Source organism: Brassica napus, chromosome C4 (genome assembly GCF_020379485.1).
Source record: "Brassica napus cultivar Da-Ae chromosome C4, Da-Ae, whole genome shotgun sequence".
In the NCBI taxonomy this organism is placed as follows: Eukaryota; Viridiplantae; Streptophyta; class Magnoliopsida; order Brassicales; family Brassicaceae; genus Brassica; species Brassica napus.
The window spans coordinates 52,970,946-53,037,111 of record NC_063447.1 but is presented as its reverse complement, the minus strand read 5'-3'; the positions used below and the strand labels follow the sequence as shown (position 1 = coordinate 53,037,111).

Here is a 66,166-nt window from a genome sequence, read left to right as displayed (position 1 = left end):
AATATGTGTCCAGTCGTGCTCTTACCATCATCCGGGTCTACGTTATAGCTACTGTCGCTATACCCTACAAGTCTTGGTATTTTCATCGCAGATCGTCTGAATTCTAGACCAAACGCCACACTTCCTTGTAAATATCGTAGTACTTGCTTCATGGCAGCTCCATGTGAGTCTCTAGGATTCTGCATATAACGACTAAGAACTCCCACACTGAAAGATAAGTCAGGTCTTGTGTGTAAGAGATACCGCAGACACCCAACATTCTTTCGGTACATCGTTGCATCAACTTCTCTTTCATTCTCTGCTTTGGAAAGCTTTAATCCAAGCTCCATTGGTGTGTGTACTGGATTACACTTGATCATTCCTGCATTCTCTAGAATTTTAGATGCATATCGTCTTTGGTTTAGTGTGATTCCTCCTTCATGTTGGCATACTTCAATCCCAAGATAATAAGATAACTTTCCCAAATTACTCATCTCAAACTTGTTAGACATGTTCCTTTTGAACTCATCGATATTCTTCTTATTTGTTCCTGTGACGAAAAGGTTATCCACGTACACAACAACTATGAGAAGTTCTCCATCGATCACTTTGCGATATACCGACGGCTCCTTCGCACACTTCTCAAACTGCAGCTCGCGTAAGGTCTGATTAAGCTTGTGGTTCCATGATCTTGGAGCTTGTTTCAAACCATATAAAGCTTTGTTTAACTTATAGACCTTACTCTCACATCCTTTCTGCTCGAAACCCTCTGGTTGTGATACATAGACTATTTCTTTAAGCTCTCCATAGAGAAATGCTGTTTTTACATCAAGATGATGTACTTCCCATCCACTTGCAGCTGCTAGACTTACAAGTAGACGTATGGTCTCAATCCTTGCTACTGGTGCGAACACCTCGTCGTAGTCGATCCCATGACGTTGTACATACCCTTTTGCAACGAGCCTAGCCTTGTATTTGCTTATACTTCCATCTGAGTTGCGTTTTAGTTTAAAAACCCACTTTAAACCGATAGGCTTGGCTCCATATGGTAGATCTACTAGGATCCACGTTTTGTTTTTGACTATGGATTCAATCTCTTCTTCACAGGCTCTCGTCCACTGTTTAGACTCTTTTGCTTCCTCAAAATTTCTTGGCTCGTTGTCGAGATACATCAGAATCTCTTCTCCTAATTCCTCAGCTAAAAGGATATAATCATCAAGATATTTGGGTCTCGTTGTTTGTCTCTCTGACCGTCTTAGAGGTTGTGCTTCGGTTTCGTCTTCTCCAAGGCTCTGAATATCAGCGTACTGATCATTTTCCCGAACAGGCTCGTGATCATTACTCGTGTGGTTTGTTTCATCGACTCCACTTGCTCCATGGTTCCCAAACCTTCCAACCTGTACCTTGAAACCTTTATTATTCTCTGTCTTGTCGTTTTTTTTGTTCCATTCCCAGCTTCTTGATTCATCAAAGATGACATCTCTGCTCACCACTATCCTTTTTGTGTGTGGATCATATAATCTGTACGCTTTGGATCCCGGTTCTGTCCCTAAGTGCACTAGCATCCGAGACCTATCGTCGAGTTTCTTAAGGTGTGTGCCTGTTATTTTTGCATATCCGATGCAACCAAAAACTCGCAAGTGACTCACGTTAGGCTTTTTACCTCGATATAGCTCGTATGGGGTTTGATCCTTCAGCGATCTCGTGGCTAACCGATTGAGTATGTAGGTAACATGCCTTATGGCCTCTCCCCATAGATAGTCTGGTAGATTCATGTGTTTTAAAATACTTCTTGCCATCTCCATCATCGTACGGTTTCTTCGTTCAACAACACCATTCTGCTGGGGTGTGTATGGTGCGGTGAGATGCCTTTTTATTCCTGCTCCATCACAATAAGAGTTAAACTCTTGAGAGACAAACTCTCCGCCTCTATCAGACCTAAATGTCTGTATCTTCTGTCTCGTCTCCTGTTCCACAATACCTCTCAACCTTTTAAATTTATCAAAAGCTTCAGATTTTTCTTTTAATAGCATCGTCCACATATATCTGCTGTGATCATCAATGACAACAAACACATATTTGTTTCCAGCCTGTGTGTTAGGTGTTATAAGTCCGCAAAGGTCTCCATGAAGAAGCTCTAACGTCTTAGTAGCTCGATAGGATGTAGCTTTGGGGAAAACTTGGCGACTCTGTTTCCCAAGAAGGCATGATCGGCATACTCCCTTCTCAATGTTGATATTTGGTAGTCCCAAAACTAGTTCCTTCTGCATCATATTTCGAATAGTCTCAGGATTTACGTGTCCCAACCGAGCATGCCACTTACATGATTCGTTGTCTTCAGTTAGATAAAGGCGCGATGTGTCTCTCATTCCCATTCGAACTTTGTATAATCTGTTTCTTGACCGCCGAGATGTAACTAGTAGCTTACCACTTTGATCATGCATCGTGAGTGTCTCTCCTTTCATTCTTACATCACATCCTGCCTCAGTGGCTTGTCCCAAACTAATGATATTGCTTTTGAGATCAGGAATGAAGTAGACATCAGTCATCTTTCGAGAATCTCCATTCATGTCGGTGAAAGAGATTGTACCTTTCCCTTTAATGTCTATTCTGGAATCATCTCCGAAGCGAACCTTACCGGTGATCGTAGTGTCAAGTTTCGAAAAATACCTTTGTTCTCCGGTCATATGGTTACTGGCTCCGTTGTCGAGGTACCATATATTATCATCTCCACTGTTTGTTTCATACCTCTCAGGAACTACATTCTTCTCGTTTAGAAAAACAATCTCGTGCATCATAAGCTCGTCAGCTTCTTGTGTTTCAGTGACGTCGTTTTCTTGAGTTTCTTGTAGTTTAAGCTTCAGGTCCGGACAATGAGCTACAAAGTGACCTACTTTGTCACAGCGATAGCAAGTGATGCGAGATGCATCTCTGCCTGCGTATGGATCTCTATTGTAGTCTCCTCTTCCACCGCTATTGTAATCTCCTCTTCCTCCGTAGTTGTAGTCTCCTCTTCCACCGTTATACCGTCCTCGTCCTCTTCCTCTGCTATATCGACCTCCACGGCCTCTGCCTCGATACCAATCATTGTTATAATCTCGGTTTGTTTGTTCATATTGTCGATTAGATTGATCTTGTTGAGCCCGGCTCTGTCCTTCTGTATTTGAGTACATAAGCTTTCCCTGATCCTCTTCTTTCTCTTCTTCTTCTTTCTTCATATGCTTTTAAACGCCCTAATATGTCCTCATAACCCGTTGTATTTAGGACGAGCACTTGCTCGAGAGATGCAACAATATGTATGTACTTCTTTCGAGGAAGGCTCATAAGAAATTTCTTAACAAGTTTCGTTTCTTCAATGGTGACACCAAGAGAAGCTGATTTCGAGGCTAATTCGGATAGCTTCCCACCAAAGTCATCGATGCTCTCAGACTCTTTCATCTTCAAGCGTTCGAATTCGGCCATTAGAGTCTGTAACCTAGCCTCACGTACTCGTTCTGCCCCGACATGTCGAGTTTTTATTGCTTCCCATACTTGTTTAGCATTCTCGAGTTCTCCTACTTGGAGAATAAGATTTTCCGGTATTGACTGGAATAATAGGGCTAGCGCTACATCGTTCTTCTCGGTGTTAACCTGTTCTGCTTCAATGGCTTCCCAAACTTTGTGAACCCTCAAAGTAATCTTCATTCTCATTGCCCACACTGTATAATTAGTTGTACTCAGCATCGGACATTTAATCGATGAAAGCCCTCCGCCTTCTTTGATCTTCGCAGTTGTAGCAACAATGTCACTCATGATTGATTGTGGCTCTGATACCAAATATAGTTCTCAGTAATCACAAACACAATTATAGTAACTCGAATAAGAACACTTCTTATTAATCACTCTTGAGGAAACTATCTCAAAACCTCAAGCTCTCACACTTCTAAACTCTTAAGTTATATCACAAGTTGATATCTCTTTATATAACACTTTGGATATCCTAAACTCATTAAGATAAACACAACACAATATTTCCTAAACTCATTAGGATATCTATTACTTGTAGCCTAAGTAACTTCAAGTTTATCCAACAATCTTGTTTTTATTTATTTTTGCCGGATGAACCCATAACAGAGTAACTTTTTGTAAACACCACAGCCAGTTTTCATGTTATAATATGAAAAATCACATAGTTGGTAAAATAAAAACAATAGAAGAACTTACTGTTAAAAGAACAAGACTTAGGTTCACCCCCTAGGGTGAACCTTTAAATTCACCTCTCTTTTTATGACCAATCAAATTGCCATGTAGATAATTAATTAAAAAATATTAAATTTATTTAAAAATAACTAAAAAACAGAATAATGCCAATTTTAATGCCGATGACGCCGTTACTTAAACCGTAAACCCTAAATTTTAAATTCTAAACCCTAAACCTTAAATCCTAAACCCAAACCCTAAACCCTAAACCCTATACCCAAATCCTATACCCTAAACCCAAATTATATACCCTAAACTCAAATTGTATACCCTAAACCCAAACAATAAACCCTAAACCATAAACCCTAAACCCAAACCATAAACCCTAAACCCAAACCATAAACCCAAATCTTAGACCCTAAACCCAAACCTTATAGCATCTAGGTTTAGGGTTTGGGTTTGGGTTTAGGGTTTACGGTTTGGGTTTTAAGTCTAAGATTTAGGTTTAGGGTATACGGTTTGGGTTTAGGGTCTAGGATTTGGTTTAGGGTATAAGGTTTGGATTTAAGGTTTACTGTTTGGGTTTAGGGTCTAGGATTTGGGTTTAGAATATACAGTTTGGTTTTAGGGTTTAGGATTTGGGTTTAGGGTATAGAGTTTGGGTTTTAGAATTACGGTTTAGGGTTAAAAAATTAAGATTTCGGGTTTACGGTTTAGATGGCGGTGTCAGCGTTGTTAAAATTAGCATTATTTTTTTTTAGTTATTTTAAAATAAATTTAATATTTTTTAATTAATTATCTACGTGGCAATTTGATTGGTTCTAGAATGAGAGGTGAATTTAAAAGTTCACCCTATGGGGTGAACCTAAGTTTTGTTCCCGTTAAAATGTCGCCTTTATGTTATGGCGATGGAGCTGATTTTACAAAAAGAAATGGTGTATCAAGTATATACATTTTTTTTAAGCAAAAAAAAAAGTATATACATTTTTTTTTTGTATACTAAGTATATACATTTTTTGACTAAAGAGTATATACATTTTTCAAGTATACGTATGTTACAAAAATCGAAGATTGATTCTATACACATGTCAAATTACGGTTATCTTAAAGAAAAAAGGGTAAATGGTTTTCATCAGCAAAAGAAAAAGATGTAATAATTTTCGCAAGTGTACGGAATATAAATACTGGAAAAAGTAAAGATTTTAACGTGGTACGTAACATGCATCTACATATGCACATATCTTTATTAAGAAAGACTGACAAAGAAAAAAGAAAAGAAAAAGCTCCTAAAAATGTGAGAAATCTAAGCTTTTTGGTAACTTTAAAACTATTCTATCAATAGAGAGACACGGAATTGTATGATTAAATTCGTCAGCCTGTAACACCCTTTTACTTTTATGAATTATCCTATTGGTCCAATAAAGTTATTTATTATGTAAAATTATTTTACAAACTAGGCAGTAGATGATAAAATTCCTAGTAATAATGCTAATTGGTTCTCTCTTACTTTAGAAACAGAACCCATAGCCAAAAAATTATAGTTCAACACTAAAACAAATAAAATATGACATACAGATCTGTTAGTTATTACAGTATTTCATAAGATTTCAGTGAAGATTACGTACGAATTAAACAAGCACAAACTCGACAGACACTCACACATCTAACAAGTTCAAATCACACAATACGATTACTTCTTTGTCACACCTGATTGTATAACGACAATAATTTGTATAAGAGACTCATTCTAATATACCTCTTATAGTTTCTCCATGAATTGACGATGTTCATGAATGATCCAACTGCTATGAAACATTCACATTAGGTGCTGCTGCTGATCGTTAGAAGAAGAACCAGGGAGACTCAAACCGGGCCAGTATTGGTTGGATTGATTGCCCGCAGATGACAAACCCGAATCCGGCCGGCTTATACTACCCACATGGGTTTCTTCCATTTTTACTGGAGCTGTTTGAGAAACCCTAGAAGCTGTGGAAGAAGATAATACCATGTTGCCCTCATTAGGGAAAGAATATAATCCCATGGATCGATCTAACATAGCAAAGTGGTTAGCTGATCCAAGAGACGTCATAATGTTACTCTCACTGTTGTTGTTGTTAGCCATGACCGGACCCGAAGTATTAGCTCCATGGAAAAACCCTAAATCATTAAAGAAACTTGAACTAGTGTTACCGTTTCCAACACTATTTCCATTAATAGCGGCTAAGTTCAAACCGATACCACCGAGTTGAGTGAGGTTCTGTAGAGTGGGCAAAAACGGTAGTTGGCTATTTGTTCGTAACTGGATATTACTATTTGTTGTAGGACTTGGAGCGTTGACCATAGAGGTTGACTGCTTGTTCTGTGAGGAGGCGGAAGACTTTGAATTTCCGGGCTTAGCCTTCTTGTTTCTCCGGCAGCCACCTCCAACAGGGACGTTCCTCAAAGCGCCGCCTTGTGTCCAGTAGCGGCGGCAAGCCTTGCAGAAGTGGCGTGGCTGCGTGAGGTTGTAGTTGTTGAAGTAACAGAACTTGGTGTTGGCTGAGTTACATCGAGGGCAGTTTAGGGGTCCCTCAGGCGGATGAGAGTTCTTAGCTAGCCTCGCTCTCTCAGTCACTGATCCGCTGAGACCGGCGGGATCAACTGTGGTGTCAACATGGTTGTGGTTAGGGTTAGGGTTTTGTGGCGGGAACTGGTGAGAGTGTACTCGATGGCCACCAACTAAATTTCCAGTTTCTTGTGGATGGAGCTGATGAGGATGATTAGGATGATTATTAGAATTCGCAGACTGCAAACATATAAAAGAAGAAATAATTAATTCAAACACACAATATAAGAAACAAGTACCCGAAAGTTCAAAAGTTCAAATTCAATATTTTGTTATTTCCTTACAAAATTTTGAACAAGAAACTTATAGTATGTTTTGACCAAGAAAAAACAACTTATAGTATGTATTTGGTTTATATATATATATATAGGTGGGATTATAAAGCAAGAAATACCATGATATGTTTCGGAACTTTGATAAAAAGAAGAGACTAAAGATGAAGAAAGATGAGAATAGGAATATGTCTTTTACAAAAATGAATCAAAATTATTAATATAAGAATCAAAACAATCAATGGAGAACTTAAGAGCGCTAAAAATCACACAAAAAGAAGAAAGTAAAGAAAGCGAAGATTAGGTAATATAAGATCAAAGAACCTGTGGCCAATTAATTGGTGGATCTAAAAAGCTTGAGACGGATGAGAAAACCATCGTTCTTCTTCCCTTTTATCTCTTTGTTCTGCTTTCTTTAATAAAGTTTGATGGATCTTTAAAACTCAAAAGAACAAAAATGGTGGGAGAATCACAATAAAAACGAAAGAAGGGAACCAAAGGCTAAAGAGAGATTGTGAGGAGAGCTCATAACCAAAAGGGAAAGAGAGAAGACAGAAGTTTAGAGAGAAGAGGATGATAGAGAAGGAGCATAAAGATATAGAGCATCATTATCCCTAAAACCCAAATGGGGTTTCTTAATTTTTTTTTATTTTTTTTTATTTACTTTTTCGAATTAAAAAAAAAAAACGAACCAGTGAGCCGCCACGTATTAGTGGGACCCGCGGACAGTGTAAGAAACCCTTAAGAACCGACTACTATTTAGTAGTTTTTGTAATCGGTTTCTTAAAAAAAAATGAGTCCTACGCGGGACCACACGCTAAGAAACCCTCTAGTATCCCCGGATAAAGATGCTAAAGCAGAGCATAATGCTTTTTTAAACATGGTCATGTTCTTCTGCTTTATTTCATTTTATATAATTCCCACTCTCATGCATTATATGTATATATTATAGTATACATATATTATTTTGTTGTGATTCCCTTTTTAGGGTTTGAGTGGGGGGACGTTTCTTCGCCGATAAGGCTCCCTCTGTCGAATAATAACCACACACACGTATATATATTGAAATGATTTACAAGGTCATACTATGTAGAGAAAAGATGGCCTATAAGTCGAAATATTTAAAGAAATTCTCGAGACAACCAAAACACCTAATTTTTTAATTTTTTAGGATTGAAGCGTATAAAAGTAAAAAGTTTGGGAAAATCCAGATCAATTCATTTATAGTTCAGTTTTTTCAATCGGATGGTTTATAATTCAGTTTTTTCACATTTGATATTTGGATATATATTAATATTCAGGTTCTGTTCAGCATTTTATATGTAGAATTTTTCTCATGGTTTGGTGTAAGTTTTGTTTGTTTGAGGCAACATACAGTTAACTACTGCTAAAGTATTTTTATAAATCTATTTTCATCTACACGTTTAATTTTAAGGTTTATTTTTCGTTTTTTTACAGAATAATCTACTACAAATATTAATTTTTTTTTTTTTTTTACAAATATTATTTTTCTTATGGAACTTCTAACCTTATACGGAAGATTCTTGCATCTTTAATTTTTAGATGGTAAGGAGAACTGGATATATCTGATCGTGATTAAAAAGATACCATTTGAAACAGATGAAAAATTGGCTCGTGAATGAACTAGTTGTGGCAAATCAATGTCAGTTAATTAAAAATGCGGTAAACTACTGATAAATCTTTAATCAGTTGGATTTGTGAATTTTAATGGAGACCCATGGTAGTTTTATATATGCATGTACATGTGTAATAGCGTAAATGTAATAGCATAAAAATATTTGCTTGTAGTTAAATTTTATGATAGCAGATAATCAGCCTACTGTTTGGGACCTTGGATGAGAACTTGTCTATAATGCAATGAAGAAAGAACAAATAAATATGAATAATCGGCTCTGTTCTCCTATCTTTAGATACTCATTAAAATCGAAAACCGAACGGGTTTAACTAATTAAAAGGTAAATATGATGCCTTCAACTCGACCTAATACCAGTGAACTATATACTAATAACATTCACAACAATTTCGTTAAGAAAAAAAATCAGTGTCTTTAACAAATGCAGTGCATTAACCTTGATTAAAAAAAACAAGTCACAATAATTTTCTAATTATAACTTTTGTTCAAAAAAGGTTCTTATTATTAGATTTTCAGACTAATCATCTGGTATTTTTCTATGCTAGTTTAGGTTATGTGATTCAAATTCCATGAACACCTCGTAATCTAGTCTAGGCCAATAAAACAACATAGATAGACCATTGTCAAACAATCGATTTCTGGTAAGTTTGTCGCAATTATCATTTTTAGTTAAATAATGCACGTACAACTGTTCACTATGATATAGATGCGTAATCATGAAAGCTTACTTACTTACGGTATCTTACACCATCTTTATCCGGGGATACTAGAGGGTTTCTTAGCGTGTGGATCCCGTGTAGGATCCACTTTTTTTTAAGAAATTGGTTACAAAAACTACTAAATAGTAGTCGGTTCTTAAGGGTTTCTTACACTGTTCGCGGACCGCACTAACACGTGGCGGCTCACGATTGATTCATTTTTTTTTCTTTCTAAATTCAAAAAAATAAAAAATAAATAAATAAATAAATTAAGAAACCCCATTTGGGGTTTCAGGGATAATGTTGCTCTAAGTGGGGGCAAGAGTAGCCTTATCCCTGATTGCGTTCAAATATTCAATATATAAAACAATCTTATTAAACAGGAATGACTGACTCTTAGTATGGATGTTAACTTGTCTTTATTAAAAGAGAGAAATAAAAAAGAAAAAAAAGCATGAAAAGGGAAAGATAAAACATGTCATTCACAACTTCTATCATATGGCTGAACTTTTATTTTTATTTTGAAAGAAAATAGAGATCTTGCAATTTGTCTACATTTTATGCCATCTTTTTCTTGCTTTCCTCTATCAATCTTCTTATCATCTCTTTATTTTGTTTTATTTTGACAAGATTTTTCCTCACCTCTTTAATTTTTGTTTTACTTTGACACGAATTCTTCTAATCTCTTTCATAACCTGTCTTTTCGTATATAAATGCTTTTTGTAACACTTTCGTATATAAATGCTAAACATCCTTTTTCAGCAAGAGACTGGAAATGGCGCATATGCATGTTGCATGACATGCAAACCTTTGCAGCTTTACATGTTCAATATCCTACTTCAATTTGTCTTTTTTCCTCTTTTTATTCATTTTTAAAATCTTATAACTAACCCAGAAATTTATATCAGTTTATTCGAAAAATACTATTTGTGACAAAACATAAAGAACCAACATTTCATACGTTATACGAAACATTTTCTCTTTAAATTCGGAAGTATATACATGTTTTTACTTAAGGATTTAGCTAGCGTTGCAGTGATTATCTCATGTTTTGGTTTAGGCCTATGTCAATACTTAAGTCAATGCTTCAGTTATAAACTAACCTATTGCTTTCCTCAAAAAAAAAAACTAATTTATTGCTTTAGGGGCTTCGTTTTTGGTCAAAACATTCTATTGAGAAGTAGTGGAAAGTTTCTATTACGAATTCAACATGACTACGTTCTAGATCGATCATATATCGTTTTCCATGATAAATTTGAAGGTTTAACATCATTTATTAATCATTATAGCTACGTCTATCCGAAACTATTTTCATAATCACTTTCAAAAGAACTTGATGTGATTATAATTTGCACCACTCATAATTTGCAGAAAATATATCCATTCAATGAAGCGAAGCAATGCATGTATTCAACCAGGTTTAAATTTGACGTTTTAACTAATTAAGATTCGTAAAACTTAAGTACGTATAGTTTAAATTAACCGTACATTCAGTTTTCTTTTTCTGATAAAAAAACTGTTTCCCAGTACAACTTCATATACTAATTGAAAATAATTTGGAGTAATAATATTCACAGTTCAAATAAGTATCATATCATGCTATGTTGTGTCCGACTGTCCGTAGTAAAATGTCTACCTACAAAGATCCTATATATATATATATATATTCCTATTTGTTGGTAAGATATTATATAACCCAAAGACTTTTTAATTAGTGTCTACTTATCTTAAGGTATTAAAAAAATTATTTGATATTCTTCAGAAATAAGTGGTACGCTTTTCTCTAAATTCCACATTATTTTCATAAATATTTCTTACATTTTTATATTTAACTAATTAAAATTATAATTAACATATTAACTATACCTTTTAATATTTACAACAAGAACTGCCGATGGTAGCTATCAATTGTTAAGAATGTCTCTGTAGCCATGTCCATTTAACCATACAAATGGTGAATAATGGCAAAGGAACAAGACACATTCATTTCAAAACTAAGTTTGAGATGACTATGTCATTTATATAAAATATAGAATACAAATATTTCCTAAATTTAACAACGAAATAATTGTTCTATTCTTTTTCTATGTTTGTTTTGTTACCATGCATTGTAACAATTAGTTAGTTCCATTTTTTTTAACTTCAAATCTTATGAAGTTTGATATGAACCAACATAGTCATTGTGGAAGTTCAGTTGTAATACCTTGGGGAACATAGTTATGAAAACAGAAGCTATTTTTATTTGGAATTAGCTGTTTAGCAAGTCTTTTTTTTTTGAAACAAGCTGTTTAGCAAGTCTATCCGCAACTTTGTTGCCCTTTCTTCCAATCCAAGTAAACTGGATGCCTTCAAATTTTTTGACCCACCATCGAACTTCTCGAACCCAATTAGACGTATCAAAGTGGAGCTTCTGGTTGTTACGTATGTTACTAATTAGTTCCATTATTTCTCTATATTTACTCTTTCTAATTTGTTCCATATAATTTATCTTCATTCTCTAATATTTTTTAATTAGCACTAGTGAGAACATTAGTTTATATTGATATGGATTGCTTAGATCACCTTTTAGGGATTCTGAGCGTGAACTCATTTGGAGAATTACTAAGGGTTTCAAGACCATCTTCAATTATAGTTGCAAAAATAGAGAAAGAGAAATACCACTTAGTACGATCACACTTGACTTAGTTGACTAGAACCTGAAAGCATATATATATATCCCCTCTGTTCTCTCCAGTATTCTTAGGACTTATTAGAACTATATATGCTAGCTTTGAAACTCCTAAGTCCTAACTCCCACCATCATTTAGGCTTACAGCTCATTGTAGTCATAGATCAAACTTAGTGTTAGATACTTCTTCCTTGCAAGGTCGACCTTTAAATACTACATTAGCATCCCCTACACTCTTATAAATTATAACACCTAATACTCTATTTATGGCTTCTATCATTACAAAGTAAAGTCAGTGTTGTACTTGTATATGTAAGATATCGAAAAAGGTTTCAGATTAGTTAAAAACGTTTTTACTAAACTAAAATTTATAACGTGTAGAAAGTGATAATGACAACTAAAGTAAGAAGGTGGTGGTGTGAGAATCAGATTCGATGTCAACTAACTGAAAGGGAACGAGCAGCTTTTTCTTTATTTTTTTGAAAGAGGTTTTGGAGCAGGCAGCTTTCCCCTTCACGATTATATATATTTTTGTTTGTGTAGAAAGGTTACCCATTTGCCATACATTCACCAAGCATGTAAAGATGGGATCTTGTCATTAAAATATACTTATGGTTAAGATGATATAAAAGTAAATTATTTGTTCCATTGTAATTAGGCGGAAAATGTATACTCATTTACTTTTTCGAAAGATGAAATCAAACGCATAAGTTTCGAGATCCTGTAGAAACTGCAACGTTATTGCATTAGTGAATAACATGTGCTATATGGTTGTAACTGCATATTTTGTTGATGCAACGTGGCAGCTCAAGAAACTAATTATCATATCCAAATATGTTATGGATCACAAAGATCAGGCCAATTCCATTGCTTTAAACTGTTAAGATAAATGCGAGTTTAGAAAAGAAAAATTTGGAAAAATGCCATCAAATGAGATTATATTTTGAAAACTACACTATATTTTTGATTTTTTGAAAACTATACTTATTTATAAGTGTTGTGACAAAATTAACCTGATTAAGAGTATTGTAATTTCAATACTTAAATGAAAATTGATAGAAATAGAACTAGTAAAATAAATGATTTATTTGTTTTATTTTAATATATACGCCCAAAGATTATGGAAGTTGATATTTTTTGTTTAAAATTTCTGGGTTTTCGTATTTTTAATCACTGTAATTCTTTTTTTTTGTATAAGAGGAGAAAGATACAATCTTGCCAACATGTAACTTTGGAGTTTGATGAGTTTTTGTCATAAATTTTACTCTTAAATACATTTTATAATCACCTAATTTTCTTATTTCATCAGATAAAACAGTTTCTCATTCTGCTTCTTTGACAAATTTGGCTATATTAAATTTAACACGAGTATAAAGAATTTGGAATACATGTAGCAATAGTTATGTTCTCAAAAATTATGTTCTCGGCTAGTTTTTTTCTTACACCCAACTCTCTTAAATCTCATGATTAAACAACATGTTTAATAGTTCTAAGGCACTTAATAACAAATTCGATAAAAGGTAAGAATACTATTTATATAAGATTATGTTTCAGCGATAAAGTTTAAAATATCAATAGTTATCCATTTATAATTTTAAAATTTTATAATTCACTAAATTTATAAAATATATAATTCAATAAAAGAAATTATAATATTAATGATTTTCAGTTTCTATTGTTTTTGTGTAAAATTTTAATAAGGGTAAAAAAGTCTTATAATACACAAATAAGTGTACTTTTCAAAATATTATTAAACAGTATATTTTAAAAATTTACAATCTTAAATAGGATAGTCTGCAAATTATCCCTTTTAGAAAGTGTTTTTCATTACGAAAGACAATGCAATTTCTAATATATATTTTATAAAGAATTTAGTTTACTTACGCATGATGCTTTAGTATTAGATTAAAAAAAATTACATATGTTATTCGCATATATATATATTCAACTCGAATAAGGTGTTCCTGAATAATTAACTTTATAGCAAATGGAGCATATATTAACACCTAAAAATAAAATTACAAAATAACCATGTATACATAATTTCTACTTAATTTCAAAGGATAATTACATCTAAAGTATTGATGCTATATATACATACTAGGGTCGGCCTCCCTTCGGGCAGAATATAATTTACTTGTAATCAAGATTATTACTCCCTTCGTTTCATAATAGATGATGTTTTAGAAGATGTTTGTTGTTTCAAAATAGATGAATTTTTGATATATTTATATTATTTTTAACTTTACAGAAAACTTCTTAACCAATTAGATTTTGCAGTTATTTTTATAATTGGTTGAATAATTTTAAAATTATATTTTTAAAGTTACTTTTTAGAGAAATATAGATTTTTTAATCTTTGTGCAAAGAGTTAAAACATCATGTATTATGAAACAGATGGAGTATTTTTATATGATTTGTGGTTTGTGTTTTAGTTTTACATTTGCAAGAAGAGATGTATATAAGATATACTATTTTTTTAATTTAAAATTAACCAAAAATACGAATTTTTACTATTAGCATAATATCTCTCTCTCTCTCTCTCTCTCTCTCTCTCTCTCTCAATTTATGCCCCGGGCGTGTTAGTAACCAAAAATACATAAATATATCAGTTAAAGAGTATTTCAAAATGTTTAGCTTACTTAAAATTTAAGGTGATATTAACTTTTATTGTGTATGTTTTGTTATTCTTGTTATAGATCATGATCATCTTAATATTAAAATGTTCATGAATACATAATAGTTTTACATATTTTCTTTGTTTATTCTACTGTAATTATGAAAATTTGATAATAAGTAAAATAATTTTTAATACAAAAATCTTATATTATGTTTTTTCTTATAATATTTTTAAAATTTATGTCTTAGATATTATATTATTAATTATGTGCTAAAATATTATTTTAGGTTGATGTCCAATGAAACATTATTTTCATATATATATATTTGAAACTATTGTTTTTCATATCGTATTAGTTCTAGTTGTTTTTATCCAAAATAGGAGGTGCAGTTAGACGAATTTTCTTTCAAATGTGTCAAAACGCTGTGATTGTTTTTTTATTAGGTTAGCATGTGTCATTTGTCGAGAAGAGAGTACATATGTTATGGAAAGTGAGTGTTCTAAATAAGGCATAAGTTAGTGTTTGGACAAAACTACAACGCTTCAATTTCGTGTAAGAACATGTTTAGTATTCCACACTCAGCTCATTCGTCCACCATCCTCATTTTATTGTGATATATGCAGACTCACACTTGGAAGTATAATAAGAAAAATGCATTCTATGTATATATCAAAACTCAGCCAACTTTGGAGACGCAGAAGCAGTCAAGCTAAATAAAATTCACAATCTAGTAGTTGGTATGGAAAAGATGTAATTGAAATATACTCACAAATCACAATCATGCATATTCATACATGATTCTATATCCATAAGTGTCTACACTAACTGTTGTATCCTTGAGATCAGGGTCAACAACCTTTTAGAGAGCCACAGTAATGAAAGGGCCAAACAACCTCTCTCGAGCTCCTATCTCTCTCTCTCTCTCTCTCTCTATGCTCTCTCTCTCTCTCGAGACTCTCTAGAGACTCCCTTCTCTCTCTCTTCTCTCTCTCTCTCTCTCTAGCTCTCTCTCCTCTCTCTCTCTCTCTCTCTCTCCTCTCGTCTCTCTCTCTCTCCTCTCTCCTCTACTCTCTCTCTCTCTCCTCTCGTCTCTCTCTCTCTCTCTCTCTCTCTCTCTCTCTCTCTCTCTCTATTTATGCCCCGGGCGTGTTAGTAACCAAAAATACATAAATATATCAGTTAAAGAGTATTTCAAAGTGTTTAGCTTACTTAAAATTTAAGGTGATATTAACTTTTATTGTGTATGTTTTGTTATTCTTGTTATAGATCATGATCATCTTAATATTAAAATGTTCATGAATACATAATAGTTTTACATATTTTCTTTGTTTATTCTACTGTAATTATGAAAATTTGATAATAAGTAAAATAATTTAATACAAAAATCTTATATTATGTTTTTTCTTATAATATTTTTAAAATTTATGTCTTAGATATTATATTATTAATTATGTGCTAAAATATTATTTTAGGTTGATGTCCAATGAAACATTATTTTCATATATATATATTTGAAACTATTGTTTTTCATATCGTATTAGTTCTAGTTGTTTTTATCCAAAAAAGGAGGTGCAGTTGGACGAATTTTCTTTCAAATGTGTCAACGCTGTGATTGTTTTTTTATTAGGTTAGCATGTGTCATTTGTCGAGAAGAGAGTACATATGTTATGGAAAGTGAGTGTTCTAAATAAGGCATAAGTTAGTGTTTGGACAAAACTACAACGCTTCAATTTCGTGTAAGAACATGTTTAGTATTCCACACTCAGCTCATTCGTCCACCATCCTCATTTTATTGTGATATATGCAGACTCACACTTGGAAGTATAATAAGAAAAATGCATTCTATGTATATATCAAAACTCAGCCAACTTTGGAGACGCAGAAGCAGCCAAGTTAAATAAAATTCACAATCTAGTAGTTGGTATGGAAAAGATGTAATTGAAATATACTCACAAATCACAATCATGCATACTCATACATGATTCTATATCCATAAGTGTCTACACTAACTGTTGTATCCTTGAGATCAGGGCCAACAACCTTTTAGAGAGCCACAGTAATGAAAAATCAACACCAAGATGTTAGAAATTATTATGAGCTAAAGATAAATAGATCTTTTAAGAAAAAGTTCAATAAAAAAAGTTATCTCCCCTCTGTCTTCCTCTTTTCTCTTCTTCTCTGTTTATTCTGTTTCTCATCTCATTTTTTCTGTTTCTTATCATCTTTCTGTCACAATCCGTCAAGTACAACGATGAGCTTAACAAATTTTTTTTCATCACCTTTTTGTGTTGTTTATTAAGAGAAATGAACTGATGATTTTCTTGGAAGAAAACATTCATATTTATAATGGAATGAATGAAGAGATTCATTGAATGTGAGATCATGTGAGAAGTATAGAGTAGGTATTAATGTGAATGTTAATGAAGATGCATGAACCAAGTTAATTTCCGTAACGGCTCCAGATTAAAGAAGTCTATTCAGCTTCCGACTGACATTGATCGGAATCGTTCGTCACCGGTGAAACCGTTGGATTTCTATTGACAGTTGACTGAGCAGGAATTGTTGCTCGAATACCACTTTCCCTAAGTTTCGTATACCAATTTTTTAGAGAAGATGTATTTGGACCGTAGTAAACACATAAAACCCACTAAATTCAAGAATTAATGAAACATTGACTTTTGATTGACCGTAACACGTATCTTCAACACAGACTCCGAATTAGTGACATGGAATCTGATGTGGATGGCCTAGGAGTGAAGGAAACTCTTCTTTATATATATACTAGTGGTCTTCCGTCGCGTAGTTCGTATGTTTTATTCTGTAATGAATTTATAATTTATTTTATGATTTTAGTAAAGAAGATATTTTTAAAAATATGAAGATGAAAATAATTTGAAAGTGAGTGATATTTTTCGATCTATTTGATAGTGGTTAACGACCGTAATGTATTACTTTGTTTTGAAGTTAGATCAAAGAAAAATAACATAAGTGGTTGTGACTAATTGATTCAATTAATAAATAGCTGATAGTTGCAACAAAACAAATTTAGTTGAAATTTAAACATAAAGTAAAATTAATGTTTGAAAAGGAATAATGTAAATGCATGTCTTTGTTTTTTTATTATCTTGTTTGAAGGAAGATAATAAATTGTTTCATCCTCTTAAAATAGTAACAATCCTCACATACTTTGTCAATGTCAACAATGTGGCAATTTGTTTGGGGGGGGGGGGGGGGGGAGGGGGGGGGGGTTCATTGTAGCCGTATTGGTTAAATACTTTCTCTTCAAAAGGATCATGAATCAGTACGTGAATTCTTAATCATGCTCCACCATTGATCGGACTTGAACTGGCTATTTTCTCAGGATAGTTTATCCAAACATTATTTTTCCTCTTTAAAATTTCTTCTGCACAAAATTAATATACCATAAAGATACGGACTGTTGTCATAGTTCCCATTTACGGATTGGTGAAGATGGTCGAGTCCTTTGATAGATTTTTAGTGAAAGAAATATTGATTAAACCCTCAATGTAATGAGCCTCTGGATTGTCATTATCCAAATATTGGTTCGTTAAATGAATGTGTTGGTTCATCATTCCTAGTGGCTCCGCCGCAATTAAGTTAGGAAACCTCATACTTGTACCGCAAGTAAATGAATTCTTAAGTATGAAGGTTAGGGGCTATAACTATGTCTTATAGAGGGTGAGCTTAAGTATTTTATTTTTTGAAGTCTTTGTAACATTTTGTTTTAAGAACCATTTATTCCTAGGGGGTTTATTTTATTTTCTTAGTTAATGGTTCCTGATGAACTGACTGTTTTCATTTTTCTGAGTTGTTAATTTATATCAACACTATTATTTAAATCAATGTTGAACCTTTTCAATATAAAACCATTATTTAAATCTGGTTAAGTACTCTTATGGCATAACTAACCAACGATACCTGAAGGCTGAACTATTAATTCAAAAGTTTCCTGAGGGTGTTTAGTTTTCAAAACAATCGTATCATATTAATGAGGGTTTTGATAATTTAACCAAATTTTGAAAAATCGTTTGTATGTTTTTTTTCTTGTAGAATTTAGGTGCTATATAGACCGTAGTTTTTATTAATGTAGTTACATAATGAACTCTGATGGTGGGAGCGTTACAAATATAGTGGTTTCGTGGAACACCTCTGGCTCACGCAATTAAGTTAGGAAACCTCATACTTGTACGTCAAGTAAATGAATTCCTGACTCCTGCCGAGCCTATCTTCAAAGCATTGCATTGGTATAATATTTCTGAGCTAAATAGATTGTATTTCATTTGATCAAAAATAATATATATGTATTTCTAGTTCTCTTACCAAATGTAAATATTTAATTAGTCTGAATTTTAATAGGAAAGTACGTAATTCCTGTTTTGTTTGTAATTTAACAACAATTCGACCTTCAAATGTTCATGTGTAATGGTAGTTGTTCGATAGTTTGCTGGGAAACGATGACTTGATTTTTTGGCCAACACTTATATTTTCATCACCGATACTGAGATCAAAATACTCTTGCTCCTCCGACTCTTTCTTGGCTATCTAGTTTCATTCAGTCTCATCTACATGTCTGGGTTAGATGGTCATATAAGTCTGAGCCACTGGGTCACAGCCTTGCAGACTTAGTCATCTTCGCCAAAGCTGTGTTCTTCTCCTAGTCAGAGCAAAGCTATGCAAAACTAATGTCTTTGTAAGGATACTTTCATAGTAGTAAACTATCTCTTTTAGATACTCAGCCTAATGTTAACGTATTATTCAAACCACATGTGAAGATCAGAAAGCAAAAACAGTGCAAAGACAACAACACAAATTAAAGTCATGCTGATGAGAAAAAAGGATGCCTACTCCAAATCATTTATCTAATTAGTACAACAAAAGAGACTCATCAAGAAAATATATGTAGATCAGTAGAACAAGAACCATATCAAACAATATGTCCAGGATAAATAAAGAGTGGCAGTAGAAGATGAGAGTACCTTGTAATAGAATCAGGAGATGTCAAACCATACCCGCCGGCACCTCGGATTGTATAATCGCATGACAATAACTAACTCCAGATATAAGCTGATTAAAGAAGAATCGAGCCTGAAATATAATCAAAAATTAATGTTCTTTTTAATTAAAAACAGAGCCGCCTTAAACATGATAGATAATGAAGCTTGATTTTCTTCATCCCGATAATGAGATAGACGCCTTATTTTCCTCTAATAAGAATATCTGTCTCAGTAACTGGGACGAAACATATTAAGAACCTATAACAATTCTGCAGTACATCATAAGTGGTGTAACGCTTGAAGATCTATGTGTGGTTGACATTGGAGACATAAAGCCAATGTTTTGAAGAAATTCATAAATATATCAGGTGTTTAGAAAACTCGGAGTCTGTAAAAAAATGCCTACCAAACGAAGTTGTTTGCAAATGTCAGCATCCAAATAGTATCTCTATCGTGTCTCCACCTCTTGATGGCCATCGTAGCTGTCTTCAGAAACGTTGAGACTTGGACTGGTCTCTCTAGCTGATTCCTGTAATGAATGTAGTAACGGTTAGGATGATAGCTATTGTTATTTTACAAGAACATTCATATTAAGCTAGGGTTGTATGTGACTTACTTGTCCTGAGATTTCACCGGCTTGATATTTCTGGAATCGGTTGTTAGAACAAACTATTCTTTTTGGATCTTGTTTGAGTTATGGTGTCCATAGTTAGAAGATGGGATATTTATATTCCAAACTTCAGCCAGTTACTGTGGAATGCGAAGAGGTGGGAGGAGTGGGATAATCACACTAAAGCTCTTAAACACATATTAATGGAAGCTTGAGACGTTACCAGGAGAGTGGGAGGAGTCGTTCTAGTTTCTGAAAATTTCGGCTGCTACTTTACGAACATCGGAGGCGTGAAGAGGAAGAGGATCTTTCAGAGGAAACCTAAAACTTAATTGGGCTTGCCATTTTGTTTTAAAAGGCCCATCCGCAAGTTGTATCAAAAACCCAGTTCAAACAAAGGACATAAAACGCAGGATTCGTTTGTGTTCGGGTATGCCACGTGGCATCAAACGCCCATATGTGAATGCTGACATGGACGCAGGAGGAGAGAGACAACTCTCCTTTATTGTATAACATTGAGAAAAATTATGTCAAGTAAAAAATGTGCATATGTGCGGATACGGCCTAGTTTTTTATTATAAAAGCTCTACTATTAATGTGGGTTTGGGATAATTAATCTATGAGTCAGTTCTTTTGGATAGAGCACGACACGACGTTTGCCTCTAGTTTCAGGCTTCCAACCTCCGGTCACGGTTGCCTCCGATCTCCGGGCTAATTAAAGAAAATTTTACTTTATGAGACACAATTCAAGTTTCCAATTATCCAAAAAAAGACTTTGGGCTTTGTAATCACTTCCCCTTAGTGAATTGTCTTATCTAGCCCTCAACTATGCCAACTCTCTCCTTTCGTTGAATCCATTAACTAGATGCAACTTTCTAACTAGAATCACCTTAGTATTTTTAAAACAATAAAGCTAATTCATTTTTCTTTATTAAAAAAGTCTCTACATATTCCCTTCCTAAATCCCTAGATCGAGTAACATCTCAGAAAGCAAACCCTAATCCCCTTTCTCTATGTCTCTGATTTCTCGATCCAGAAATTGTGGTGTCTGTAATCACGCCTCTTTGCTTCGGTTTCAAACTCCGACATGGAAGGTTTGTTTCTCGTTTCACAAGCAACGACATAATTCTAGTTTGTCCTAGCGGCCTTAAAACAAAACTCGATGTTTCTTGATGAATCTTTGTCTCATTGCAGAGAACAGAGAAGACCCTGTCTCCCTGAGAGACTTTTCGCAACAGATAGGTTCTTCTGTCGCCGTCTAAATATCTACTCAAGACCTAACATACTTGCTTTCATCCGCCATGTTCTTCGTGGTTCTCTAGAGTTTGTGGACAAGAGATAGTTATGGACAAGATACTTGTGATCAAGAGAATTGTGGTCAAGAGAATTGTGGACAAGATAGTTATGGATAAGATACTTGAGGCCAAGAGAATTGTGTTAACATTTTTATAAAGAAGCTATGCAATTGACTATTTGTGTTTCAAGTTTTTGTACAATCAAGTGGAAGCTCAAGTATATGCAATGTCTTGGACTTTCTGATCTTACAAACCATGTATGCGAGTAGGGATGATTCAAGGATATAATTATGGATGGGTGATGTGTGGACAGTGGTTTATGGATGAATGTATCGTGCATGGATGGGTTTCTCGTGAATATGTATGTGGATATGTCATGGATGAATGTATCGTGGATGGTGTCTCGTGAATATGTATTTGGGTATTTCATGGATGAATGTATCCAAATAGAGGCTGATGACAAACAAGTTACTTACAATAACACATATTAAAAAAGAAAAAAAGTTACACAAACTAACACATCAATCTCAATTTGAATAAAAGGTGCATTAAATGCAAATAGTCATATTTACACAACTAAAATTGTAAGAACTTGTCCATAGGAACACAACCACCACAAACTTGTTTATAAAAACACATTCATGCTACTCTTGTACAATAACATATATCCACCATAAAACTGTCCACAATGTTATTATATGTACCAAACTAAAAAAAAATAAGTATTAACCCCAAGCCACGGAAAGCAACCACATTTATTGCGCCCCACACCAATATCCACGCTTTACAATGATGGACGTTTCTCGGCCATTAGATCTTGTAACTAAAATCTAATCCAACGTCCCAAACACAGTCCCAGTAACCCATATACCTACTTTTTCTTTTGAAACTTTCTCATTTATTACAACCAGAAACTATTCTCGTTCATTTATGGTAAAAGAAATATTCTCTTCTTATCACAAGTGTAAGGTCGTTTTGGTCCAGATTAATACAGCTGTCCCAACATTGTGTTCTACTACCACAATGTCTCTTCTACCGCAAACAAAACTCATAAAGTGTCCTTTAATATAAGTATCTCCTAATTAAAAGGAAAACTTTTAGACAAAAGAAGATATTTTCTTATTTCATGATATGAAAAAGTCTAACAAGGATCTTGACTAGAATTATCTATAAAAGGACTTTAAAACTCTAAAACAAAGAGATCGCCTAAGAAATACTTTTGACTAAAAGACTTGCAGCTAGAACTAGAGTTTATACACTAAAACGTTTTACTTCTACTTTTAAGATCAATCAAATATTACTTTGATTTTATATTCTTGTTTTGTTTCACCTTTCCGTGATATTTTACTCTAACAATGTATACCACGTATGTTATGAATTTTAAATTTCATCAATATATAACTTGTTATAATTTATTCAAATTACTTCACACATACAAGAAAATCAAAATCATTTGGTTCTAAAAATATTAGATTTTAATAAAGTATTTCAAAATTTAATTGAATTAATCAAAATTTAATTTTAAATATAGTTACAGAAATATGATCCAATAACACTAAATTTTTAAGGTATTTTAAATAACACCCCTTAGGATCTAAGAAAATAATTATTGAAATTATGATTAATTCAAATCAATGTATATATATCTCACCATGTAATCAATAATTACAGACCGGATATGATATTTTAAAAAGACCATAAATATTTTTAGAATATTTAAAATAAAAATTCTGAAAACTTGGGGTCATGCGACCTATATATGTATAATGTTTTATCTGGCCGTGCCGAGAACCGGTTTCAATCTGGTAAGTTATAATAATCTTTACAACAAACGTTTGAACAGCTCAGATTTATATAATAACTCGATAAGATTCAGCAACAAAGAGACATGGAACAAGTAGAGTGTTTTACTCCACTTCTAATTACTGGCTATGGTTCGTTGTTGTTGAACTACTAAGACTGATGTCTTGCTTGGAAAATCCGGTGAGGCCAAAAAATCACCAATGACTCCTAGCTCCTCAAACTCACACCAACTCTCATCCCCTAGGGTCGCAGCGTGGTTCTGACCGCAGGTTCTGCTTATGATGAACAGGTCGTAATCGAATGCCATAGAGCGTAGAAGCATTGATGTATCCGCTCCATCTACTATATCCTCTTCCAAGTAAGTCGTGGAACTTTCTTCTTTTAAGTTTCCTGGATCGTTGCTTCGTACCAACTCTCTTACTCTTAGTTTCACTGTGTCGAGCATTTGATCCCAATCTGTCGCTTTTTTGCTCTTTTTGGCTGCTAGAAGGCATAGAACCGTTAATGTTACGCTCTCTTGACGGGCCATTCGCTTTGCAAAGGCCAATGCTTCCATGTCGTCTTCTCCTCCCACAAATATCACACACACCTGTTCTCAAGTCGCTCCAAGTACTTAGTAAGTCTCATTCCTATATCATTTCAACTTAAGGAATTTGTAAGATTTATGTAGGAACCACTAGGCCTACGAATTTCAGTTTTGGTTCGTTTTGTTTTTAATTTGGTTGTTCGGTTCATAGATATAAGATTCACTCGGGTATTAGTGAAATTTTGTTCGGTTTCAATTTATTTATTTCAGTTTTTAGTTTGTTCATTTCGGATAACAATGTTGGAATCTGGTTAATAAAGAAATTTTAGGTCCAATTCGATTTTGATTTTCGGTTAATTTGGATAACTTTTCTTATAATACAAGTTTTTCAACAAAAACAAAATCGGGTAAGTCAAGTATTTTAGATAAAAATATATGATATTTCGGACAAATTCAAATATTTTGAATAGAATAACGTTGGAATAATTCAGTTTTTTGGGTAATTCGATTTATAAAATAGTATTTTTAGGATTTCTGGCTATTTCAAAATTAAGTATAATTGATATTTTAGGTATACAACTATATTTTAATATAATTTTTTGTACTTTTTGGTTCGGTTTTAATGTTGGGTTTTCTGGTCCGGTTTGGTTCCGGGTAATTGTGCCAGGCGGAGGAACCATTATAGAAGTAATATATATGAGATTCAACCATATTTAGTTATTTCTTACTTAGTTATCGGTAACAAAAACTAATAATATAGGAAGATGACAAAATGTAATTGGGATTATACCTTAAGGTTTTGTTGAGATTCTTGATTTTTGTTAACAAGATGACGTTCAACAAGGATGCCGACAGAGCAAGGAGCTTGTTTCAAGACGTTGAAATTGAGAAACCGGATCATTTCACTGTCGGATACGATGGATGTTCGGTCGAGAGACCATGTCCGGTGGAAAGGAAGAATGATAAACGTGACAGCTTTATCGAGAGCTAGCCAACATATATCGTCTTGCATATGGTGCGAGTTTGTAATGCAAGTAAATGTGTATATGAAAATAGAACCGCGTACGTAACGGTGGAAATTTTCAAAAGAGAGGATGACGTTTTCCGAATATTTTGCTCCCGTCCCGGCTCCGAGTTTCTGTACTTTGTGTGCGATCAAAGTCGGAACTTCTTGACCTTGCAACTCGACAAGGTGAAGCACGTAGCAAGTGAGAGAGCTCTTTTCTGATTGATAACAAGCTTCTAGAAGGTTGATCATAGAAGATATGTGGTCTGGTCGATGGATGCACACAAGAGTCTTTAGGGCTCCATTGATCTTCATACTTGACAAACTTCTCTTTTGGTAGCACATGAATCGCTTTGATGGGTCATAGAGAAATCGGATCGCCATTGGTAGGAACAATGAGTTTAGGAGAATGGAAAACTAGGATCGAGAAGGTATCTCTGTCCAAAAGCTGTATATATATCAAACCAATGTCAAAACAAATCTTTTCTTTTACTTATTTTCTTGCAAGAAAATTAATAAAATAATTATCAAGAAATGGAAATATGAGAGAGACTAACCTCGAGGCCATAAGAGAAAAGGTAGAAACTTAATTCTATTATACCTTTATGGGACATGATAAGGGAAAGAATAATGGAGTCTTTCAACGGCATTTTAAAGAGGTAAGGTACGATCATTGACACAGAAAGCTTCAACAAGAAGATGAGAAAGACGAGAGACGCAACTGCTAATTTCTTGTCATTGGTGCTATAGAATGTTAAGATATCTTTCCAAACTCTGATATCACTCCTTAGCATACTAGCTGACATGAAGAGAGGCAATACCATACCAAAATTGAAGCTCTCTAATCGTTCGACCAACGCAGAACCAATAGGATGTTCATTAGGAATAGAAAGACCAAGAATGAAAGCTCCAAGTGCTGGAAACTGCTCAAGACCGTCCCAATACATACACGACAAGAAAACCATGACGAGAATCACATAGATGTATTTGTCTTCTATAGGTCTCCCTTCTCGTTTCCGTATGATTACTTTAAACATTATTGGCCTCACAACAGCAAAGACAATGACGATAAAGAAGAACATTTGTAGAAGTAGACCTACACCTTGAACCAATGATTGAAAACCAAGAGGAACAATTACCAACCAGAACATTAGTCCAACCGTATTAGAGACTACAGATGTGGATAAAGCCACCTGACCAACCGACGAGTGGTTCATGCCGAGGTCAAGCAAGAGTCTCGCGATTTCCGAGAAGGACGTGAGGCTCTCCATTAGCAACAATGTATTATACTCTATGGCTTTGAGCGGTCTATTCTCAAGTGATTTATATTTGTAAAGCAGTAAGCCAACCGTTATAGGCAGAGCAGCCGCTGCAACTCCAGTGAGTCTTGCATGTGCTTCAGCCTTGAAGATTGTATTGACATCCATTTTCACACCATTGAGGAACCAGAACATCATGAAACCAAATGATCCAAGGCATCCTGGAATGTCGATTCTGTTTTCGGGGAACAAGATCTCCTGAATAATGGACTTGTCTCCCGAAACTGTAAGTAGAACGTTCATGAGTAGCCCCGCCTCCAATGCAACAAAGATAATGTCAGGACGTTATGCAGTAAAATATATTAAAAATATATTAAAAAGAACTCACAAGCATCATAGAGGCGAACTTTGGAATCAAAAGACCTAATTTCTTGAACAAAATATCAAAGACTTGCCAAAGGAAGAACACAAACAAGATGACAAGCTCGAGATTGGGAAGAGGATATCGCCAAATGTGAAGAGGAACTTTGTTGAAAAGAACTTTCTCCCAAATGCCATATGCATATAAAACCGTCACTTCTTACAGCTTTACCATACCAAGCCAAATTATTTACCCATTCTACGTCAAGCTCCGTATCTCCATAGTTCCCCGTATCTAAATTCGTGTTATTCCCCATTTCCATGAGATAAGTTTTGTGAGGAAACTTGTAAAAAGTGTGGAAGAAAAGAAAGAAACTTAGGATTGCTTTTAAGAGTGCAAAAGATCCATATGTACACATGCACAGAATTGTATATATATATGAATTAAATAGCTTATGCCGTTTTAAAACACGATTTGGACATATATAGAAATATGTTGTTTTAGAAGTTTTTAAGTTGTTTCTCCACTCTATTAATAGTATATTAAGTTACACCGTAGAAGATGTCAACTAGAGTTATCAGAATTTCTTTTTAGTATACTGATTGTCATGTACTCTTATTGTATATCTACGACCGATTGATGTTTTAATTATATGGAATATGAAAACAACTTTGTTCACATAGGAGATATGAAGCTTTCATAATTTATAATCGCATTTCTCTGGAAAATAATCATTAAATATGGCTGAAATGTTACCAAGCCTAGAAACTTCATTATGTTATTATCATGGCTGAGGATGACACCTATGACCTCTCTGTTTACTTTGTTCTCAAATCGATGTGGATCAGACGACTCTGACCATCTCATTCCAAAAAGAAAAAGAAACTGACCTAGTGGCCAGAAGGAAGAGCACCTGCTGGTACATGGCTAGAAACTTTCAAAGGCATCTCATTCCAAGGAGTTTCATCGTCTAATGGAGAAGGTAAAACCATCCAAATGTTCACATGATAGGCGTCAGACCATTGTGTTTTTTTTTATCTATCTGAGAGTTTTTTTTAATTGTAAAAAGTTATAGGTCGAAACTTATAATATTTTCGAGTCAGAGACAAGAGTCAATTGCTAAGAAATTTTGTGCAGCTTTTAAAATTCGAACTTGACCATATCTATTTTCTTTTATATAAATGATTTTACCGGTAGAAATAACAGCTTTGAGTGTTGACATATCTATAATGAATACACTTTAAGAGTTAGGTTGGAACTCTCTTCACGATGTATTTTGAAATATTCACATAATATTTTATTATACCTTAATATATATCATAATAACTTTTAAAATACTTTGGTTTAAATGGCAAAAAATACGCCATAGCTGCCTCGAACTCAATAAATATATACTCCATGGTTTTTAATATAAGTCGTTTCAGAGAAATTTTTATGTTCCAAATTATATGACGTTTTCGGTTTTCTATGTAAAATTTATTAACAATTAATGTTATATGACCAATGATAATATAAATTTTATTTTATTATTGGTTGATTTGTGTTAGGTAAATAATTAATGATGTTTTTGTTTATAAAATATAAAAAATGAATGATTTCTTAATCTACGTAAACGATTTTAAAACGATTTATATTAAAACCAGAGGGAGTATAGTTGTTTATAAATAAATATAAAGAAAATCGGTTACTCTGCATATAATTTTCGATTAAGGGCATGACTGGTTTTCCCGCTGCCATCCGCAAATGCAGCTTTTGCGGTTGCTAGCGGTTGACAATGTTTCGAAACAATCATAAAAACTGTTACAAATCGCTTCAAACCGCTCCGAGCCTCTTAAAATCAAAAACTGGTTCCAGCTAGCGTTTGCGGTTGCGGGAGGATAATTTTTTTTTTTTTTTTCAAAAACCATATAAATACAAAAATAAAAATATTCAATAAAAATTTTAAATTGGAATTATAAAAATACTAAAATATATCTATTATATTTTAATTAATATTATAAAATTTTAAAATAAAAACATTTTCTATAATACTAAAAATTCTAAACTATAACTTTCTAAATATATTTTTTATATTTATTATAATTTTATGATTTTTGATATTTTTTATAATTATATAAAATATAAATATTGTTAATTTATTATTTAACCGCTGCAGTATTTGGAAGTTAACCAGACATAAGTATTCTGCAAACGCACCAATTTCTAATCGCAGAACCAGTCGTACAAATCACTTAAAACCGCTAGAAACCGCAACCACCTGCATCCGCAAACTCCCGTAACCGCTGCGTTTGAACCAGTGAAGCCCTGACTGATTAAGTGTTATGTCCGGCTAATGGGATATTAGTAGTGGCAAATCGGTATAGGAACAACACTCATATCCCACGTTAAATACACGGCCACGTGGTCCCTTATGATTGGAGGTAATCTCCACCATATAAAAAAAAAATAGCTCACGCGCGATCACCAGCTTCGCCGTTCCATCTAAGAGACAAAATCCATAAATTAAACAAAAAGAAAAATAAAAACACAATTAAAAAAAAAAAACTTTATCTTCTTCTTCTTCTTCTCCTCTCATCCTCTCGCTCAAGGAACCTCCAAATGGCGAGAGTTCTAATCTCGTCTCCATCTTCCTTCTTCGGCTCACCCTTGCTCAAACCCTCTTCCTCTTCCCGCCACGTAGCTGGAGGAAGCCTTCAATTTCGTAACAAGCATCTCGTACGGTTCAGCTTAAACGAGATTCCTCCTCTCCACGGCTCGGTAGACATCGGAGCTATTCTCACCAGAGCTGAGTCTCTCCTCTACACCGTAGCCGACGCAGCCGTCGTCAGCGGCGCCGCCGATTCAGCTGTATCGACTGATCCCGCCGTGCAGAAGAGTGGCGGTTGGTTCGGATTCATCTCCGATGGCATGGAGCTGGTGCTCAAGGTGAGTTTTTAAAGCAGAGCTGATTCCAATATCTGTTTACGATTCGGAGATTTTTAACAGTAGTATCTCTGTTTTTGGATTGTTTAGTTTTTGAAGGATGGACTCACGGCGGTTCATGTGCCCTACGCTTACGGATTCGCGATTATCTTGCTTACTATCATCGTCAAGGCGGCCACCTACCCTTTGACTAAGCAACAGGTGATTGATTACATTTGATCATCGTCGAGGCGGTTCTGTTATTTATGTTAAATTCGGGTTTATTATGAGAAACCAATTGATTTTTCATTAATAAACTTCTCCGTCAGTAGTGTGGGCAACCGTGGGAACAACCTGGATGGTAGCGGTTATGATATTATATTAAATTTGGGTTTATTACTGAGTTTTTTCAGCTTAAAATCAATTGAGGATAAGTGGATTTTTCGTTATTTTGAAAGCATTTTGCTGAATAGAGTTCATTCTGTAGGTTGAATCAACCATGGCGATGCAAAATCTTCAACCGAAGATTAAAGCCATTCAACAACGTTACGCAGGCAATCAGGTGGATCTTTTGTGGCTTAAAAGAATTGAGTTTAGTGTGAGGATGATTAAGTCTTGACTCTTTTGTAACTGTTTTTTTTTTTTTTGGGTGTATATGTAGGAGAGAATACAACTAGAGACGTCACGCTTGTATAAACAAGCTGGTGTCAATCCATTGGCAGGTACTTGTTACTAGTAATGGTGGTTGTATTGTAATTTGTTATTCTTCGAAAGTGTGTTTTATTATATACGATTTCTTGTTTGTTTTGATGTTAGGTTGCTTGCCAACTTTAGCTACCATACCAGTTTGGATTGGTTTATACCAAGCTCTCTCCAACGTGGCCAACGAGGTTCGTTAAGTTAGCTGGTGGGTTTTGTTTATGTTTTTTTTTGCTGATAAAAAGGTTTGACTTGCAGGGACTATTTACAGAAGGTTTCTTTTGGATTCCATCTCTTGGTGGACCAACAAGTATAGCTGCTCGACAGAGTGGATCTGGCGTTTCATGGCTTTTCCCTTTTGTGGTAATGAGAGAGAGAAAGAAATTTTTTAACTTTTTGTTGTAAACATATGCATGAATACAGTTTTCCTAGTCTGATGCCGTTTGGTGGTGCAGGACGGGCATCCACCATTGGGCTGGGGCGACACCGCTGCGTATCTTGTTTTGCCTGTTCTCCTTATTGTCTCCCAGTATGTGTCGATGGAGATTATGAAGCCTCCTCAAGTGAGAGACATAACAAAAGCTTCTTATTTTTAAAAATTCTTATCACTAAAAGTATGATTGTGAAAGTTCTAAGCTCAATTTTATTTTATTTTGGGCAGACAGACGATCCTGCGCAGAAGAACACACTTCTTGTTTTCAAGTTTCTTCCACTCATGATTGGCTACTTTGCATTGTCTGTCCCATCAGGATTATCTATCTACTGGTTGGTTTCTCACACCTTTGCTCAATTTTCATCTATGTATGAGAGCACATTCAGTATAAGTTTATCTAAGATGGCACACCTAGATGGCTTCATTCTCAGAATGTATATAAGATATATGAGGATTCCCAGTAATACGAAGCTTGTTCTTGGAATAACGAAACAAAGTTAGATTTATAGTTGATATACTTACTGTTCAGATTTGATGCTTAACGTTTTAACCTTGCAATTGTATGTTAGGTTCACAAACAATGTACTTAGCACCGCCCAACAAGTTTGGCTGCGTAAACTAGGCGGGGCAGCGCCTGCAGTCAATGAAAACGCAAGCGGAATAATAACCGCGGGACGGGCAAAGAGATCTATTGCTCAGCCTGATGATGCTGGCGAAAGGTAAGTGTATCTCTTTATTATCACTGATTTCAAACATTTTTTTCTTACGAGTATATGTCGAAAAAGATAATTTTATATTGGACTACTACAACAGATTTAGACAGTTAAAGGAGCAAGAGAAGCGCAGCAAAAAGAACAAGGCGGTTGCAAAAGATACAGTTGAACTGCTAGAATCTCAGTCTGAATCAGAAGAAGGGTCCGATGATGAGGTAATAGTCTCCTAAACTACAACTCGATCAAGTAAATAATTACATGATTACGTTAAAGAACTTATGAGTAAGTATGTTGGAACAGGAGGAAGAGGTTCGTGAAGGAGCGTTAGCTTCGAGCACAAGCAAGCCATTGCCTGGTGTTGGCCAAAGAAGAAGCAAAAGATCGAAGAGAAAACGCGCTGTATAGAAACCTAAACAAAACAAAGACAATTGTGAGGAGAGAGAGAGAGAGAGAGGGAGGTTGGAATCTGTCCTTTAGTTTGATCCTTGATATATTTTGCATATACGAAGTCCGGCAATACCTAAACGTTTGTAAAATCAGGGCAAAAGGTCATTCTAAAGTTAAATGCAGCCGTTGATCAAAAGTAAATTGATTGTATTTCTTATGTGATTCGTCTTTGTCTGTATTAACTACCTAGATGTGTCTGTACTATGACTTTCAAAATGTCCACTTAAATTTTGTTGTTAGCTTGTGTAATATTGTGAATTTGATACATGCTTTTTAGGCATGGGTCAATCGGGGGAAGTCAGTTCGGATCAAGTTTGGATATGTACACTCAGTATTTTTCATTGAGACCCGTGGATCTTATTAGGTATCTGAATCCGGAAGATTATAAAAATTATGTTTGAGCATTACTTATATATTTTTGCTATTTCGAATAAACTCTTCAGATGTTTCAGATATCTTTTGTTTTTATGTATTTACTGGTGATAAATATCTGTACCGAACTATGTCCCCAAAAATGTTTAAGGGTATGAATGCTGACCAGGGAACGACGAGGAATAATGCATTCCCTAACGTTCCTAAAAAAAATTACCATTCACAAGGAATAATAATTTCCTCTCATTCCCTTTCATTCCCTTTTTTGTAGAGAATTAAAGAACAAAATTATTCCTTGTCAAATTTGATAAGGAATAACCATTCCTTTTCATTCCTGGTATTTTATTCCCGTACATTCCTTTTTTATTCGTTCCTCTTGTTTCCCGGATGGTCACCAGTCGGACCCTAAATGGTTATGAAAAGGTTCTGAACCGACTCAAAATGATAGGAATCCATCTGAAACTAAACCGAAACACTTATGTGTCTTAAATGGACCCAAAGCTCCTCTACATGAAAGATCCGATAAAACTAATCTGTACCGAATTCCATGATCTGAAACCCAAACTTATATGCTTTCCTAATGTATAATCGGCCTGTACAATTTATTAAAGAGTGAATCTAAACATAGGCATTATCATAGATCTAATATCTATCAGTAAGCGTAACCATTAGCTTTTGTAATCTAAGCAACATACTGGGAAATGGAATCAAGTATTAGTAGTAGCTTATTTATCGTACTCTAGCATTATCAAGCAGTTCTGTGAATGAAACGGAACAATCACATCCTTGAAAAAAATTGAATTGAACATCGATTAGGTAAATAACTAGAGAGGTATGAAGTATGAAGTTTAGGATTGGGCTACTGAAGACAAGAAAAGGTTGCACGATTTTCAAATCCTCGAAGTTGCACAAGCAGACAAAAAAGACCTCTTGGTTTGTTGTGTTGTTGTTTTGTTGTTTTGTCGTTTACATGTGTTTGTCAAAGAATCGACCGGTTTCTAATGTGAAAGCATAAAACTTGTCAGTGTTAGCATTATGGCATTAGAGCAAGACCCCCTTTGGATTCATCTTCTTAATTTTTTATTATTAAATTTTTTCCTTTTTTTGATTTTTTTTTATTAAAAAAAAAAAAAAAAATTGACCAATCGCGGGTCGCCACGTATCGTGGGGCCGCGTTACAGTGATGAACTTTAGGAGAGAGGATATCACACAGGAGAGGCGAGACGAACCGAGTTCATCGCTTTTGATTTTTTTAATATTTTTTTTCTCGTAAAACGTGTGATCCTCTCCTTTAAACCTCTAATGCTCATGACCTTAGATTCAGAAAAACTTGTCATATGATATGAATCGCTGTCACAAAGCATGAACTATATAGTGTATTTGTAATAGGTTTAGAAGTATAGAAAATTCAATATAACTTGAATCATGAGTCCGTTTGTTTAGGTTCATTCTCTTATCGTGTTTTCAACAAGTTTTTATAACTTAGAAGAGAATGTTGTATCTCATAAATGATGCATACTATCAATTTAAGCCTAGATACAGTCGTTTTGTGTAGAGTTCAGAGAGTTTCATCCTCGCTTGTTGCAGCTTTTTGGCGATTGGTAACGTTTGTTGGCGTTTTGCAACAATCACTCAAACCGCTTCACACTACTCTAAACCTCATAAATTCAAAAGATGGTTCTAGGCTTCTAGCTACCGTTTGTGGTTGCGGACGGTTGCGAGAGGATAATTTTTTTTCTTTTCTTTTAAAATAATATAAATACAAAAATAAAAATTTTAAATTGGAATTATAAAAATATTGAAATATATCTATTATATTTTAATTCATATTATAAAATTTTAATATAAAAATATTTTCTATAATTTTTAAAAATTTAAAACTAAAACTTTCTAAATATAATTTTTATATTTATTATAATATTATGATTTTTGATATTTTTATAATTATATAAAATGTAAATATTGTTAATTTATTATTTAACCGATGTTGCATTTGGTAGTTAACCAGTCATCAGTATCCAGCAAACGCATCAATTTTTAACCAAAGAACCAGTAGTACAAATCTCTTAAAACCACTAGAAACCGCAACCACCCGCTTCCGCAAACTCCCGCAGCCGCTGCGTTTGAACCAGTCAGACCTAAATAACAGACAATTTGTAGATGACTGTTGTAACTAAATTGTATTGTAGATATGGTTATATATGTCATACATTATAACGTCTACATAATATAAGAAATTACAACATTGCTATACATAAATATCACCTATATGTTTTATTGATGTCTTGTGTTTTAAGCTCTCATTTAGTGCACATACTAATTAATTGTTTACACTAGGATTTATGTATTTTTAGGTCGTAATTCTATGCATATATGTAAAATACAAATGATTTTGAAGTTAAGTTTTGTTTTTGGAAAAAAACACCTTAAAACGTTAAATATAGAATTTTTAGAACACAATTTATCACATTTTAATAACGATCTCTCTTTCACCTCAAGTGAGCTTCCTATATTCCTATAGGCTGATATTGTGAGCTTCCTATAGGCTGATATTATTTATCTTTTTTTATATTATTTATCTTGGGTTAACTTATATTCTATGTGTGAGTTATGAACAAGAGTATAATATGGAAATTTTTTGTATATAGATGCTAAAATCATAATAAATAATATTCTCTCTATTTTTTATTGTAAGTAGTTAAAGTAAAATTTGTTTGTTTCAAAATGTAAGTAATTTTCATAATTTTAAGTAAATTTTACTTTTATTAGATATAGTGTGACCAAACAAATAATATATACTTATTTATGATTGGTTTAACTACACCTAATTTATATATCAAATACTAATTTTGAAAAAATTAATAATTTTTAAAATATTTATGCATTAATCTAAAACTACATGCATAAAAAAATATAAAAAAAATAGAGGGAGTATCTTTATAAGACCAAATGCTTTAAATATGAAATATGAAATATGAAACTTAGAAGTTAAAAAGCTAGTATATGATAAGAGTTGTTACTTAATTCTTGAGAAAATCAATAATTATTAATTGCCCACCAAATGCTTCGCCTAACTGTACCACAAAAATATCAAAGGGTATTTTTCGTCACTCTAAGAACATAATCTTAGAGCATCTTTATCCGAGTTTCTGTAGTGGGTTTTAAAGATAATGGTCTATTTAATTAAATCAAAAAGCAATAAAGTGGGTGTAACCGATCCTTATTGTGTGATTTTCGGATCCGTTTACAAAGGGTTTCTGAATGCACGTGTCAGCTTGGGAGCAAAGGATTTTTTTTTTGCGTTTTAATTTCCCTTCTTCTCATTATTTTTTTTGTTTCTTTCTTCTCCGCTTCGTGATCTCCGCAGGACCACATCAATTGATCCTAACGATCGATGCCATCAATCTCATCGTCTTCTTCTCTAGCGATTCTCTCTGCCCAAACTCGATCTCCGCTCTCCTTCTCCATCTTCAGTCCCAAAACTCACGTCTTCTCGAGAACCAGAATCGGTGAACAAATCCGCAGGTTTTCCTTTCCAGCTTCCCTTCTTCGTCGCTTGCCCTTGGTGCAGTTTCCTCTCTTTAAGACTAGTACACAACGGAACAACCATAAAGTTCCCTTTCAAAAACTATTACCTTTTATGGATGGTCGAAACCATGAACGGCTCTCGCAGTGCCGACAACAAAAGGATCACTTCAGGGCAGAGGAGGTGCGATGGAGTGACCTCAGATGACAACGTGGTTGGTGGAATGGTCTGATTAGAGGATGGAGACTTCATGACTCGGTATGTAAGTCAATGGCTATTGTTGCTCATCTCTTGGCTAAGTTTCCTTTGGTAGTTATATTTCTTTTGGTGGCTTTATATGCAATCCCTGTGAGTGATGCGGTTCCGGGAGTCTATGTCTTTGTCACGTTTGCTTTGGCTGTTCCGTCGTTTCTTGTTTTTTATTTTGCTGTCCCGAGCTTAAACTGGCTGATCAGAGAGATTTCAGCCTAACTCATTGTAATGTTGTGTTTCCTGATTTGTAAGAAACATGAAAGAGTAAAACTATAGAGTTAAAGTTTTATAAAAAAAAAAGAAACGATAGAGTTAAAGTTGTTACACTCAATGTAGACAAGAAGAAGAGAAGATCTCTATTTCAGTATGTGTCTCTGTACATAACTAACAAAACTACCTTTCTCTAACAACAATGAGATCATGTGTGCAAGAATAAAAAAAGAATGAAAACAAAAATAAAACTATGTTGTTGTGCATGAATCTGTAAGAAGAAAAGGGTTTACATTTCTATGTAAACTTGTGGCGGTGAAGACAAACCATTGAACAGCTCAGCTTTACCAGATATCTTAACCAACATAGACAACACCTCTTTCATGTTCGGTCTCGCATGAGGCTGATCCGCAGTACACTTCACACCAACTTTTAATAGCTCAGTCATCTCCTCAGCTCTGTACCCTGGCTTTGTCCCGGAGAGAGTAAACGGCCACCCTCACGTTACCTGTCATCATCACACGTTTCGCCCATTCAACTAAACACTCTTCACCTCCATCAACCGCTCTTCTCCCCGTAGCGAGCTCCATTATCAACACTCCATAGCTGTAAACATCTCCTCTAGTTCGAACTCGAATTCGTGATAAACAAATGCATCAACGCCTGAAAGCTGATTTGGTTGAACATATATGGCGTAAATTAGACTTGATAAAGACAACAACTGAGCTCCGATGTTTTTTTCAAATTATTCTCGTTTATTTTAGTAATATTTATTTTTATGTTTTTATTTTAAATCTTATGTTGAAAATGTTATCTTTTAATATGTTTTATTTAATAAATAAATTTTATCTTAAAAAAAAAAAATTATAAATTTTCTTTAAGAACCTTTAATTAATAAACTACCATTGAAGGCACAAAATCGAACAGTTTCAAGTCCACTAACTACACTTATATGATTAAATAATCATTAAGAAACTCATTAGTGTTTCTATGGATAAAGATGCTCTTATGCACAGCTCTATACATATATACACGTCGCAAAGTCACGTTCACCTACAGGCTACACAATACCAAAAACATAAATACACAATGGCTAAAACCTCTCTTCCTCTCGCCGCTTCCTTCCTCCTACTGCTCATCTCCTCCGCTGCTGCTGCTGAAGCCGGCCGTCTCTTCCTCACCGTCGTCAACCACTGTCCCTTCACCGTCTGGCCAGCCATTCAGCCCAACGCTGGCCACCCCGTCCTTGAAAAAGGTGGCTTCGCTCTCCCAACCAACACCCACCGCTCCTTTTTCCCACCATCTACCCACTGGTCCGGTCGCATATGGGGCCGAACCGGCTGCTCCCACTACAACGGCAAGTTCTCTTGTGTCACCGGAGACTGCGGTCACCGTCTCGAATGTAACGGTCTCGGGGGCGCAACTCCTGCTTCTCTCGCTCAGTTCGATCTCCACCACGGTGGACACCAAGATTTATCCTCCTACGGTGTCTCTCTCGTCGACGGTTTCAACGTTCCGATGACTGTGACTCCTCACGAAGGCCGTGGTGTTTGTCCCGTCGTCGGTTGTCGCGAAGACCTCTTGAAAACGTGTCCGGCTCATCTTCAGCTCCGGTCACACGGTGGACACGTGGTGGCTTGTAAGAGTGGGTGTGAGGCGTTCCGTACGGATGAGTTGTGTTGTAGGAATCATTACAATAGTCCTCAGACGTGTCGAGCTTCGAGTCACTCTCTGTTCTTTAAGCACGCGTGTCCTTCGACTATGACTTTTGCTCATGATAGTCCTTCGCTTATGCATGACTGTTCTTCTCCTAGAGAGCTCAAAGTCATCTTCTGCCACTAATGTGTATCTCGTGTTCGGCTTGTTCTACGGTTGTAATCGTAATATTGCACCGATCTCTTATCCTTCTGTTTGGTTTGGTTTGGTTGGAATGGTTTTAGTTTGCTTTTTCCCGGTTCTGTTATATAGTTGTTCAAATTATGAAATAAGGTGGCGTAATATCTTTTAGATTGCCTCTTGTGAGTTAGGTTCTCTTTTTATCTTGATGGAAAAAACTAAAAGCGTAAATTTATGTTTTGGTTAGACCATGCGCATCAGGGAATCATAAGAGGAGTTCACACGCGTCCCGAGAAAAAAAAGATTATAATATGCTACAGTTATGATTCTGTCTCGCCACGTTCCTTCCGGATAAACCCGGATCATTACTGTTCAGCGGACTCCACGCCACGTAGCGACCCGCTATTGGTAAAAATTTTTTTTTTAAAACAAAAAAAATCAAACGAAAAAATAAAAAAAAATAATAAAAAAATCAAATTATGAACCCCAACCGGGGGTTCATTAATGCTGGTGCTCTTACTATTTTCAATAAATGACTTGATGAGTATTAAAACAAAAAAAAAGTATATTGTTTTATTCGAGGCATGCATGCAAGGCAGGCTGACACAGTGTCTTGTTCTTTCACGGATCACGGTTTCACCTATTAGAGCAACTCCAATGGTGTTATCCACCATTGGAGTCCTTAGGTATATAATATATATTTTTTTTTGTTTTTTGAATAGTTAAGTATTTGACTCTAAAATGTATGTGCAATGGTGTTACTCAATGTGGAGTCCTTAGGAATTTAAAATTATTAAATTTGTAAAACATTTAAATTTAAAATTTTTATTTATTCAATGATTAAAAGCAAACATACAATAATTATACATCTTCATCATTACCAAACTTGTTCCAAATATTTTCGATTAAATCATTTTTCAATGCTTTGTGTGTACGCCTATCTCGAACCTGATTCCGTAGACCAAGCATATTACCGAAATGTGAAGGCATGTTGTTAATATGCTCTACATGTGAACTTCTGCTCGACTTGCCTTCTTCAAATTCCGATGTATCGTACAGAGTGTATCCACCTCGTTCATTTTCGACTATCATATTGTGTAGTATGATACATGCTCTCATAATCTTCCCTACTTTTTCCTTGTCCAATGATAGAGATGGGTTTTTCACTATCGCAAATCGAGCTTGCAATACACCAAAAGCACGCTCCACATCTTTTCGGGTTGCTTCTTGAACTTTAGCAAATAACGCTGCTTTAGAACCTTGAGGGAGTGTGATAGATTGGATAAATGTTGACCATTTTGGATATATACCGTCCGTGAGGTAGTAAGCCAAATCATACTGGTGTCCGTTGGCCATGTACGTTACCCTTGGAGCTCGACCCTGGTAAATGTCATCAAAAACAGGTGACCGATCAAGGACGTTAATATCGTTTAAGGTACCTGGAGGACCAAAAAAAGCGTGTCATATCCAAAGATCTTGTGAAGCTACAGCCTCCAAGACAATTGTCGGCTTTCTGATCCACGTGTGTACTGTCCTTTCCAAGCGGTTGGGCAATTCTTCCACTCCCAATGCATACAATCGATGCTTCCTATCATCCCCAGAAATCCGCGTACCTCTCCAATATCGAGTAGTCGTTGAAGATCCTCTGGAGTGGGTCTTCGTATATACTCATCTCCAAATAACTGTATTACGCCTTCTGTGAAATTGGTTAAACATGAAAGTGATGTGCTTTCACCAAGTCGGAGATATTCGTCAACGGCGTCAGCTGCAGAGCCGTAAGCAAGCATACGAATAGCTGTCGTACACTTTTGCAGTGTTGATAGACCTAACCTTCCGACTGCATCTCTTCTTTGTTGAAAGAATGAAACATTTGCTGAGAGGGTGTCGACAATACGCATGAATACTTCCTTGTTCATACGGAAACGGCGTCTGAATAAATGAGGCGGAAATGTCGGATCTTCACTGAAGTAGTCATTCCATGGACGGTTGTGGCCCGCTTCTCGGTTTCTTTCGACATATGCACGTTTCTTCTTTTTTGCAGTTCGATTCTCCACAATGTTGTTGTATATTTCTTCAAAATATTCATCAAAAGCCTCATTGACAGCCGCATCGAGTCTTCGGTCGAGTTCATCTGCCATATTTGGATATCCTTCCTTCAAACATTATAACAAACATACGTTTTTATAAACTTTCTTTTGGTATTACTTTTGTGCCCATGTCGACATATATATATTTCATAATCATAAGTTAAAGACGTGTCGACATATATATATTTCATAATCATAAGTTAAAGACATATATATATTTCATAGTCATAAGTTAAAGACGTTTTTATAAACTTTCTTTTGGTTTTTACATAATAAAGTTTCGAATCATTTTAATTGCTCTAATGGTTCATCAAATTGTTTTAATAACTGATAATTGAACAAACGAAACACTTGGGAATTCATCAAAGAGGCTAATGAAAGAAACATGAAATGTTTATAGAACAAACCAAAGTATCATTTTCACCTCAAAGTATCATCAGAACCAGACAAATCTTTAGCATTACCGAAGAGATCATTTTTAAGCTATGGATCCATATACCTTGCTCGTCGAGATGGTGGGAACTGCTGATGGAGATGAAGGTGGAAAGCTCGTCTAGATGAAGGTGGGAAGCTCGTCTAGATGAACCATATCAAGAGAACAGAACCATTTGTACAAGGAAAATAAGAGCAAAGGAAATAGATTGCACTAAAACATCATTACATCTGTTTTTTAGACAGTACAAAGGAAGTAGAAGAGCAAAGGAAATAGCATAACATCCTAGTCTACAAACAGACTTATAAAGGCAACATACAAACAACCCGTGACGTGGTTCACATGAAAATACAAACAGAAAATACAAACTACCCGTGACTTGATACCAGCTTCCGTCTTCAACAAGCACATGGTCTTGTACTTCACCTGAAATAGAAGAAAATTATGTGTGTAAGCAACGTGAATAGACATGTTTTAGTTGTGAAATGACAACTACACTTATGTCTAATGCAAACAGTTGAAACTAGTATAATGCAAACATCTGAAACTAAGGTTAGAGCTAACAAACCCTACAACAATTCAGACATAAGTTTGTTTTTGAGAGCTGATTCCATCTTAGAGAGAGGCTCGGGCTTTGTAAGCAAACTAAGCAAACTCTCTAGCAAACTTTGCTGAGAGATTTTTTTTTTTAGCTCCAACAAATTTTCTAGCTTTGCCAACTCTTCCTCTTTTCCAGTTTTCTTCCTCTTGCTACCAGCCTTCGCAGCCTTAACCCCTATTGGTCGCTCTTATGGCTCTGGCTCTGGCACTGCCCCTTCACCGTCAGCTTGGGAATCCGCTGGTTTGCGCTTGTCCTTCTCCAGATAGGTAGAGCACCATTTCACATCATGCCGAAGCTCCCTCCACGCATGTTCGAAGTTGAACTTCGATCCCTGGTCATTGGCAAAGATATCCAAGGCAGACTTCATCACATCGTTCTCATTTTGCCAGCTTCTCTGCTCCCTCAGTGCCATGTCGTAACAGCCAGCAAACCTGCAAACTCCCTCGTTGATCCTAGCCCATCTTTGCTTGCATGGCCCAAGTTCTCGTGGGCTTGCCCCAACCAGTTAAGGACTGGAGTTGTAGTACTCTACAATCATGTTCCAGAAGGCACCTACTTTTTGTTCATTACTCATTATTGGGTATTTGCTGGTGCTGAGCCACGCACCGATGAGGATTAAATCCTCCTTCGGTGACCATTTTCTCCTCTCTTTGACAGTAGACACACCAAAACTTTGGCCGGTAAAGAGAAGAGGTTCGCAGGAGTCAAGATGAACTGGCCCTTGACTCATTATAAGGTTTACATAACCACCGGATTTGGCCATTTAGGAAGAAGCCTGTGTTTCTCTAGTAGAAACACAGACGATTAAATAAGGGATTCTATAATAACTCTATTGAATCCTAGTAGAAAACAGTCATATCAGAACAACTCACGAGAATTTAATGGGTTTTTGGCTTAAAGGAAGCAGTGCAGTTACGCACAATTAAATGGTGGTTTGGTGTGCATTAATAATCCTACTCTGTTTCCTAACTACAAACTAAAAGTTATTTGCTCAGAAACATTAAACGATTACACAATCCTAGTTTGTTTTCAAGTATTCTCAACTACTAAGTGACACGGTTACACAATCCTAGTTTCTTTTCTAACTACAAACTAAATTCCATTTGAATTCTAACTGGTAAGTTCAAACACTAACCTTAGTTAGAAACCGGTAAGTTTCTTTTCTCGAGTTCAGCCACCCGCATAAGCAGCATCCTCACCTGGCCCTGAAAAGACAGCAGATTAACAAATGAATATCTTAGAAAGATGATTAATAAGAGAGTGAACCATCAGAGAGAACTCACCTTAAGTGCCTCGCACTCTCGCAGAAGCTTCTCCTGCTCGTGAAAACGTTCTTTGAGTCTCTCAACCTCTTGTTGCATTCCCATAACCCATGGTTGCCTGAAATGCATCCCGTCATTCTACGAAAACAGAACAGAATTTATCAAACAACAAATAAATATGGAAGGACGAGATCGATAAATATAGATAGAAGAATTCAAACCTCATAGTCTTTGCATATGAAGTATCTTTTCCCAGGGAGGTAGTCATATGTATCCTCTTCATCGACGACCTCCTTCGTGATAGATCCACAGGGGCACAGCTTGGGAATCCCCTGTTGCGCATTTGCAACGAAATGAAGCATGTTGTAGTATGCTTTGTGTGCTTTCATATCTCGCAATTCTTCCTCCATTTCAGAACCTACAAGAACAAAAACATATAAGCGGATCAAAATCCTTTAATCGTGATGAAACCAACAAAGAAGCGAGTAGAAAAGAAGAAAATAGTAAGACCAGACGAAAACCCTAATTCGATTTTAATCCCTAATTCGATTTTAAACCCAAAATTTATTTGATCCCCACAATCGAATCCATAAACAAAGAAGCGAGTAGAAAAGAAGAAAATAGTAAGACCAGACGAAAACCCTAATTCGATTTTAATCCCCAATTCGATTTTAAACCCAAAATCTATTTGATCCTCACAATCGAATCTATAAACACTGATGAATCAACATGCATCAACTCCAAATGCAAAAATAAAGAACTAAAATGGTCCGATTTACCTTGAACAAAGCGGATCGCAGAATCGCCTTTTGTTTCGCCAGGAGAGGTGAAAAGTTTTTTTTCTGCTCGAGTCGCGAAAATGACCGAGTTTTTTTCCCCTCACAAAACACATCCCTTTCCCGATACAATCAGACGTTGCCAGCGCATCAAGGATCAACCGCAAATAAATCCTTCATTAAGGATTCAACCTTAGCGTAACGTCAAGTTTAATTATTATTTTATTCTTAATGCATAAGGATTAGCGCTAAGAATTAGCTAATATCCTGCGTTGCAGCTGGTCTTATTTGTGTTTGTCTGTACGATATTTTCTTTCACGAGTTTACTCGTATTTAAAATGGAAATGAAATGTAAACCATTTATTAACTATCTTGGTTGACGTTCAAAAAATAAAAATAACTATCTCGGTTTCTCAAGAAATATTTTTAGCACCAAAAAAAACTGAGCAAGATTTCAAAATTAGAACGGTCCAGAAGCTATTTTGTACGTTGTGCGAAATTACCAGTAAATCTGAACGGTTCAAAAGCTATTTATTTCTAAAAAGAAAAATTATTGTTGAACATCATAAGTCACAAGACTAGCTACTTTAGCAAACCCGATACAAAAAAACAAGAAAAAACTAGATACAAAAATTAACTTACAAAGTTCGAACCCCGCTGGCCACACGGATATGAGCTATTGTTTTTGGTTCATTTGAATGCATAGGAGAGAGTCTATCCGTATGTCCCGGAGGTTAGGTTCATATATTTAATAAATCCGGATTTAACCATTTTTCTGTTAAAAAAAAAATTAACTTACAAAAACAAAAACAAAAAATGTTTTTGTTCATTTGTAGCCCATCTTCTCCTCTGACACAAAAGGTAAAATGGGTATGTGAGTTATTGGAGAGAGATTTCATATCACTTCTTTGATAAAGTTGTTGTCTCCTGAGATAGAATCCAAAGTTTCAAGCTAATCCTCAAAAATTGAACTTTGGCTCTGCAAAAGCTTTAAAGTGAATATATAAAGAAAAAGATGATGATGGACACTACTGGATTAAAGTTGAAACTTCAAATACCTAACTTTGAAATTTATTTTTAGAACGATTTCACCTCATTCTAACTTAACGCAAAATAAACTTATGCTACAAATTACATAAAGAGTTATTCTTTTAACATTTTATTAAAAATTCTTCATATACGTACATTTTGAGATAATAACATTAACACATTTAAAGCATAAACTCACAAACGAAAGTCTACAACTGGCACTTTTATTAGTAAATCCTACTCCTTCCGTTTCATATTAACTTCGTTGCAAAATTAGTGTCGTTTTAGCATTTTAATGTAGAATTTATTAATTTTATTTTCTAGTTTATTTTTCAATTGGTGGAAATATGGTTAGATATATGAATAATAATGTTTTTATATAAAAAATATGCAAAATTAAATATTTTCTTAATTTATGTGCACAAATCTAAAATGACAAAACAGACGAAGTATTAAGAAAAACACGAATAAATCGTAAATTTAGCTATGGGCAGACTGAAATACGATGGTGGGAGTCAGGTGCCTCTACTGTTTTTATGTTTGTGAAGATAATAAAAAAAGTGCTAAAAAGTGCTTCCTTTCTATTCCATCCGATTTTAAAAGATAAATGTTTAAAAATAAATAAAATGTATTTTAATGCATTTTTATTAGTTAATATGGTAAAATGTAAACTTCAAAAAAAGCTTTTTAAATATTATAGATTTAAAATTATGGGAAATTGATATTTATAAAAATAGTAAAATTATTTTCAAAATTTATGTTTTTAATATTTGTACAAACACATAAATATGCATCTTTTAAGAACATGGGAAGTAAGTAATTTAATCTATTAAAAATGAATTACAAATAGGAATATCCATGACTTTTTCTAAAAAAATTACAATTTCATGCCACTAAAATAATCCTCTTATACATTAAAAGAGAAGTCACTTTAGTGATTTCTGCTGACATGGCATTAATATAGAGCTTCTCAGAAAAATTGTTATAATTCTATTGGTCGATTTTTTTGAATTTTATTTTTCATTTATTTTAATCGATCACTTATGTAGACAAGCCCAAAATTATTGTCGATTTCATTAAGCCCATATATAGCTAAGGGATAATAATTATCGATTTAGTTTAGCATTGGGCAAGATTTAGAACTAAGACAAATATTAAAAACTTTCCTTATTATTCAAACAGTAAACTTGCGCATGTTGATATCATATTAATTACATTTTCTTATTATTCATTATAATGTTTCTAATTAGTAGGGGTGGGCGTTCGGGTACCCGTTCGGGTTCGGATCAGGTATTTTGGATTTTCGAGTATTTCGGTATAGAGGTGTAGAACCCGTTCGGGTATTTCTGTACTTCTGGTCGGGTTCGGGTATTTTTAGTTCGGATTCGGTTATTTCAGATCGGGTTCGGATATTTAGATTTTGAAAAAAAAAATAAAATTTTCATTTCTCAAGTTTCTTAAATTTAAAAATATAACTTTCAGTTAACTAATTTTTTTTTAATAGATTTAATGGTTAATAGATTTAGACATAAAAATTTAAAACTAAAAAGGCATTAATTTAGTTATTTTTTTAAAAAAATTGGATGTAATTTTTTGTTAATTTTTTAAATAAAAAACTTGACATGCATTTTCGGATCGGGTTCGGGTGCCACTTCGGATATCGGGTAAAGTGTCCACCCCTACTAATTAGGTTGTTTGTTTTTAATAACTTACCTTTTTAATATGGATTAGTTGCGCAAGTTGAAATCATTAAATATGCAAATAACTTATTGACAAAATTTGTTTTTAATAACTTACTTTTCTAATATGGATTACTTGCACAAGTTGAAATCATTAAATATGCAAATCACTTATTCACAATATGGATTACTTGCGCAAGTTGAAATCATTAAATATTATCGATTTAGTTTACCCTTGAGCAATATTTAGAATTAAGACAAATATTAAAAACTTTCCTTGTTATTCAAACGGTAAACTTGCGCATGTTAATGTCATATTTATTACATTGCTTACAAAATATTTTAATGTTTCTAATTAGTTTGTTTGTTTTTAATAACTTACCTTTCTAATATGGATTACTTGCGCAAGTTAAAATCATATCATATGCAAATCATTTTTTGACAATACACATTTAATATCTTTCTTTAAACGATTTCATTATTTATTGTGCAAAATATTGTGCGTCATTAATATGAAAAAAAATCGACTGTATATATATATGAGACACCCAAGGTCTTAAAATACAAACATTTTCTTTTTATTTTTTAAACTATTATTCACAAATCTCTCCTCTCATACTATTAAGGTATTACGACGATGCTGCTTGTATGCTAAGAAAAATGTGTTTAGACGCAAAGGCTCCTCATCTTTCATCGACTCTGCCACCCACTTTGTCTTGGAAGTATTATATGCTACTTGATGAATCGACTCTGCCACCCACTTTCATCGACTCTGCCACCCACTTTACCTTGGAAGTATTATAGAAAGATTAATAATGTTTTATTTATTATTTTTAATATTTATAAACTATAAAATACAATGAACGAAATTTAATATAAGATATTATAATAGTTTTATACTCTACTTGATGAATTATGTTCGAATATAATTATATAATAACTATTTTAAATATTACAAAATCCAAAAATGTTTATTAATATTATTTTTAAATTATTTATCGTTGTTTAAACAATAAATTTATCATAATTTTAAAATAATTTATAAAATGCTTACAAAATGCAAGATAAAGTTTCACTTTCAAGAGTTAAGTCGAGATCTGGATTAAAAATCCTAATAACTGGTAAAGAAGGGAAGCCGGAGACAAAAATATTGAATGTTGTCTACAAACAAGTTTTTCAGAATATTTCGTAGTCACGGTACGTAATTTTAATCTATTTTTTTTTCAAATACAAATTTTAAAATGAATAAACTGTTGCAATTATTTATTTTTTGTATTTGCTAGATGGGTTGTGATGAGTTAGGAGACCTATGACTATATGTCAATTTAATATTATTTCATGTTCAATAAAATTTAGAAATTTATAAATCTATCAAATAATGTTAACCCGTCAAATTGCTTACAAAATTTATTTAATTTTTTGCAAGTTTCTAATTGAATTTGCTTTCTTTATCGAGAAATGTACTTCATAATTTATATTGTTTATGGATAATATATTGATTTTTATTATATTTTCTTTTAATATGTCTACATAAATGTTTGTTTATAATTTATGAAAAAATAATATTATCCATATAAAATAAAGAATTACGAAACATATACAATACAATTCTACTTAATGATAATATAAAATATGTTGCTTCTAAAACTATACACTATTTATTCCATTTTTTGAATGAAAGTATCTTCGTAAACACACAAAATATTTTGTGACGTTGCAATTATTCATACCCACAATATCTGCCTCTTCATACTGACGTTACTGTGTTCCCTCTCGTGAAGTACGGGCCGAAAAGAACACAGGGTGCGGACTGATCATGTTCTTATGCCCGCACAGGGTGCGGACCGGTCAGCTAGTAAGTATTAATTAACTATAAATCAATTAATACATTTGCAACAAAATAATTAGATTATTGACTTACCAAAAAAAAAAAATTCACGTGTACTTACTTATACACAATCCTTTACAATAATAGCAAACCAATTGGTTTATAGAGATGTATCTAATATTATTCAAACCTTCACGATTGTCTGGTTTATACCTATATATGGCTATATCTAACATTTATTTCATGATTGAAGGAAACTTGTGCTTTGAGATCGACAGTATATAACAAATCTATACGAACAATAACATCAAAATCTTTGTTTGGTCATAATATACATACAGCTTATAAGTTAGTAGCATGTTTTGTGCATATAACAATAAAATACAATAATAACGAACCGGCTGTGAAATGTTGTATAGTGTTACACACTCTTATACAAACAAAAATGTTTACTCCAATTTTTGTATTGTTAGTATTAAAATTTATGACACATTTGATTTTTTTTACTATATTTAAATTGTAAGATAAAAATCAGTTATTGAGATTCCTCAAAATAAGGTGACTACATTTAAACTAATTTGAAGTTTTAAATTGTTTTCAACTATATATTTTCACGAGATCTTAATATAGACCAAATCTTATATATATATATATATATATATTTATTTATTCTTAAAATGTAGACTTGAATATATAAATATTCTTTTCACAGTAATTACCGAATATGTAAATATACTTCCATAAGATATTCAACTTAAACTATATCCGCATATTTTTTAATAGTTTCTAAATTTTGATAATAATGATAATAATAATATGTAACCGACTATACCATAACTAACTGATTTCCTATTTAAAATGATCTTGCCAAACAATAATTAACTTACTGTCAAAAATCATAAATTCCTAACAATATATTTGAATATTCGCTTTTAAATTATATCTAATGAAAAATATTTTATTATCTGAAGAATATTAATTAATTAACTCATAATTTCGTAAATATGCTAAAACATAAAAAAACTAACACTGCAAAGTAAAATAATAATAATTTTCCTAAAACGTTTAAAAGACTCTTTTATTTTACTTTGAAACTTTAGATGATATATACATATTATTTTCATTTAATAAAATATATTATATATTATATTAATTAATAGAAAACATTTATAATGGAATATATACATATTGATTTTTTTTAACTTCATCTGTTAACTAATTTTCATATAAAATTGAAAAGCATAGCATATCATTATGATAGGAAACATATGTATTTTAAAAATAAATAAATAAATACAGTAATCTTCACAAGCATATTAAATAACATGATTTATAAAAAACACATTAGAAGATATATTATTTTGTATTTTTTATCAAATGACAAATGATTTTTATAACATACAAAAAACGGGTGATGAACCTATGAAACATATAATTATATTTCAATTTGGGTCAACAAGTTCAAATAAGTTTTAAAAATAACATAATATATAATGATACCACTCAAATTATCCGAATGAGTGAATTACTCTCTCAAATAAGAGGTTCAATTGTAGTACTTAGGGATCGAATCCACAAGGAGCTAGAGAACCTATTAAATCTAGTAATTTATTAATTCTAAGTGTTTGTTGTTTTATGGTTTTAAAGTAAATAGCAATCCTAATTGAGCAAGTCTATTGCTCGACTAACAAGATGATTTGGGGGTGTAACTTATTAGAAAGGTATTAGATGCAGGATTTCTATTCAGGTGTTGGAGATTATAATCCTATAGATGCCTATCAGTTGCATGCATGATATATTAGAGCTCAACCCCTTAGACACAGTGATCACCGATGGCAATATTTCACTGGTTAACTAACTAGATCTTGGATCTCAACTGTCGTATATCGATCACAAGAAAGTGTCGATCGATAGTCCTATAGGGATATCGATCGATACACCTTTCACAAATATCGGTCGATTGTCAAAAGACAGTATCGATCGATGCTTCTAGTTAAGCCTTAGGCATAAGTTGATAATGCTCACTAGCTTTATAGTTCAGCGGTAGCCTTTTTCCAGTTGTCTAGTATGACAGATTAGGTTCAGGACTGGATGGTCAAGGATGCTTGACTCATGCAGATTTCTAGATTCAATATTCTATGTAGCTTATCTAGAACAAGCATTAAGAACAATCAATCAATGAATACCACAACTTAGCAATCTATAGTTGGAGTTAATCCCTCTAACCTATTTGAACCCTGAATCTAACAAGTAAACTACTCAGACATAGCTAAGCAATTCATGACACAAAATGTAAATAAAAACTGCATAGAATAGAATAGATTAATCAATAGAGTTCCAATCACAAATTCATATATGATCTTCTCTCCTAAAATTCTCTGCTGAAAATAAGAATACAAAGGTGGCTCAAAGCTCTCTTGCCTCCTAACACTTAGGCAAGTATATATATATTAGGTTAAAAACTCGTCAGGGGTAATCTTGTAATCTGGTGAAGTCTTGGGTTTAAAGTCGGTTGGAACCAAGTCGTGCTTCTGCGTCTCGACATCGAGCGATGGTACATGATGTACATCGATCGATCTTAATCTTCAATCGTCGAGGCTTCTCTTCTGTATCGATTGACGACATTGAATGTGCATCGATCGATTGTGTCTTCTTCGTATCGACCTCTAATGGTCAGCTCGGATGAATACTCATTTAAGCTCCTAAATGCTCCATAATCATCACTTTACTCCAAGATATTTATGAACCTGAAAACATACCTAATAGAATAGAATATATAGTATATAGATAGTAAAATACTTATATACCACGGGTGAAAATGGATCAAATCCATGGTATATCAATATATATATATATATTCATATGATACTATAATTTTAATATATATAATTATATATGTACTTTACTATTCCTACAATTTATAGTATTAAAATATTTGAAAATTAAATAATAGTGGATAACTCTTTTTCTTATCTATAACCACGATCCACCTATCAATGTCACTTCTTTATTTTCAGTTTACATCTTCATGGAAAAAAATTATTTTAACATTTTTAGAATTATGTATACAAAAATTTTCTTCTTCGTATTATCTATCATTATATCCACTCTAATAACATATTTAACTAAATCAATGTACACTGAAAGAAAAACAAAAAAACTATATATGATGTACTACCTTCTAAAGGAAAAATCATTGAAATATAATTGAATTTGTTACCGAGTTTTTCAATAACATCGGATCATCAGTTCTAATAATTTTATCAGTTTTTGGCCAAATTTTATTTGGTCAACACAAAGCTGTTTTAGGAACAACATGTATCCGACTAAACAAAAGTCACGTTTGAACCATTTCAACAAACTGGTTCAACTAATGAAACAATGCATATCATTTTGTTTACCTAAATATCTAAAAGCAATATAGTAACATGTAAAAGTAGTTAAAAAATCATGATCAATCTTAATTTTTTTTTAAGTAAAAAATTATCTGTGCGGACGCACAGATTAAAATCTAGTTGTTGTTATAGTTAATGACACATGAAACATTTCTAAATCAGCTCTTAAGTAACTTTTCCACCTAATTTTAACTTTGTTTTACAAAGTTCTTTTTCATTAAAAAGATTCGTTTTGCATAAATATGCATCTTTTAAAAATATGGGGCGTAAGTAACTGTTGTTATAGTTAATGACACACGGAAGATTTCTAAATCAGCTCCTAAGTAACTTGCCCCCCTAATTTTAACTTTGTTTTACGAAGTTCTTTTTCACTAAAAAGATTCGTTTTGCATAAATATGCATATTTTAAAAACATGGGGAGTAAGTAATTTGTTGTTAAGCTTGATGTCGGGTATAATTTGTGATAGCAGGTTTTTATTGTAATTGATGCTGTGTTAATCTTTGAAAGCATATTCAGTGAAAAAGATGAAAAATAAAAATAATAAATACTTATTTGGTAACATTAATCAAGATCTTGAGGAAGTTCTGAAGGTTGCGGAAAAAAATGCGTACTCTATGAAAAGGCCCAATTTTTGGAAATTATTGCAGCATCACGTACCAACACATCATCGGTCTAAGAGTTTTAACTCGGAGACATAAAGGAATATAGTGTCGAATCAGTTAATCCTGAAAAGACCACAAACCAGTGTTTTTAAAACCGGACCGGAAGCTGAACCGGAAATATTTTGGGTCACGGTTCAATATGGTTCGACCGGGTCAAACCTGGTTCAATAATATGGTTTAATATTTTTTTAGTATGTAAATATAAAAGTAATATTAGTAAACATGATGTATAGTTAAAATATAAATCAATTTTGAACATAAAATATTATAAATATAAATTAGTTTCTTGTTTATATGGATGGTTTATAGATTTTCGATAGTTTAAGTGGTTTTTATTGGTTTAATAACTTTGAAATATAATCCGGCTATGTGGCCGGTTCATGGTCGAACCAATTACTAGACCAACCCGGCTATATAACCGGTTCAAGGTCGAACCCGGTCCAACCATCGGGTCAGTCCGGTAGAGAGTAGTAATCCCTCACCACCACATGATAAGTCTGAAGAGTTAATTTCCTCTTTTTATTTTTATTATTTAATTTAATATTTTTATAAGTAGATGGTTAAAAGCATAATAGTTAGATCATCCACAATGGTGATACCCATTGTGGAGTCCTTAGAAATAAATTATCAATTTTTTTTTGAATAGTTAAGGACTCTTGTGAAAAATATGTGTACAATGGTGAACCCGAAGTTGGAATCCTTAGGAATAAAAAAATATAATTTTTTTTTTGTTTAGTGAAATTTAATTTTTTATATATTGAATGATTAAATAGAATAACTTAACATAAAATACTAGAAATAAACTTAAAAAATAAAAATTAAACATATAAATATAACAATTAAAAATAAAAACAATAATTTAACATAAAGATAGAAAAATTCCTAAATAAAAACATGATTAAATATAAAGATTACACATAAGAGTTTATAAGATGGTTAGATAAAAAGATGATTAAACATAAAGATACAACATGAGAGCTTATAAATATTTAAGATGATTAAATTTAAAAATACAACATGATTATGAATCACCAAATTTGTTCCAAATATTTTCTATTAAATCATATTTCAATCGATGATGTGCCTGGGTATCGTGAACATCATCCCGAATGCCGAGAATATTATGGATATTTGTAGACATCATCAAATGAAACCCTAATTTCAAACGAAAATCTCCAAATCGAATGAAAATAAAACAAAACGAACCGTAAATTACTGACAAAACCAAACTCAAAACATCACCTGCCCAATAACCCGTTCTGTCTTAAGGATCAAGTCCTTGAACCTCTTACGGAAGGACTGATCCGATGAAATCCTTACACTATTTGCTTTTTATAATATTATTCTATTCCTCCTAACCTAAGATTTGTCGCTAAGGACTCCGCATGTTACTCCGTTGCGGCTGTTCTTAGAGCAATCCAGGTCAAGGGTTTCTAACCTTAATCTCTTATCAATATAAAACTATATAAAAAGTGAAAAAGTAAGAAAGAGAATCAAAATAAGGAAGAAAGAAGAAAGAAACTGATTAAAAGTTACAAAATTTAGTTATTTGATTAAAGTAATATATTTGAGAGACTGGGAAAGGTACTCCACCATGTTGATGCTCTTAGATTAATGTCCCTTTTTATTAAAAAGAAAAGTTATGTAAAGTAAGGGTTAGCTCAAAAATAAATTCAATCCATGATCCATAAAGGTCAATTCAGCATTCGGCCCAAACGAAATATTCGGTTTCTTCAAACTGGGCTTCCGATTACGTGTTATTCTTCGTTTCATTTGCAACCGAGAAGAGAACCACCTAACATGAAAGGCATACAAAAAGCTTTAGTTTTTTTTCTTTTTTTAAAGCTAAAGGTTTTCTCAGCTCTGTATCTTCTTGGAATATTTTGTAAATAATTTCCGAATTCTGTAATTTTATAAATCAGGACGCAATTTTGTCTTCGAAATAACCTTGAAAGAACATTTGGTCATGCCAAATAGCCTTGCCTCGCTTCATCGGACGTCCGCTTCTCGATTCGGAACCGGAAGCAGAATCGGAACCTTGTGGAAGCTTGCGGAATCTCGGTTCCAAAACGTTTCTAAAATATTCTCTTTAAAAACCTGTTTGAAGCTTACGATTCCGTTTTAGAATTACGCTTCCGTTTTTAAAAAAAATGCAATGTATATCAATAAAATATAAAACCATAGTTTTAATCTATATAAAATATAAAAAAATTAATAGTAATGAATATTGAGTTATAAATATACAAATATTAAAAATAATACTATAAATTATCTTTATGCATTGAAATTTTTTATTAAAGATATAGCACATATTGAAATATATTGTGTCAATTATTTATGAAGTATTAAAAATAATTAATATAATATTTTTTTGTAAACTTAATTTATGTGTATTTTTATAGTTTTAATATAAAATTATTTCAAAATTATTATAAATAAATAAATGCTTTATTTCAAATTTAGATCAAATAATTTTTAGTCCTAATTTTTAAAATTTTTATATATATATATATATATTTATATATAGATATACGCTTCTAACATGTACCCGCTTCCTAATATTTTTTTAAAAAATCGCTTATGCGCTTCTTTACGCTTCCGCTTACACGTACCCGCTTCCGTTTCCATGTAACTTGTCTCTTCGATCAGTAGTGGCTTAATGGGTCATATTATCAGGGATCCAAACAATATTTTGGTCACGACATAATACGATGCTTTAAATAATTAAATTTGATCATATATCTTAACCAAGATGTATATATGTCATTATATATGCTTTTTTCAAAAAAAGAAAAAGATGTATATATGTAAATATATATTTCATAACTAAGCTGTTGTCCATCTAGGAGAACTTCTGTTTTTTATTTAGCTCGCATAACTGGTGTAAACCAAGTTAGAAATTTCCAATCAAATTTCAAGAAATGGTTATAGTTTTATTTATTTTAAGTTATTAGTTTAAAATATTTATGTTTATCGACTATATTTATTATTTTATTTATTGTTGTTAATCAGGGAATTCTATCTTTTACCTAAAAAAGACATTTTCAGATCAGATTGCATTGCTTCAAATAGTTTCTTATCCTTTGAAATGTCTCCTACCATATCCAGAAAATACCCCAGCAATATGGATGAAAGTGTAGCGCTAGTTTTTGAATAATTTTAATAAATATGATACATTTTTCAAATACATTCGTAAATACTAGTATTTTATGATAAGTTTCAAAAATAATAATTCACACGCTTACGGAAATATAAAGCCATCAATAAAGTAAATGTCTACATTAAAAAGTAGCAAGATACAAAAATCATGCATTCTGCAATATTTATTTAAAATCTATAAGTTAACTATATAAAAATACAACGGACAAAAAAAAGTATATAAAAACACAAATTAGTAATAAATGTTTACGTAAGAAAATAACAAACTGTAGAAAAATCTTACTCGTCCCATAACAACTAAATAAAAAAAGGAAATTACCTCTAATAACTCACATTTTATGACTAATGACTAGACTAACACACACAAAAAAGAAAGATAGAAAATGTATAATTAAGACTGAAATACCCCATCAGTTAAAAAAAATTAGTTTCCGGTAAAAATAAATGAAGGCAAAATTACTCTTACTTGACCAAAAAAAGTGAAACCTCTTAGAAAAAAAAACACACCTCCACGATACTTTTCTCATCCATGACCCCAAGAACCCTAAATCCCCAAATTGTGAAATCTTCAAACTCTTGACTCTCTTTAGTTTCCTTCATGATTTCTTCATCTCCAAACCCTAATCAACCACTAAAACCTTCGATTCAAATAGGAAAAGTGAATCCAAAACCCAAGCGACGAACCCTAAAAGTGACCTCTATGCATAGACGAACTTTGTCTTCATGTTGTCTTTAAAAGTGAATCCAAAACCTTCGTCTTCATGTTGTCTTTAAAAGTGACCTCTATGCATAGACGAACTTTGTCAGATTGTAGGAGACGAAAGAAACCTTGCAACTGTCGAAAATTCCCAATTTTAACTGGGGGTGTGTCACGAGTTTGCTTCATCAAGCTCTTCCTGCCAACCATGTAACTCAATTCGATATTAACATGTCTCTTATCTAATCCGTAGTCCTCATAAACCATGTTAATCATATCTTCAAAGTTTGTCTTGTCACTGACTGGAATTACTTTGCTTCCTCTTCTGTTATCAACGTGAAACATCCACTTATCCTTCTCGAATAACCACTGCCCACAAACCGCTATAACCCCCTCCATCAGTTTCTCTTGAGATTAACGTGAAATAGTCACTTGTCCAAAAAATGATCGTGACTTGGAGAAGAAGAAGTTTTACGGCTAAATCTAGGTTTTAATAACTGCTTGAAGGCATGGTCGAAATTTTGGTTTAATTAGAGCAAACCGGAATTTTTTTTTTTCTAATTAGTTAACCAATTAAGTTGTTAACCGATTCTGGATGAAAAAGTCTGCCATCCCTCGAAAGCCTGCGGTAACTAGAATAAAGCATGCCGTAAGTATGCCGTAACTAGAAGCATACTTATTCTGAAAGTTTGTTGTTTGTAAACGTAGAAAGTATAAGTCTGCCATTACATAAAAAGAAAATCTGCTAAATTATAAAAAAGTCTACGAGATAAATCTGCATGCCAGTACAAAACTTTCGACATATTACAAAACCTGCTGTCATTGGAATAAAATCTGCCACTAAAAGTCTGCCAACGTAAAATAAATCTGAGAGCGTAATCAAATCTACCATCATGTGAGGTAGACTTGTTTTTGAAAGTATGTGATGGTATAAGTCTACGATACTAAGTTTTCGGTAAAAAATAAATCTGCAACAGTTTATTAAAACTGCCATCAAGTATTGCAGCTTTTTTATAGCAGACTTATTTTACTGTTTCGTTAAAAAAAAAATATTTTGATGACATGCAATAATTTTTTTTTTTGTAATTTTTTTTTTGTTAACAAAGAAAATAAGGGCATTGTAGGCATAAAAATATTTTAGTAATTAAAAAAATTTATAAGTTATTCTAGTAATAATAACATAATTTGATGTTATTTTAGTAATCTTCCCTACAAAATCGTCCAAATAATTTGTCAAAATTCAATCTTGATGTTATTTTAGTAATCTTCCCTACAAAATCGTCCAAATAATTTGTCAAAATTCAATCTTGTTCACTTGCAATTAAATACATCATCTTTTATTGCTATGGAGTTCAAATTACTCCAACGATGAGTAGATAAACTTGTTAGTTTTTGTAGATAGGGATTGTTGTTCCACGAAATACCATTAAGAGAAATACCAAAGAAATAAAATAAGTTGGTTAGAAGCTAAAGATTTCGAAGAATTGACCTAACAAAACAAAAAGTAAGAGAGATAACAAAGTGGAAAACAAGTGGTGTGTTGTGCGGACCGTGAAGTACGTCATACGGTCGTTCATGTTTCCTCATGTCCCCAAAGGCGACGAGCGCATGCAACTGGTCCACAAAAAAGATTGAGCAATTAAATCAAATTTATTATTTGAATCTTGAAATTTTATTATGATCCCACTTATTTATATTATATTCATAGGACGCGGTGAGACGTAAGCTGACCTTTCGAAGTCGGAATAGATATGGCATTGAACTGATGCAGGCATTTGATAGGTTTTCACAAATATCACACAGTCGACTTGTCGCATTATCTTTTACTTAGTTAAAAGTTTATTTTTCTTTCACCAAACAGTGCAGGGTTCACCAGTCCGACGATTTTTCTAATTACCAAAAAGAGTTCCAGACTGTTTTTCTAACTTTCTCGAACCAGAAACCGAAACATGGGAATTTAGTTCACTCTCCGTCATCTTCAAATTCATAACTATAAAACATTAGCGAAACAACAAGCTTTTTTGTATGGCATTTCACCCGGTTTTCTTTATCAAGGTGGTTAATCTATATTATAAAAAATGGTATTCATTTATTCACTTTTCCAAACTTCGAAATTAATACAGTATGTGTTAGCCCTTAACAATACAGTATGTGTTATCATTTACAAATTTAAAGAGCCACAATAGTTCAACGACATATTTTAAAAAATTTAGCTACTTACTCACATTGCCTTTGGAAAAACTGGTCCAATTACATGTGGCTGGCCAGCACCTCTGGATGATCCTCGGCGGGCTCCGGCGGCTCCTACGGAGGTTCACCGGACGGTCTTTGGGCGCTAGTCGGAGTCCTACGGATCATCCGGACACCAGAGTCATCAAAAAAAAAACATGTTTCGTATTATGCTGCGAATATGTTGTGTTTGCTTATACCAAATGTTATGGTTACGTGAGCCTTTATTTTATTGTTTACACCCGAAAATAATTAAAAATACTGTACGTGTTAAAATAGTTTTTTATTTTTTTGTAACTGTGTTATTTTTTTATTTTTTTATATTTTTGTAACAACACAATTTATAATATTTTCTACAATAACTGTGTTAAAATCGTTTCATCAATAAATACAGTTCTTCAACCAAAAATATATTTTCAGCCACTCGAAAATATTATAAATTGTGTTGTTAAACTTTTTCATCCATAACGTTTTTTCCACATGTTCTTGTATATTAACCACATTGCACCAAACTATTCCACGAAAAAAAATAACATCCAATAGTTTCTTCTAGTGGATGAGAATTTAACTGTGATAAGTGACCATGAGACATCATTGTATTCAGTGACTTGCCCTGCCATGAGATAATAGTGTTTACGAAATTTTGCTGATGCCGTATTTGCCTCCACATTGTCCACATTACCTTGTTGGATGTTGTCTTTCACAAATTACCATAAAAAAATTCTGTCGATTTTCATATTGCCAAATCTGTATTCAACAGAAACCAGCTACGTACTACAATTTGCCAAATTATCTGATAAATATATAAGACAGTTTCAAAATGCCTTTTATCAGCATTGTTTTTTCTTCAAATGTCATATATTAACTCTGAATAAACTAAAACTTTTGCGTGTTTATAGTTCTTAAACTAGTTTAGGGAGCTTATCAGCTTTAGATGTACTATTATTTGTGGAACACTTTTGGTACTTAATAAGCATAGATATAATTATAGGGAAATTAGTATAGATTTCCGAAGTTTAAAACTTTGATTAAGGTTCACAATAAAAATGATCACTGGTACAATTTTTTTGGTGAAACAAGAGAGGTATGACCACAAGTGCCCTTGACAGTTGAGGTATGTTCATAGATATTTAAATTGGTGAATACAAATATTTATTGTTGTTTTTCGTGGATTCGTAAAACAATCCACTGTGTCTTCTAATAAAACCACTTACCTACTTCAAATAGCTAACTATCTTTGCGGAGTAATATCAAAGAACAATAACGAATGCAGCATCCTTATAACGTTTTTGGATCCAGCTCGTAAAACAACATTTAGATTGCAAGCAGAAAATCATATGGGTTTCTGCATATCATGGAAGATTAAAGAATTTTGAGAGCAATGAAACTATAAAATGGCGTGGCCTTCATATACGCCGAAGTTTACAGTGATTCCAAGGCAAAAACAAACTGAAAAACAAGATATAACGGTAGGGCTCACTGTTTATGGTAGATCTTGCACTACAAGAAAACAGCGGTATTCTGACGGACATTCCGACGGAAAATGAAATCGTCGGAATATACCGAGGAATTTCCGAGGAAATTCCGAGGTAACACAAAATTGGGGTTCCTCGGAATTTCCTCGGAATATACGGACGGAATTCCGAGGAAACCTCAGTCCGTCGGAATATTCCGAGGAAATTCCGAGGAACAATGTGTTCCTCGGAAAAAACCGATGAATTCCGAGGAAATATTATAGCCGTTGGAGAGCTGTTGGGGGATTTTACAAAATTCCGAGGAAATTCCGACGAACTAGCCTTTTCCGTCGGAATTCCGTCGGAATTTCCTCGGTATGTCGGCAGGATTTAATCTATATAAACAAGCACTCCTCTTCCTCTTCATTCACTCCATATCTTCATCCTCCCTCTTACTCTATTTACACACGAATTTGATTCATAAAAAATATGTCTTCTTCAAATTATTTCCGTTCTTGGATCGATCGACCTCATTTGGATCCGAACACGAGATTGCTTACGGAAGAATACCAACGAGGTATAACCGAATTCATGGGGTTAGTTCACCGACAACCGGAAGCAAAAACAGGTAAGTTAAGATGTCCTTGCTCTAATTGTAAAAATAGAAAGGTTATTAAAGAGTGGGATGTTTGGACTCATCTATATTTGAGTGGGTTTACACGAAGTTACAAAATTTGGTATCATCATGGGGAAACTGATTATGAACATGGTAGTACTAGCGAACCTCAGCCAGCGGTTAGATTAGAAGAACCAATTAGAACGGATGTAGATTATGGTGTAGGTACTGAGCAGATGGTAAATGATCATTTTAGAGGGGAAGATTTACCCAATGCAGAAGCTAGGAGATTTTATGATATGTTGGATGCTGGAAAGCAACCATTGTACGAAGGTTGCAGAGATGGTCATTCAGCTTTATCATCTGCTACAAGATTGATGGGCATTAAAACAGATTATAATTTGGCTGAAGACTGTGTGGATGCGATTGCTGATTTTGTAAAAGGTATTCTACCCGAGGATAATGTAGCTCCTGGTTCATACTACGAGGTTCAGAAACTCGTAGCTGGTCTTGGTTTATCGTATCAGGTAATAGATGTATGCAGCGACAACTGCATGATTTATTGGAGGGCGGATGAACAGCGGGTTACATGCAAATTTTGTGGAAAGCCTCGTTATAAAGATACGAGTGGAAGAGTTCCAGTGCCATATAAAAGGATGTGGTATTTACCTTTGACGGAAAGGTTGCAGAGGTTGTATCTGTCTGAACGCACAGCGCAACCAATGAGATGGCATGCGGAGCACTCAACAGATGGTGAGATCAGACATCCTTCAGATGCAAAAGCGTGGAAGCATTTCCAATCAAAGTATCCCGACTTTGCGTATGAGAGAAGAAATGTCTACCTTGGATTATGTACTGATGGTTTTAGTCCGTTTGGCAAGAGTGGAAGACAATATTCTCTATGGCCCGTCATTCTTACACCATACAACCTCCCCCCAAACTTGTGCTTGCGACGAGAGTTTTTGTTCCTCTCGATTCTCGTTCCCGGACCAGAGCATCCTAAGAGATCACTTGATGTGTTTCTTCAGCCACTAATATATGAGTTGCAACAACTATGGGCTCAAGGTGCTGAAACATACGATGTTTCGTGTAAAGAAAACTTTCAAATGCGGGCAGTACTAATGTGGACAATAAGTGATTTTCCAGCATATGGTATGTTGTCTGGATGGACAACGCATGGAAGGCTATCATGTCCATATTGTCAAGATAACACTGATGCTTTCCAACTAAAACACGGAAGGAAAACGTGTTGGTTTGACTGTCACAGGAGATTCCTACCACCTGATCATCCATATCGTAGGAGTAGGAATTTGTTTACGAAGAACAAGAGGGTGTTTGACAGTCCACCTCCGGAAATTTGTGGGAAAGATTTGAAGATACAACTAAGAGATTTTGGTGCAGAAAGGACGCCAGAAGTCGGTGGACATGAGCGTTTTCCGGTAGATGCTGTTGGAGAACTACATAACTGGCACAAAAAAAGTATTTTCTGGGATCTGCCATACTGGGAGGATCATCTGCTAAGGCATAATTTAGATGTCATGCATATTGAGAAGAACTTTTTTGACAATCTCATGAACACGATCCTTAATGTTCAAGGTAAAACAAAGGATAATTTGAAGTCAAGACTGGATTTAGTCGATATATGTGCTCGTTCAGAACTTCATGTTGATGAAAATGGTAGGGCTCCTTTTCCCATATACCGACTTGATGCAGCGGGAAAAGATGCGTTATTTGATTGGATTTCAAACGATGTGGAATTTCCAGACGGTTACGCATCAAATTTGCGTAACTGTATCGACAGAAAGGAAGGAAAGTTTACTGGCTTGAAAAGCCACGATTGCCATGTAATGATGCAGCGCCTCCTTCCGTTCGCCTTCAAGGAACTATTACCACGAAATGTTCATGAAGCAATTGCAGGGATAAGTGGTTTCTTCCGCGATTTATGCACGAGATCAGTGACTCTTGAAGGTATTGAAAATTTGAAGACTAACATAGCCGTGATTCAGTGCAACCTTGAGAAGATATTTCCTCCCTCATTTTTTGATGTTATGGAGCATCTTGTTATTCACCTGGCAAGAGAATTGGAACTTGGTGGTCCTGTGCAGTATAGATGGATGTATCTGTATGAGCGGTATATGTTCCATTTGAAGAAGATGGTGAAAAATTTAAGTAGGGTGGAAGGTTCTATAGTCGCACAGATGATCAATGAAGAAACTTCAAACTTTGCCGAGTACTACTTTCCAGCAGAAGTTCAGACCAAAAACAGAAGACCTGCTCGGCATGATGATAGAGGCGAACGGGCAGCATATCATGTTACGGTTCCAGACATTTTCACAGATGTTGGACGACTTAGCGGAAAACCAAAGGACCGTCGACTTACTGAGCAGGAGCGCAGTCATTTGCAAACATATTTGCTCACCAACTGCGAAGACGTTCTTCAATATGAGAGGTAAATAAATGAGCTTACAAATTTTTATTTTAACAAGTTGAAATTTAAATCTTAATTAATTACATTATTGTCATCATATACAGGATTTTCATGGCAGAAAAGCGGTTCGAGTATAGATACGCCACAGAGGACGAACTAGAAGAAATGAAGCAGAGAGAATTTAGTGGATGGATGTTTACTTATGTGAGTGCTTTAAACAAATTAAAATATATTTTATCACATATTTATACTAATTCACATTTATTGATATAATATATATATATGTGCTATTAATAGGTGTCTGCTGGTTTGGCCAGAGGTGAAACATTTGACGATTGGATACGTGAGATGGTCGTTGGACCAAACTTTGTTGTGAAGTCATATCCGAGATTTTGTACTCGAGGATATGCATTCACAACTCAGAAGAGGAGACGTTCGAGTACGACTTATGATGCTGGCGTTTGTTCTGCATCAGGAGATGATGTATACTACGGACACATACATGAGATTTTGGAAATTAAGTATTTGGGCATGGTTGGATTGCGCTGTACTGTTTTCTATTGTGATTGGCACGACAACACCCCAGATCGAGGTGTGAGAACAGATGCATTTGGTGTTACATCAGTAAATTCGAGGCGAAAGCTGCAATATTATGATCCTTTCATTCTTGCTTCTCAGGCCGATCAGGTAATTAAATGTTAATTATTCAGAATGATTCATCATCATGTGTATTAATTTATAATTTTTCTAAATGTTACAGGTTTGTTATATCAAGTACCCCCGGGTAAGAAACAGAGATGATCCATGGGTTACTGTTACAAGACTCAACCCGAGAGGCCGAGTTCAGGGAAGTTCTGAGCTGGAAGACCCACTACAACCAAGCACATCCGGCAACTTAAGTGCAGCAGAAGATTTAGCTGGAGTTGGCCTTGTAGTCGATTTAACCGACTTTGGAGAGGAAGCCGTCGTTCACGTAGAGGATGAACCAGTGATTGGAGAGTTTCACGAAGATCCAGATTCAGATTCATCTGGTGATGATGACTCGGAAACAGACTACCATTGAACTTATTTGTTTTTATTTTTAAAGAAATACCGAGGAAATTCCGAGGAACACTTGATATAACCTCTTTCCTCGAATAATAGTTATTTGGTTTATCTAGCAAGGCAAAGCTGAATACGAATTAAAAACTACTCAGAACACAACCAAATAAAACGAAGAAACCATGTAAAAGAAATACGAACTCATAATTAAGAAACCCAAAAAAAACTCAGTTCAAAATTAACAGAAAATAAGACCATAAAACGTTAGAATAGAAAAGAAAATAAAATAGATGGTGATAGCTCCTACTCCTCGTCTCTTGCTCCAGATGTTCCTGCATCGTTGGGTCTCTTGGACCTCTTTCTTACCCTGTGTGTACCACTCGAACCCGAACCAGAGGTGGATGGAGAGTTGTCCCGATGAACTACATCATCCTTTTGGCAACGACACGGCCTGATACGTGAAATGGCAGCCCAGATCTTGTGTAGCATGTCGTTGTTTGTCTTTATGCTCTGATCTCTCCAATGTTGTTGCTGGCGCGAAGTGGCGTTCGGTGGAAGCTCTTGCAGCTTGTACTGGCTGGAGTCTGATGGGAGTAGCTGATGGGGTTGTGAATCATCTGGAATGGCTTGTGCAGCCTCATCTTCTCCTTCTTCATCAACCACGCCCTTGCCTTTGGTCTGATATTTTGGCGTGAAGAAGGATGGCTTGTCTACTAGTGCGGTAGCAGGGGGTAGGAACTCAACTGCAGCCTCTGAAAGTAGAGAAGTGAGACCGATCTGAGGTAGGTGGCAGTAGAGTGTTTTCTTCGCTCGGTCCTGGAATACGTAGACGTAAGGACCATCCCGATGGATCCTCGAGTGGGGACCAGCTATGAACTCCTTACTTACTAGAGAAATGACATCCAGGTAGTTCCAAGCAATGTTGTTCGATCTGTCCAGTGCTACCTCCTGGTTCTTGCAGTCTACACCCACATGTCTAAGGATCCGAGTAATCACTGCACCAAATCCACATGCATTGCTCTTTTTTTTGGTTACTTTCCCCTTGTATCCTGCTAAGTTTGCGGCCAGCACCGCTCCCATGTTGAAGGCAGTAGCAGGTGGGAATGTAGAGTTTCCAAATGCCGGTAGCAAATGCCTCACACCTTGGTACAGGAGGCACAACTCCCATTGCGTGACTGATGCGGCTGTGGTTGTCCCGTATAGCAATGAGCCAATGAGGCGTGTGGCATATCTCAGTACTGGGCTCCGGATAAGTGACTCCTTTGCCTGAGAAGATCTATAAACCCCTGTGCCAATCGTTTCCCAGAAGTTCAACAGCTCTGAAGTCCAATAAAGACCAGATGTCCTCTCCCCTGCACTCAATCCAAATAGTCCGCAGAGGTCTGTGAAAGTTACCTCATAGTATACTTTCTGCACTACGAATGCCAGAAAACCTTCCTGATGCCTATCATCGGGACGGGTGACGTATGCGGATGCTATGAACTGGCGTACCAACTCCGGATAAGTGGGTTCGTTGAGGTTGCATAGTTGGCCTAGACCCATGTTCTGGAACAGTCCTTCAATGTCTGCTTGGATTCCCAATATTGTCATCGTCTCAGGACATGCTAGTTGTGTAGCCGGAACGGCTACCTTCTTCATGTTGTTGTAGTGGGTGGTATCAGACTTATCCCACTTCTTTGGCCTTTGCTTCTCCAGATGAGACGAACCCTCTTCTTGTGGGTTCTTCTTTGCTGACATTTTTGTGCGCTTCATTCTCTACAAAATAGAATCATTGCTCTCAACATGTTATAATCAATTAAGAACTCAAAGCAACATGAAAATGAAAAGCGAAATCGAGTTGTGATAAAAAAAAACCAAATTCAAAAAAATTGTCAATCCGTAAATCATCTCAAATCCTGTTACAAACTCGTTGATCACAGACAATTGTGTTCTATTCCATGTTTAAACATCTGTTTCATGCATATTTGATCAAGGAATCAACACGGAAATAAGAAATACACAAAACCCAAAAATTGCTCAAGAACACGATTTCAGAATGTGGAGATTCGCGGAGTATACCTGTCTTAGGGTGAAAACGAGTGTAGGAATCAGGTAGAGCTCAAAAAATCAAGGGGAATAGAGCCCAAAATTGTTCAAATCGGATGATTATAGAGAGAGAAAAAGGGGGGGGGGGCGAATTATAGGGGAAATCGGAGGGGATGAGAGTTCTGAGGTTTAGATCCAAAAAGGTCGGGTTTTGCCTTATAATTCTGTTCGCACACCCATCGATCGATGCGTTTTTCCACATAAACGCATCGATCGATGCGTTTATAAAAAAACATACAAGATTTTCCGAGGATATTCCGAGGAAGGCTTCAGATTTTGTTCCATCGATCGATTGTTCAATCCAATCGATCGATCACATTCTTACGGTTTTCGTCCATCTGGTGATCGATCGATGCGTTTTTCCACATAAACGCATCGATCGATGCGTTTATAAAAAAACATACAAGATTTTCCGAGGATATTCCGAGGAAGGCTTCAGATTTTGTTCCATCGATCGATTGTTCAATCCAATCGATCGATCACATTCTTACGGCTTTCGTCCATCTGGTGATCGATCGATGCGTTTTTCTAAACAAACGCATCGATCGATGCGTTTATAAAAAAACATACAAGATTTTCCGAGGATATTCCGAGGAAGGCTTCAGATTTGTTCCATCGATCGATTGTTCAATCCAATCGATCGATCACATTCTTACGGCTTTCGTCCATCTGGTGATCGATCGATGGGTTTTTCTAAACAAACGCATCGATCGATGCGTTTATAAAAAAACATACAAGATTGAAACCCCAAACACTAGTTCCTC

General features: G+C 34.3%; 5 protein-coding genes and 2 pseudogenes across 7 annotated transcripts; 3 read left to right on the top strand and 4 right to left on the bottom strand.

The window, feature by feature from the left end:
* Nucleotides 1-5,682: 5,682 nt before the first annotated feature.
* Nucleotides 5,683-7,635, bottom strand: LOC111215258 (dof zinc finger protein DOF2.2-like). 3 transcript variants are annotated; one of them, XM_048754131.1, is made up of 3 exons: nucleotides 7,360-7,635; nucleotides 6,397-6,943; nucleotides 5,683-6,315 (listed from the first exon to the last, which is right to left on the bottom strand). In XM_048754131.1, exons 1-3 carry the CDS (start codon nucleotides 7,411-7,413, stop codon nucleotides 5,975-5,977), a joined length of 942 nt encoding a protein of 313 aa, XP_048610088.1. In that variant the 5' UTR covers nucleotides 7,414-7,635; the 3' UTR covers nucleotides 5,683-5,974. The 3 variants fall into 3 exon arrangements, with proteins under 3 accessions (XP_048610088.1, XP_048610086.1, XP_048610087.1); XM_048754129.1 differs by having other exon boundaries at nucleotides 5,683-6,943; nucleotides 7,360-7,632; XM_048754130.1 differs by lacking the exon at nucleotides 7,360-7,635 and adding an exon at nucleotides 7,158-7,315 and having other exon boundaries at nucleotides 5,683-6,943.
* Nucleotides 7,636-22,631: 14,996 nt separating this feature from the next.
* On the bottom strand, nucleotides 22,632-28,343 carry LOC106377989 (annotated as a pseudogene).
* A 678-nt stretch (nucleotides 28,344-29,021) lies between these two features.
* Nucleotides 29,022-31,993, top strand: LOC106381104 (inner membrane protein ALBINO3, chloroplastic-like). The gene is made up of 11 exons (XM_013820966.3): nucleotides 29,022-29,476; nucleotides 29,564-29,674; nucleotides 29,940-30,014; nucleotides 30,114-30,174; nucleotides 30,269-30,342; nucleotides 30,410-30,514; nucleotides 30,607-30,714; nucleotides 30,813-30,916; nucleotides 31,154-31,303; nucleotides 31,398-31,512; nucleotides 31,598-31,993. The coding sequence occupies exons 1-11, from the start codon at nucleotides 29,150-29,152 to the stop codon at nucleotides 31,700-31,702; spliced, it is 1,335 nt and encodes a 444-aa protein (XP_013676420.2). The 5' UTR covers nucleotides 29,022-29,149; the 3' UTR covers nucleotides 31,703-31,993.
* A 3,293-nt stretch (nucleotides 31,994-35,286) lies between these two features.
* Nucleotides 35,287-36,220, top strand: LOC106377994 (annotated as a pseudogene).
* Nucleotides 36,221-37,037: 817 nt separating this feature from the next.
* Nucleotides 37,038-38,111, top strand: LOC106381106 (osmotin-like protein). Its single transcript, XM_013820968.3, has one exon. The coding sequence runs from the start codon at nucleotides 37,095-37,097 to the stop codon at nucleotides 37,944-37,946; it is 852 nt and encodes a 283-aa protein (XP_013676422.2). The 5' UTR covers nucleotides 37,038-37,094; the 3' UTR covers nucleotides 37,947-38,111.
* Nucleotides 38,112-38,877: 766 nt separating this feature from the next.
* LOC125586182 lies at nucleotides 38,878-40,078 on the bottom strand. Its single transcript, XM_048756009.1, has 3 exons — nucleotides 39,517-40,078; nucleotides 39,251-39,379; nucleotides 38,878-38,888 (listed from the first exon to the last, which is right to left on the bottom strand). Exons 1-3 carry the CDS (start codon nucleotides 40,076-40,078, stop codon nucleotides 38,878-38,880), a joined length of 702 nt encoding a protein of 233 aa, XP_048611966.1.
* LOC111205342 lies at nucleotides 39,583-44,689 on the bottom strand. The gene is made up of 5 exons (XM_022701015.2): nucleotides 43,103-44,689; nucleotides 42,545-42,741; nucleotides 42,345-42,461; nucleotides 42,197-42,266; nucleotides 39,583-40,886 (listed from the first exon to the last, which is right to left on the bottom strand). Exons 2-4 carry the CDS (start codon nucleotides 42,731-42,733, stop codon nucleotides 42,198-42,200), a joined length of 375 nt encoding a protein of 124 aa, XP_022556736.1. The 5' UTR covers nucleotides 42,734-42,741; nucleotides 43,103-44,689; the 3' UTR covers nucleotides 39,583-40,886; nucleotide 42,197.
* Between the last annotated feature and the right edge of the window lie 21,477 nt (nucleotides 44,690-66,166).

Bases quoted from the DNA above. Each gene is read 5' to 3' on its own strand.
- LOC111205342 (XM_022701015.2), bottom strand. From the start codon at position 42,733: ATGGAGGAAGAATTGCGAGATATGAAAGCACACAAAGCATACTACAAC. The intron at 42,462-42,544 runs GTTTGAATTCTT...CTGTTTTCGTAG, and splicing joins TCATATGCAAAGACTATGAG to AATGACGGGATGCATTTCAG. The intron at 42,267-42,344 runs GTGAGTTCTCTC...CTGTCTTTTCAG, and splicing joins GAGAGTGCGAGGCACTTAAG to GGCCAGGTGAGGATGCTGCT.
- LOC106381104 (XM_013820966.3), top strand. From the start codon at position 29,150: ATGGCGAGAGTTCTAATCTCGTCTCCATCTTCCTTCTTCGGCTCACCC. The intron at 29,477-29,563 runs GTGAGTTTTTAA...TGGATTGTTTAG, and splicing joins GCATGGAGCTGGTGCTCAAG to TTTTTGAAGGATGGACTCAC. The intron at 30,515-30,606 runs GTAATGAGAGAG...TTGGTGGTGCAG, and splicing joins CATGGCTTTTCCCTTTTGTG to GACGGGCATCCACCATTGGG.
- LOC106381106 (XM_013820968.3), top strand. From the start codon at position 37,095: ATGGATAAAGATGCTCTTATGCACAGCTCTATACATATATACACGTCG.
- LOC125586182 (XM_048756009.1), bottom strand. From the start codon at position 40,078: ATGGCAGATGAACTCGACCGAAGACTCGATGCGGCTGTCAATGAGGCT. The intron at 39,380-39,516 runs GTATGCATTGGG...TTGGTCCTCCAG, and splicing joins GATGATAGGAAGCATCGATT to GTACCTTAAACGATATTAAC.
- LOC111215258 (XM_048754129.1), bottom strand. From the start codon at position 7,413: ATGGTTTTCTCATCCGTCTCAAGCTTTTTAGATCCACCAATTAATTGG. The intron at 6,944-7,359 runs GTTCTTTGATCT...ATATGTTTGCAG, and splicing joins CACCAATTAATTGGCCACAG to TCTGCGAATTCTAATAATCA.